This window comes from Magnolia sinica, chromosome 13 (genome assembly GCF_029962835.1).
Source record: "Magnolia sinica isolate HGM2019 chromosome 13, MsV1, whole genome shotgun sequence".
NCBI classification, from domain to species: domain Eukaryota; kingdom Viridiplantae; phylum Streptophyta; class Magnoliopsida; order Magnoliales; family Magnoliaceae; genus Magnolia; species Magnolia sinica.
Window position 1 is genome coordinate 32711489 of NC_080585.1, and position 60948 is coordinate 32772436.

Genomic DNA, 60948 nt, shown 5'->3' on the forward strand with positions numbered 1-60948 from the left:
AAGCAGTTGCACTTACAGTTGCACTCCCACTCCCACTCCCACTGCCACCCCCCCCACCCCCCCTCCCCTGTATCACGCACTGACCCATGCGTGCCAAACATGTGGCGACGTTCTTCCTCTTCATGAGCTAGACGCAAACTCTCTCTCCTAGCTATAGTAAGTTCTCGATTTGAATCTTCGTCAGAATCAATAATATCTTCATCACGAATGCCCATATATTCAGGACCAAACACTTCCTGTCGAGCTGCAACCAAAATATCATCTTTCTTCTTTTGTACAGCAGCACGTTTACCCTTCGACTCATCCAGACTAGCTTGCATTAAAAGCATTATTTCTTTCGGTACTCTACTACATGGCGTAACTTGACCCTTTCGATATGCCAAATGTTATTTGAGACGAGTAATTCCACCAGTCACTAGTCTATCACAATACTTGCACTTCATTTGGTGTCTAGTACCACCAACCCTCTCACAATGTTGCCATCCAATATCATCACTTACTTGTTGTTGGCCAGACCCAAACATTTCTTTAGGTTTAGGTAGACACTAGATAATTAGATATGAGTATGAGTGTATGACCTATGTTAATAAATATGATTTTATATTCTAACTAAACCCTAAGAAGCTCCAAGGCAAAACCTGTCCAATATAAGCAAATAAAAACATAAAGTCACTAATTCGAAAATAGAAAAAAATTATAAAATGACACCCCAAATCTGTAAAATACACATTAACATGTTCTACTATGATTAACACATCACATGGCATGATTAAAACAGTAAAACAATCATTAAAATTTTTTTTTTAAATTTTTAAAAAAAGGGCCATAATTAATGCGTAAATAGAAAAAAATATTAAAAAATTATAAAATGGCATCCCAAATCTATAAAATGTACGTTAACATATTCTACTATGATTAACACATCATATGGCATGATTAAAATAGCAATACAACTATTAAAAATTGATTTTTCGAATTTTAAATAAAAGGGGCAAAATTCATGCGTAAATAGAAAAAAATATTTAAAAAATATAAAATGGCACCCCAAATCTGTAAAATGTACATTAACATATTCTACTATGATTAACACATCATATGGAATGATTAAAACAGCAAAACAATCATTAAAAATTGATTTTTTGAATTAAAAAAAAAAGGTGCAAAATTCATGCATAAATAGAAAAAAATATTTAAAAAATATAAAATGGTACCCTAAATATGTAAAATACATATTAACATGTTCTACTATGATTAACACATCATATGGCATGATTAAAACAGCAAAACAATCATTAAAAATTGATTTTTTGAATTTTAAAAAAAAGGGGCAAAATTCATGCGTAAATAGAAAAAAATATTTAAAAAATATAAAATGGCACCCCAAATCTGTAAAATGCACATTAACATGTTCTACTATGATTAACACATCATATGACATGATTAAAACAGCAAAACAACCATTAAAAATTGATTTTTTGAATTTTTTTAAAAAAGGGGCAAAATTCATGCGTAAATAGAAAAAAATATTTAAAAAATATAAAATGGCACCCCAAATCTGTAAAATGCACATTAACATGTTCTAATATGATTAATACATCATATGACATAATTAAAACAACAAAACAACTATTAAAAATTGATTTTTCGAATTTAAAAAAAAGGGTCAAAATTCATGCGTAAATAGAAAAAAATATTAAAAAAAATATTAAATGGCACCTAAAATCTGTAAAATGCATATTAACATGTTCTATTATGATTAACACATCATATGAGATGATTAAAACAACAAAATATATTAAAAAAAGTATAAATACCTATTTTTGACAAATTTATGAAAAATGGCCCACCAAGCTTTGATTCAACAAAATCCGCAATATAGTGTGTTTTTTCCTCAAATATCCAGCCAAGGTTGGTTGAAATTAGTAGTAGAAGGAGTGAGAAACAGTTTAGAAGCAAGAAGTTTTAAAAAAACATCAAAAACGGATCTTAAAATGTAAAAAAAATGACCATTTTATGACAAAAAATCATATCGGCCGATACGACCCCGAAACAGGTAACGGTTCGCACCGTTACCGTTACGTATCGGCCGATACGACCGATACGTAACCGATTTGGCATACCTTGCTTGAGAGCGTGACTATGCCACAGTGACGGTGGGCATGTGAAACCAACCCTAAGTTTGTCCATCGGGCAGTGTGTGCATTTTATAGAACCTGTTTTGCCTGATAACGCGTGAACTCTTTTTTTTTTTTTCTTTTGGGTTAACTTGTTAGTACACACCCATGTCACTACACACTCCATGTTAGCCACCCCCACTAGGGATCGATACCAAGACCTCAAGTGTTGAAACGAGGTATCTCCACTCAGTCTGCCAGTTAACTTAAGAGGTTTTCCGTGCAATTTTATATGGTACACATTGATGTAGCGAAACTGAGTCTTATATGGCTGATCCTTCGTATGTACAGTGAACAAGTGTTCACCCGATGGACGGGGTGGATTTCAATATACAATATGGTGGACCCCAAAGTGCGAACATGGGGGTGTCCACCTGATGGACGGGGTGGATTTCAATATACAATATGGTGGACCCCAAAGTGCTTGGGCGTCGTACGCGCGTAGATGATTCTGTCCATTCACTCGCAGATTGGCAGTGCTGGAGCATGGACGAGGAGTCTCAACTCTCGGCCCTAGATGGAACCTCCGTGCTCGCAGACGGGACTTGCTTGTAAACTGGAGTGCTCTCACGGCCCCACTGTGTCATTTGTGTTATATCCACTCCGTCTGTCTCCTTCATGGGCTTATTTTAATGCAAACGAGGAATATTTAAGAAAGAAGGTCATATCGCAGAAAAGCGATGAGGCTGGAAATATGATTGTTGAAACTTTCTTGAGTAACTCACTGCGCTTGGCGTACCGAGTAAGCTCACTGCGGAAGCGATTAGCGTATGAGTAACTCACTAAGCTTAGACGTCCACCATGATCAATGTATTTTATCTAATCCATACATCCATTTTACCAGATAATTTTATGACTTGAGACGAAAAATACGCATGCATATCCAATGTTCAGATGGACCACACTAGAGGAGACAGTTGAATTGAACATCCACCGTTGAAAAATTCTTAGGGGTCACTGAAGTTTTTGTATTAAGATTATATTCGTTTTTTCTGATCATTTATGTCTGTATGATCTTATAAACAGGTTGGATGACAAATAAACATTACAGTGGGGCCTAGAAAGGTTTCATCGGTGGAAATCATTATCCCCACTTTTTACAGTGGCATGATCCACTTATCTTTTGATATTCTTCAATTTTGCGCTCAACCGCTTAAATTAGATGAAAAAAAAAATGGATGGACGGAGTGGATAGACCACATACATTCAAGGTGGGCCCAACTGAGTTCCCTCAGTACGATTAGAGCGTACTGAGTAACTCAATACCTACTGTTTGCGTGGTGTGGCGCACTTGAGTTTTGCGTCTCCCTCGTGTTTGGGTTCATCTCTTGAAATCAGCTGGGGACATGGATGGACGGAGTGCATCCAACACAAACATGACGGTGGGCCCCATGGAGCTTTAGGTTACTGGCAAGTCGCTTCCTGTGCGCTCGTCTGATTGGCACAAATCCGGAAGAACCCAAGCAAGTGCCGAAAAGATGGATGGCTTCTGTTGCTTTTCCTTGAGAGCTTCGCGTAAGGCGCACGTGACAGGGAATGGCGAGGAAGGGGGGAACGTCCTTAAGATGCGTTTTGAGGAAGATCAGAGGTCAGCATTTCTTTTTTCTTTTCTTCTTATTCTTTGCGAAATCTATGAATGGGCAATCGATAGATATAGATAGAGTGGTAGGGACGTAGCAATGCACGAGAAACCGCCTGCAACGTGTTCGACATTTTGCCCAAACCAGAGGACTTTGTTCCACTGTAGCATCAACGAATTCAGTTCTAGGAGGAGGCAATTGGCATCTTGAGATTTGTGGTTGTCACTATTCGCAATCGGATTCTAAAGTAAGTTTTCGAACTACTTTCCTTGTAACCGTTCCTTTGATTTTTCCTATAATTCAATTAGAGGCCCCTTAATCACTTTTGAATGTGTGTTTGTTTGTGACACCTTGACAAACAATGGATTCAGTAGACGTCGCTGCTTTCCAAAAGGTAGAGGCTTTGTAGTGAGAGGAATGCTTGACAAACAAGTCGCCCTCATAAGTAGTGTACTTAGAGGCGATCAACTCCTTCCAAAGCCTACCCGTCTCGGCTCCAAACCTCCGAATTCATTTTCCAAGCAAATCAGTGTTCATGTCTCTTAAAGGATTAATGCCAACACCCCCCTTCTTAAATGGTTCGAAGACCTCTTCCCATCCGAGAAGATGGAACTTCTTTCCTTCACTAGCCCCTTTCCACAGAAACTCCTGTCTCAGTTTTTCGAGCCTATTCACCACTATTCACCACTACTTTGGGACATTTGAATAGAGACATAAAATACACAGACATTGGCCATAGCCGCCTTAATAAGAGTTAGTCGGCCCCCCAAGGAAAGGAAGTGACGCTTCCAGGAGGCTAACTTCCTCTCAATCATCTCGATCACTCTTTTCCCACAAATGTTTGGGTGGCTTCCTGATACATACCACTTTCAATGCATTACATTTAACAAAGCTCAAGCATTGGACATTTTGGAGCGGTGCAATCAATCCCATCCAGATACTTCTCAGCTTCGGTAGACCCTCAAGATGCATAGTTTTGAGTTTCGGAAGCATATTTTCCTGTCGCGACCCTACTGTTGCACCCATAAGCACATACTCCATTTTTCCACAGTTATACACCTCTAGGTTGGTTAGATTTTGCAAACATTGCAATAAACTGGATGTGAATACATTGTTCATCTTGTCGCATTCCACCACTTTGACGTACCTTAGATTTTGAAACGTTCTTTCTGGAAGAGATTCGTCATCAAAGACAATCTGCTCTAGCTTTTGAAGAAAATGGAGCTCAAATGTTGCAAATTTTGTAACATATTCTCCGTGGTGCCCTCTCCATCTAGCACGTATTCCATCTCTAGGCATTTATAGATTTCAAGATATTCTAAACTTTCAAAACTGACCGCCACTGTCTTTTCTGTATCTAGTCCAGAGATTGTTGTTAGGCCCTTACGATAATATAGCTGTGGGAAGGTTGTTCTTGGGAACAAAATCTTAGCCCATTGAGGTACGGACTTGTGACCATCAATGATCATCATTCGACGGTGACTTCTCAAGTCATCAAAGACATTAGAATCATACTCTAACTGATCTATTCGGAAGCAAAACCTCTCCAATTTTCCCCAAGATTTAGATATGATATCTTGCTGAAAACTGCCTGCTTCTACTATGTCAAGGCACAAACAACTCAGCTGTCTCAAAGATGCGACTTCGGCTAAAGAAGCATTGCTTTTGCCCCACCTTCTTGTCCCTGCAGCTTCCCACCCTGTAAAGCTTAAGACCATCTTTAGTTCTTCCAGACGAGTCAGCTTCGTTATTACATTTGCTGGCAGAATTTTAAGGCTCGGATTGAAGGATAGGTCCAAACGCCTTAAATTGGCCAATTCACCTATTCCAGCTGGCAATTCGCTGATTGCGCTTCGTGAAAGATAAAGAGATTCAAGTCCTTTCAGTGACCTGAGTGGTGACAAACCTTTTATTTCCAAATGCAAGCATCCTTGTAGGCAAAGTTCCCGTAGATTCAACAAATATGACATTGATGATGGCAGTCGCGTGATAAAAGTTCTACCAAGGTCCAAAACACGAAGTGATTTTGCACCTCCAAAGAACCGATCTGGTATTTTGCTAAAATTGTCATTTTCCTGCATCATCAACGTTAACAGTTCAGGACATTCCAACCTCTCAGGTAGCATTTCGATCTCGTTTTGTATCATTGAAATCTTCTTGTATTCTTCCCACCGGTCCACTTTTGGCCATTCTTTCAATGCCAATCCCACTCTGACAAAGAATTTATAGGAATCATCATTAGACACAATTGAAATGGCCATGTCTCGAACTATGTCGTGCATCATTACATACCCTTCTTTGTCACAATCTAATGACAAGCATGCAGCTTTGATTTTTTCAACCAATGTATGTCCCTTGTTCAGAACTTCCTCCAATGTTTCAACATCCTCTAGAAACCCTTCACCCATCCAACATCTAATCATTTGATCTGCATCAATTTCGTAGTCTTCTGGAAACAGACTACAAAACAAGAAGCACAACTTTAACTCCTCAGTTTGCAAATGATCGTAGCTTAATTTTAGGGATCGATACACCTCTTGCTCCATGCCTCTGATGTTCTTAGGGGCGGACTTCTTCAATTCCGACAATGCATGATTCCACACTCTGAAGCTCTTCTCATCATTCAACGCCCTTCCAGCTGTCACAATTGCCAATGGCAGACCACGACATTCATTAGCAACCTTCTCTGCCACAGTATGCAATGTAGGATAATCAACAACCTTGCCTGCTTTCGCTTTAAACAATTTCCACGACTCGTCTTTGGAGAGCAGTTCCACCCTGATCTTGAAGTCGGCCTCCATTTTTTTGCAAACATCTTCACTCCGTGAAGTGAATATGATCTTAAAAGCTTTGTGGTGCTCACTAGAAGGAATACCCACATTGGCCTGCTCGATTCTAGCCCATAGATCGTCAAAGATGATGAGGAACTTCTCCTCTTCCATCAGTCTCTTCATGAGTTGAGTCGCTTTACGAGATACGCTTTCGTCCTTGAGATCCAGGCCCAATCGCTTTGCAATGTCATTTTGGACCCTTTTCAGGTCCACTTCCTTGGACACTGCCACCATTATGACTCTACTGAAATTTAGTGTCCCTTTTAGATGGTTGTTCACATTTCTCACGAGGGTAGTTTTTCCTACTCCCCGCATGCCATATATGCCAATAACCCTGATTTTTTCATCATTTAAAGCATCGAGAATTCTCTTCATAGATAATTTGGCTGATTCTGGACCCTTGATTGGCGGGGCATGGTAAATGTCTACAATTGAACAGGGTGGGGCCATGGTCACCTTTTCAAAACCCCTTTACCATAGTAACTAACAATAGCATATAACTTCAATTTTTCTTTCTTGCTTAACTCATAACGCCAATTCCAATTTGGACACCACCCCTTCAGCCATCTCTTGTTTACTCCTGCCTCCTCCTCTAACATCTTTGCATCTTCTTCCATGCTATCTGCTCTTGCTAGCCACCCTCGAACTTCTTCAATGGTCACTTCACCATTTGCTTGACCTACGACCACTCGTTTTTCAATGTCTGTTTTCCTTATCGCTAGCTCATTTGCATGGCTCCTCAAACCCGCAATATTGCTCTTGAAATCTATAAGATAGCCCATGTGATGTTGAAGAGGAACCCACAGGCAATTCGTGATTCCCATGCATGCTGAAACTGCCAAGTCTTTCATTACATCCAGGGCCACCTATTTTGACAAAGAGACACCGTAAGCAATGCAGGAGGAATACCAAACAAACACCAACAACATTGAATCAGAGTTTAAGAAAAAACAGGCTGAGTTGACTCGCCTGGGTTGGCCTTAAACAGCCCAGAAATTTGAATCACACTTTGAAAAGCTTGTGACACAGTCATTAAAAAAATAAAAAATCATTGACTTTAAGCTGCTTTCCTTTTTATTTTGAAATATAAATATGTAAAAGCTATGCTATTTCTTTCTTTCTTTTCCCTCAAGTTATCAGAACCTTGTTTGTACATGTGTCCCACACATACAATAACCAAACTAATCACTAAGCAAACCTTGAAAGGAGGACTGTTGAGGAAAGCAAATGAATAGTTAAAAACAAGTCAAACCAAAATTAAATTGGTGCATTTTTTTCTCAAAATAAAATTTTAAAAAAATGATGCTGACGTTTGAGGTTTTCTGATTAGTGTGATTTTAGCCTATGGCCCATCCAAGGTCATCTGGAATCAGGTTGGACCTTACATGTGTGTTACGTGTCAAAGATAGTGGTCTGAAAACTTAGGGAAAAAGATGACAAACGAATTATGTTTTTTCAATATATAATGCAATGTGACAGATAGACTGGTCCTCTAGGCTTTGTTTGTGCCAAGGATTGTAGTCTAAGCATTCCAAATGGTGAGTTTGTATGCACCATCAAAGTGAATTTCAATTATTAGTTTGATAGAGGGAAAAATCAAATTGCAATTTCTTTTCTTATCATTCATATCAAGGTTCTTGGCTCCAAAAGTCTGATTACTTTACCTTCAAGTTGAATTTGGAAGAAACGTAACTGCAAATTGAGGGCTACTTCTCTATGAATACTAAGCCGTCTTTGCTTATATAAGCCCATTTAGATACATGGTAAGCAACACTTTTCATTAATAATATTAATTTTATTTCTCTCTCTCTCTAGATTTTCTCTCCTTGTGGATTCAAGGGCTATTGCGGGGAAGAAGACGATGATCTCCTCTTTTATTTACACACCCATTCTGTTAGATTACTAACCACGATCCATTGTAGTAAAATCATACCTATATATTGCTAGGATCCTCCATGGGGCTATCGTTGATGCGTACCCCTCCATTTATTGGATGGTTAAATAGTATGAGATTAAAAATGGTTTTTTAGGGATCAACAATAAAAGGTGGGTCCCGGTGGATGGTACAATTTGTCGATTTGTTGATATTGGAGATGAATGGTATGGTTGGGTTGATATTTAAGATCAACGGTCCAACTAGGTTGATGTTGAAGATAAATGGTTAAAATTGTCTGATATCAAAGATGACTAATCTGATTGGGTCAAAATTGAAGATAAATGGCCCATTTAGGTTGATATTAATAATCAACGAAATGATTGGGCCAGTATTGAAGATGAACGGGTTGATTAGATTGATGTCAAAATCAAATGGTCCGATATGAATGCTATAGAGCATCAATGGTGCTTGGATCAATTTGAAGATTAACAGTCTTACTAGGTGAAGTAGGTGATGAGTAGTTTGATTGGGTTGATCTTGAATACCCAAGGTTAAAATGGACCAATATTAAAGTTGAATGGTTATCTTTGGCTGAAATAGAAGATGAATGGTCCAATTGGGACATTGTTAATGATCAACAACCTGATTAGGCCGATAATGAAGATGGGCAGTCTGATTGGATCAGTTGATTGTTCTTATTCTAACAAGATTTAAGATCACTAGTCAAGTTAGGTAAAAAATGGAGTTAAATGGTCCAATTGTACCAATATCGAAGATTAATGGTCCAATTAGGATGGAATTGTAGATGAATTGCTTGATTCAACCTATCTATTAATATTCAATCTGATTTAACCTAGTTATTAATATTCTATCTTGGCCCAATTGAACCATTTATCTCCAATTTTGTCCCAATCAAACAATTGTACTTTAATATCATTACAATCTAACCGTCAATCTTTATTATTTGCTCAATCATACTATCGAAATGAGTATCTTTAACATTCGCTCAATCATACTATCGATATGTATACAGCTCGGTTAGACCATTTGTATCCTAGTTGGGACCAAACAAACTGGACGCTTCTAGTTTGTTGATGTTTAATTTTGGTTTAGTGAGGCAATTGATCTTTAATATCATTCACATAAGAGCTATAGGCTTTAGTATCACTCTAATCAGTCCATTCATCTTTGGTATTAACCCAAGTAGATTGTTGATCATAACATCCCCAATCAAACCGTTCAACTCCAAATATAGTCTAATCATACCATTCATCTTTGATATCAGTCAAATCAAACCATTCATCTTTGATATCAGTGAAATCATACCATTGACCTTTAATCTACAACCAATTAGACAGTTGATCTTCAATATCGAACCAATCGTACCATTACTTTCAATTTTGGTCAATTTAGATGTCCAAATTGTTAGCATTCCAATCATACCGTTGATCTTTAATATCCACCCAACTGGATTGTTGATCATCAATATCGGCCCAATTGGATTGTTCATCTCCAATTCTGGCTCAACCAGACTATTCATCTTTGATATTTGTCCAATCATACCATTGATCCTCAATATCTGCCCTATGGAACCATTGGCCTTCAATATTAGTCACACCTTTCATCTCCAAATTCTAGCCAAATTAGCCCACTCATCTGATATTAGTCAAATCATATGTTGATATTCACAAATCATACCATTGATCTTCAGTACCAATCATCTTTAATTTTGGTCGAATTTGATAGCTCATCTTTTATAATTGACCAATCATACTATTATCTTCAATATCAGCTCAATCAGACCATTAGTCAATGATCTCATGTTGATAGAACTCTTCCTCTTCAATTTTGGCCCAATCAGATAGCTTATCTTTGATATCAGTTCAAATGATAATGTTGACCTTTAAAATGAGTCCAGTTAGACCGTTCATTTTCGTTCAACCAATTATACAATTCATCTCCAATTTTAGCTAAATCTGACAGTTAATCATTGATACTTGTAGAGTCAGAGTGTTTGTTTTTAACATTACTTAATTAGACCATTCATCTTCAACAATGGTCTAGTTGGGCCCTTGATCTTCAATATAGGCCAAATCAGACCATTCATCTCTAACTTTGGCTCAATCAGGTTGTTGATCTAGATTTCAGTGTAACAAGACCCTCTTTTTTTTTTTTTTTTTTTCAATATTTGCCAAACCAACTGTTCATCTTTGATATCATTGTAATTGGATTTAATCTTGTGGTTGATCTTCAATATCCATCTAATTGAACAGTTGATCTCCAATATCAACCTGACTAGACCATTCATCTGTAATTCCAGTCCTCTCGGAGCTAGTTGCTTAAGGATTGTGCCCCAACTTATTTCTGATGGCCCAACTGAACTGTTCGTCTTTGATAGTGCCCCATTCGGATTATTGAACTTTAATGTTGCCTCAATTGGACCATTCATCTTCAATTTTGAAAAATAAGACCGTTCATCTTTGACAACGTTGTCAAATGCGATCACATAGTATGTATCCTATTGCATATTCTTAAATACGAGTACTATGTGATTGTATATGCGAGCATGCGATTGCATAGTGCCAACGGTCAAAAATATGACCATTGGGACTTTTTTTTTTTTTTTTTTGATTTCAGTCACTTTTTCTATAAATAGGCACTCAAATTCCTCCATTTTCACTATTCTCTTCTCTAAAGCTTACAATCTCTCACTTTTTTCTCTTTTACTCTCTCTTAATCTAACCTCTCTACAAGACTACAACTCTTTTGAGTTCCAAGACTTCAAGTTTCTCTATTACATTTACTTTTCATTTCCTATCCAAGATCAAGATTTAAGAATATCATCTAAGTTCGAACTTTGAATTTGAAGTTTAAAGTTGAAGTATTCAAAGATCAAGATTCAAGAATACCATCATTCGAGATCATTTTATTTGTTTTTCGGTTCTTCCTATTTCTTTTATAGTTTTAGTTCTCATTCATTCATTCAATTCATTTAGTAATATTCATTTATTGTTATTCTTTTCCTTTTATTTGTCATTCATTCGTTGATTCATCCTCATCTCTCTCTCTCTCTCTCTCTCTCTCTCTCTCTCTCTCTCTTACATTCTTTCATTCATTCTCCCTTTTTCTCACTCATTCTAAGACTTGGATTATTTTTTGTAATATCTCACATTCTCTCATAAATTATAATATCTCACTCACTTATTCTCATATAATCTCACTTTCTCATTCTTAGACCTAGATTCATCATTCATTCTTATTTATTTTTCTCTCATAGTTTCATGCTCCATTCATTCTTTTTTTTTACTTACTTTCTCTTTCAACTTCTTTTTTTTTTTTTTTTCAAGACTCAAGAGAGGAGTCAAGTGAACTTACAACTTGTAAATTAACTTATAAGAACAAGCTACAAGTGTACAAGCAAACCTACAACTACAAGTTATAAGTTAGAATGTACAAACGTAAAAGTACAACTATACAAGAACAACACAAATATAAGATTCAAGATTCAAGAAGATTAGAACTTAAGTCTTCTCTCTCTCTCTCTCACGTGTGTGACTAAGAGTATTTTACTCTCTCTCTCTCTCTCTCTCTCTCTCTCTCTCTCTGTAGTCTCTATAAGTGTAAGCATGTAACTCTCTAACCTCTACAAGTGTTAAGTGTGTAACTCTCTCTAGTATCTACAAATGTAAGTGTGCAAGTCTCTCTAGTCTTTATAGTTATAACTCTCGAGCCTTTACAAGTGTACAAGATCATGCATTCTTCTTCCAAATCTTCCTCGTTGAAACCCAAATCGAATGACCTAGGTTAGAAGTACATGCACTATTGTATTGTGTGTGATATGTGGGTTTATAAGTACCGGTGACATTACACTACACAAGCAAAAACCTTACACATATGCCAGGATCAAATGCAAGAGTATGTCCAACATTACTTCAAAATTCAAAAGAAAATCATAGAGTACATGGATAAACTATAAAAAAAGAAAACACGATAGTGCCATACTTCGAGAAGAGTATATGAGAATATCAATATTGTTGATATGGTTGAACCCCCCCGATCAGGCGATCTATACCACCGGCCGCCAAAAGAGCTTGTGGGCATAGGCCTATGATAGGTGGTGTAGGCTACATCCTGAGGATGTGGTCGACCAAATGGGTAGTTGCAAATGATTGCACAAACCACTTTGGAAAACTGACATAAACAAAAAAGATAAAGATAAAAGAAAAACTACAATTCATTATATCGCTAAGTAGTTATACCAAGATGGTGTTACTTTTAACATTGTTAAGTTAAAAAGTTTCAAGGTTATGGTGGAAGCAATTAGTCAATTTGGATCTGAGCTCAAGCCTCCTTTACATCTTGAAGGAAATATACTTAAAAAATGACTTTGATTTTACTAGAAGCTTCATAGTGGAATATAAAGAAGCATGGAAAACATATGATTGTACTCTTCTGGTCAATGGATGAAGCGATAAATTTGATCGAACTCTAATAAATTTTCTAGTGAATTTGTCTGAATGGGATAATGTTTCTAGAGTTCATGGATGCATTAGTTTATTTCCACATAGCCGACTATTTGTTCAAATTATTAGATAGTGTGGTTGAGGTAGTAAGAGAGGAATGCATTGTCCAAGTTATCATAGACAACACAACCTTATATATAGCCGTTAGTTGCGTTCTTATGGAGAAGTGGCACTGTTTATTTTGAACCCTTCTGTGGCACATTGTATAGATCTAATGTATATATCAAATGGGACTTTTTATGGAGAAGAGGCACCATTTATTTTGGACCCATCGTGTGATACATTGTATGGATCTAATGTTCATAGATATAGGTAGATTGTACATTAAAGTGATCACTAGAGTTAGAAGAATTATGGTGTGTATATATAAACATATCATTCTTCTTCATTAAATGAGAAAAACACATTAGGTATAACTTGCTTTGCCCAACTATCACCCAATTTGCAATAACCTTCTTAACATTACAAATGTTGTATGTCAACTAACTGGAATGATGGGCCTTGGTAAAAGAGAGGTTGTCCTAAGCGAAGTTAATTCAACAAACCATCCTTTCATAATCTTTTTGGACACAAGTGCTAACTTGACTAAAATCATTGGAACCCTTAGTGACCGTTTTATGATTGATAGCCGAAGATGAGAAGCCACGAATGGGTTACATCTATTATGCGATGGAGAGAGCTAGAAACAAAATTATGGATCACTTTAACTATAATGAATGATTATAGGCTCATTTTAGATATTATAAATAAGAGATGAGACAACCAAATGTCATCTCCATTTTTTTCAGTTGCCTGTACCTTTAATCCGACCATATTCTTTAGTTTTGTCAATTGGACAAAGGTAGAAGTGATCCATAATTTTGTTGAGGGGGAGCAGTAGCATTCAAAGGCAGGTGGTAGATGCGATTGAGGAGATAGAAGAAGAAGATGATCAAGATCAATCATTAGATGTAAATGGAGTACTAGTGGGAACCGATAATGAAGGAACAGAAGAGGATGAAGTATACATCCAAGAAGGATACGACTCTGATAATGATGATAACAGTAATCAGATGCCACAATAGCAACAATCAATGTATATAGTATTATTATATTAGTGTCCTATGTTAGCGTGTTTATTTATTTATATTTTGTAAGTTGTGCTCGTTTTTTGTAAATTGTATTTGTATTATTATATTAGTGTCCTATGTTAGCGTGTTTATTTATTTATATTTTGTAAGTTGTGCTTGTTTTTGTAAATTGTATTTGTACATTAAGTTGTAAGTTGTTTAAGTTATCTACTTATCAATAAAATTTCTATGAATTTTTTAATAATTAATTCTCTCTTAATGTTGCTTGTTGATTATTTTGTTAAAATTTATGTAAACATAATATAGTAAGTAATTAAATATATAATGTGCATTACATATCTGATTACGTATGCAATTACATATGCGATTTGACAACATTGATCTTTAGTGTCATTCAAATTAAATCATTCAACTTAAATATCGGTCTAATTGAATTGTGATCTTCCAACATGCCCCAATTAGACAATCCATTTCTAATTTCAGCCCAATCAAACTATTGATATTCAATATCATTTCGATTTGTTCCCACCTTTATTTGCCAATCCCTTTTAAATGTCACTAAAAACGATTACCATAACCATTCTATCATGGGCATGAAGATGAACAATGCATATTGATTATAATGGAGGTTGTGTAATAGATTTCGACTATAAATGATATGTGGTCTACCTTTGGTTGCTACTTTTGAGATGAAGCTGGAAGAGATGAGGGGAGAGTTTGAGAGATGGCTGGGAGAGAGAGAGAGGCTCACGGAGTTACCTATGAATGAATTAAGATTATAATTCTAATTAGGTTGTTAGAAATTAAGAAAGTAATTAATTATACATGCATAATAACTTGAGATTATAGTAATAGGGTGCATGACATGTGCTGCATAGTTGGAGAGAGGAAGGAAGAAAGGGGGGAAAGAGAGTCCAATTGAGGAAAGAGAAAGTCATCGAACTTTTAGAAAGGTTTAAAAGTAGGAGATGATGAGTTGTTAAGTACAAAATTGTCACTTCCTTCGGTAAAAAATACTTTTCATGTCATGCAATTCTCACCATTGGAATTAATTATGTGAGTAAAATTTGCCGATGGCTGCTTGCTTTTTCCGAATAAAATCTAAGTCGTTTCTGGGATTTTAAAGGTAAAGTCTGAATTGTAAATCGAATGTCAATCACTTTTTTTTTTTTTCAAAAAATACCCCCAACTTCATTTACAATGTCTTCACATGTCCTTCGAATATTCAAAGTTATCTATTTGGAGACAACTAATTGCGAGGGTAAAATTAGTCAAACACTACATCGCTTATATATAATATAGACCATGAACCATCCAAACACCAGCTTTTGAAATAATACATTATACTGTAATGCATTATTCATGTAAAAATGCATTACTGGCTCCACAAAAGTACAATTTTTTATAACTGTCAATTTTTCTTGAACAAAATTGATCACTTGATTAGCAGACCGACATTATTTTTTGTCCATGGCATGTACCCTAACTGATGAATGACCTAGATCCCTAACATGGAGCAATCCGTTTGGATCTCTGACATGTTCCATTCCTTAGCACGGCCTCTTGTTGAATCACGACAATAGTTAGCAAAACAGTATACTGCACTGGATCTGAATGCTGTAAAGGTTCAGGTTTGATGGGTTTTGGACTTGAAAAAAAAAAAAAAAAACAGAGTGAACTGAAGGGCTCTAAGTGTACCTATATGCATCTATATATTATATACAAATAAGGTTAAAATATAAAATTTCAGATAAAAGTTAGAATTTCTATACAGTATGAGTCCAACGATGTTCCTTGGCTCTACTAAATCTATCCTTTCCAAATAATTATCATATAAATCAATTTGTCTCTACGAAAAAAATTCATTTCCTACTCAATTGTATCAATGGGTGGTGACCACACTCTATTTTTTAATGTCTCCAAAATTTTGTTTTGAATAAAATGTGTTTTATTGAAAACAAAAAATAAAAAATTAAAAATTTAAAAAAATAAAATAAAATTGTTTAACTCGATTTTCTCCAGAAAAAAAAAAGAGCTTTTCCCATCTTTCTGAGAGCTTTGCTAGGTCCCAATGTGTGTGCAATAAAGCTCATGTACAGGTGTCCCAGCTTGGCACATATGTGCGATATCTAATCTATCCATTAGGTTGGTCCTACCTTCGATATGTTTTTCCCAAAAAAAAGATCTGGTCTAGTCTCCATGTGGGCCACAACATTGGAAACAGGGGAATGGGTTAGAAAATTTCAACAAAGATTTTCAGCACTGTAGATTTGTTTTGCATACTTTGGCCCACTGGACTAGTGGATCAACTTGATTTTTGGATAGGGCGTCAATATACATGCATAATAACTTGAGATTATAGTTATAGGGTGCGTGGCATGTGTGACATACATGAAGTGAAGAAGGAAGAGAGATGGGGAAGGAGAGTCCTATTGAGGAAAGAGATAGTTGTCAAGCTTTTGAAAACGAGATTTTTTTTTTTTTTGAAAGGTTAAAAAGTAGGAGATGATGAGTTGTTAAGTTATAAAATGCCATTTCTTTTGGGAAAAAATCCCTTCCATACCCTGTAGTTCCTACTACCAAAACTAACTACAAGGGTAATATTGTCTAGGGTTGCTTTTTGTGGGTAAATTCTAAGCCGTTTTCAGGATTTTGAAGGTAAAGTCTGAATTATACATCGGATATATTAGTAATGATTTTTTTTTTTTTAAAATTAATTTATTATTTATTTATTTATGTTCTAAAAAATATCCATAGTTAGCAAAATGGTATACAACACAAGATCTGAATTAGGTAAAAGTTCAAGTTTGATAGGTTTAGACTAAAAGAAAATGGAGTAAACAAAAGGGCTATATGCTTGTGTGTGTGTGTGCCCCCGCTACTAAAATTCTTCACTTTCTGCTCAATGGTATGAACAGCTGGACCATAATATATTTTATTTATTATTTATTATTATTATTTTTTTAATACTTTGGAAGAATTTAGCTGGGTGCACATGCCTTTGCAATAAAGCTCAGGTACATGCCACACATGTGCCAACTTAGCGCATATGTGGGAGTCCTACACCATCCATAAGGATGGTCCTACCTTCTACATGTTTTCCCAAAAATAAAATCTGGTCCAGTCTGCATGTGGGCCACAATATTGGAAACTGGGGAATGAGTTAGAAACCTTCAACAAAGTTTTTTAGTGCCGTAGATTTGTTTTGCAGACTTTGGCCTGAGACCTATCATGCCATGCTGGTGCATGCGTAGTGCATACATGGGCTTTATTACACAAGCACGTGGGCATAGCGAAGCTCTCTTTCAAAATAAAGAGATTTAAATGTCTGATCAACTCTACTAGTTTATGTTAGAGAGTTTAAAACAGAGTCTTGCTAACTATGATGACGACCCAAAACGAAATTCCATCAGGAGAAAAAAAAAAAACATTCATGGAAGGAATTGCTATTTGCAGCCACATCCCAAAAATCCAATACGTCCATCTGATGATGGGTCGCTTGCTACAAGTGAATAAGGCTAGGATAAGGACAACCAACAATCCATATTCATTCACGTGTGAGATCCACCTAATGAGTTCACTTAGTGGTGCAAGTTGGCATGTGTGGAGCATCTTTGACATGTGCGGGATGTCCATCTGCAAATAGCATTCTTTTTCCCAATATTATTCAGTTTCACATCCAAAGAATCTGGTGTCCTTTGCATTCCATAATGGCGAGTTGCAAGCACCAGATTTTGATGATGTTGCTGTAATTAAATTAGAAACTAATATCATCAAAATGTTTGACTCGGTTTTATGTCCAACGTGGAGAAAATGCTTAGATTAGTTAGAAAGAGTGAAATTAAATAAAATGAGTTCTAAGTCCAACCAGTTGGACCACAAGGTAGGAAATTAGCCTTATTTACTCATCATGTGGGCCATACCATGAAAATAATTTCTAGCCATAAATAATAACATACCAACATGGTTCAGTCGATGAGTTGATATGGCAGATTTTTGCACAAGTTGACCTTGTAATGAGGCCAACCTATTGGATGGATTGAATGTGGCACATACACGAAAGGTTGGAAGTTATACACTAGGTGGACCTTAACGCAACCAATCGGACTTGTGACTCAAATAAAATAAAATGATCACACAAACGAAGAGTGGAACAGGCTAAAGCTTACCTCCATCTTGCAATCTCTCTCTCTCTAGATGTGGGGAAGTGAATATAACTAGGAAATCCGAAGGTAGTTCTGTGCATTTTATAACCATGGAGTGGCAAAACGTGAACAATCATATTCTCTAGTACAAGTAAGTTACAACACGTATTATTTAGGATTTTTACAAATTAGTACATCGTTAATACAATATTTACATTCTGTTGCCTTTTTAAATTCAGTTTTCATTAAGATACCTCATTAATCAAGTTATTGCCAGACAGGTACCTTTTGTTAGTTTTTCTTGACTTCCATTGTAATTTTTCTTAAAATAACAAAAATGCCCACCAATTGGACTTGCATAGGAAAATTAAAAACATAGTTAGATGGAAAGGGGATGGCCTCCCACCACGCCTACATCATAATCCGTCGCGGCAAGGGCTGTGTGGAGCCAACCGTGATATATGGGTTTCATCCACACTGTCCATCCATTTTTACGGTTCATTTTAGGGTATGAGCTCCAAAATTAGGTAGATCAAGGCTCTAGTGGACCACACCACAGGATGCAATGGTGATAATGACACCCACTCTTGAAACCTTCCAAGGAGCCACTGTGATGTTTATTTTCATCCACCCTATTCATAAGGCCACATAATCCTAGATGAAGGTTAAAAAACACATTTCAGCTTGATCTAAAACTTTTGTAACCCCTAAAAAGTTTTCAATGGTAGATGTTTAATCCCCAATGTATGGTCCACTTGAGCCTTTTAACTCACTCACTTTTTGGGTTGTATCTAAAATGATTTGGCTAAATGGATGGACGGCGTGGATAAAAATCTCATATGTCACTATGGCCCCACCGAGCCCTGTGTGAGGAAGTCTGCTTTCAGTTAGATGTAATTATCACCGGTGTTTGAAGTATCGGTATCGCTATAGGTTTCGCTAGCCAGGGATATGGAAACAATATCGATATCGCCGATAATATCGCTGATAACCGAAAATGTGGGGAAACATGGGAAAAACGGTAGAATTTTCAGCGAAACTTCAGGAGATGTTAAAATGTACATATTTGTATATTTACAAATAAAAAAAAAATTGTAAAAAAGAATGCATACATAACAAGCTTCCATTTAATGAGGCCTTAAAAGCATGTGTTGTTGTAAGAAATCAGTCCAACTATCTCATCCTGCCTATTTAACCATCCAACCAACATCCAAACATCCATCGATATTGCAAAATATCAACAACACATGATATTTTACCAAAAAATTATCAACAATTGAAAATAAAAAGAGATATTGTGGTCTTAATATTGCGCATGTTGCGATATCGATAAGATCGAGATATTATCAATATTATCAATGACAATTTAAACACTACATACAACCATGTGCCCAGGAAAAAAAATTGAAATAAATTTTTTTCTAATAAACAAAAATTTGATGATATCAATATGTTGGCGATATTATTGAAATATCGTCGATACACTTATGATATAAGCATTACCTAGAATTTACATTATTGAAAATATTGGCGATGCATTGGCGATATTGATGCATTGGCAATACAAGCAACACCTAGAATTTACATAGTCGAAAATATTAGCGATTATATTAGCAATATTGATACATTGGCGATACATTGCTAATACCTGGAATTTCTAATACTACCAGTGTTATTGATATCGCTACCAATGTTATCGGTATCGCTGGGCTGGAGATAATGATAATATCGGAGATATTTTGATAATATCAGAGATAATTCGAACACTGATTATCACTAATGAAGTATAATTATCAAGAAAATCCTAAGAAAAAACAAAATCCCAAAGTGTTTTTCCAAAGGCAGATTGCTTAGGGATGTGGTTAAATGTCGGTGATATGTGGGCCCACCATGATGTATGTGTTTTATCCATGCCATCCATCCATTTTTCGAAATCATTTTAGGGCATGACCCTAAAAATGAGGCAGATCCAAATCTCAGGGGACCGCACAGCAGGAAACAGTGGTGATTGAGCGAGAATGTACGCATTTCTTCCTTGTAACCAGCTGGTTCTGCAGAGAATGTACGCATATGAAATAACACTTTGTTGAATAATATCATTAAACACTTGGCGAGCAGCATTAAGATAAAAAATAACCGACTCACTGAGCTGAGTCAATTCGAGTTGAGGTTCGAGCCAAGTTCAGTCAAGCTCGGACAAGCCTGAATTCGTTTTGAAATATTTTTGATCTCCAAAAACTAGCTGGACTCGGTCGGAATCCAATTTCGAGCCGAGTCAACTTGAGCGAGTTAACCGAGCTAACTCGACTCGTGTATAGCTCTATACGCAATCCACTTCCTTAACCTGAAGTGACAACAACGCCTTTAACTTAGATGCAGTTTGCATGCCGTGCTAAGTGGGCCCTTATCCACAATGTCCATTCGTTTCGCGATGTCATAAGCATGAGCTAAAAATGACGCAGATCCAAATCTCAGGTGGACCACACCATAAGAATAGTGGTGATTCAACGACCATCCTAAAAACTTCTTTGGGGGCTACAAAAGTTTTGGATCAAGCTGTACTTGTGTTTTCTATTCATCCAGGTCTGCGTGACCAGGTTAGATGGAAAATAAATATTACGGTGGGCCTTAGGAAGTTTTTAATGTTGGGTCCCATATTGTGGTCCACTAGAGACTTGAATTTGCCTTCTTTTTAGGTTCATGCCCAAAAATGATCTTGAAAAATGAATGGACGCCATGGATAAAACACATACATTATGGTGGGCCCACATAGCACCGACCCGTGGCCACGTCCCAATGCAATCTGCGTAAAAAAAAAAAAAAGGTCGGATTTTTTAAAAGTATTTTCTTTATAATTACACCTACCGGCTGAAATTACATCTACCTACTCTTTTTAATTTTCTTATGGAGTCTCTGGTGGGCATCTTTGTTATTCTAGGAAAAATTATAACACAAGTTGAGGAAAACTAACCGAAAGTACCCATTAACAATAACTTGATTAATGAGGTATCTTAATGATAAGATAATTTTAAAAGGTACTAGAATGTAAATGCTGTATTAATGAGGTACTAATTTGTAAAAATCACTATTATCTATACGGGGATTACACGCCACCACATGTCCCAATGTGGAACACAGGTGCAGATCCAAGCCGTCCATCTGCTGTGTCTAACTGTGTAGATGATATGGCCTAGAAATTAGACTGGGCTCCACCTGGGCCACACTACTATAAATAGGGAGGTATGGTTTACATTAATGTAGGCAGGTTTGTTTCAGTTGATCGTTTGTTTCTTAATCTGTAAGATCTACCTGATTTGTGGACATTACTTCTTGGGCCATGGCATCTTTGCGAAGGGGGACCCACCTGATGGCCAATCGGATCTTTTATGCCAGCAAAGATGGTCCATCATGTGCATGCGTGTGGGTTTAGCAAACTTTTACTTATTTATTTATTTTAATTTTTTTTGCGTACTGTATGTGTGGGTTGAGCAAAGCTTTTATTTTTCTATTTTTTGTGTACTGTGCGTGTGGGTTCAACAAAGCTCATTGAAGGAAAGAATAGCATTACTTGGGCATAGTGTTCTACAACTGCCATAGTTTTCGATTTGCTTGTTTTTAGACAAAGGTAGTCGACTGAGCATCAAAGCATGCAAGGGAGTGTAACCATCTCACCCATGCAAAAGATGGGCCCCACGGGGACGATTACCTCTCTCGAAGGTGAGGCTGATCAACTCACCCGGTGAGTTAGGCTTCTATGATGAATTAGGCAATTAACTATCATTGATGCCGGTTGGAGGACGCATGGAAGCAACCTCGAGTTACAATCAAACAATAAGAGATCGAACAAACCAAGCTCATGGAAAATATAATGTTCTGCGTGGAATTAAAAACCACGGCACAAAGCGACAGTGAATATGCTATGATAATCAATGTTACAAGAGATACGTGAGCTTACCGATATAAGAAGATACCCGATTAATACAAAAAACCTACCTTTGAACTCCCTTTGCTCACAAAAAGCCCCAAGTACATTTTCAATACCCTAATCCTTGATTACAAATCCTTTAAAAGGATTAAAATGAATTAGGAAACAAAACCCGCAATTCCGCAAAACTGCAAAAGTCGGTCGATGGGAGCTTTGACCAAACAAGTGTCATCAACGACCAATCAATGGGATCCAAGCTATATTCAATCAGTTTAATTTGGACAAAAAAATAAATAAATAAATAAAAATTCTAATGAGTAAAGGCCAAAATGCAAGATTTTCTCAATGTGATCGAGTGGGCTGTCAATTGGATCAACAACTGCTTGATGGGATCGAGTGGTCTGTCAATACCATCGATGGACCCTGTTATAGACAAATTAAAGACATTTGACAACAATCTCCATCATGTCTTTAATTATCACGAATCACAACTCCAAGGTTCATCTTTAATTGTCTCCATCATAGCTCTACCATCGTTGTCGTTTCTCGTGCATACTTCGCCTTCGTCTAGTATTCGTCAAGCCCAAAAAAGTCGCACATAACTTGAACTTCTTTATAGGAACTACCTTTGTAAGCATGTCTGTCAAATTCATGCTTGTGTGGATCTTTTCAAGAGTCCCTCCGCATTCCCCAAGCACCCGTCGGATAAAATGATGACGAACATTAATATGTTTAGTACGAGAATGGTAAACCGAGTTTTTTGTCAAATTGATTGCGATTTCGTGGTCACAATTTTCTAACACGGCTTCCCGCTGAAGCCCAAGCTGAGTTATCATCTCTCTAAATCAAACACCTTATTTGAATGCTTCCGTCATCGCCATATACTCTGCTTCTATTATAGAAAGAACCATCATAGACTGAAGCTTCGACATCTAACTGATCGCTCCACCCATTAACGTAAATGAGTAGCTGAAAGTTGATCTCCTGTTATCCACATTTCCTACGTAATCGACATTCGCATAGCCTACTAACTTGTCCTCACACCTTTCAAACGTCAAGACATAGTCTGTTGTACCTCGAATATACTGAAGTAACAATTTCATTGCCTCTTAGCGTTGCTTGTCGAGGTTAAATGTATCTGCTCACGACACACATTGTATGTGAAATATCAAGTTTCGTAGATACCATGAGATACATCCAACTGTCAACAACACTCGAAAAAGGAACATGAGATAAAACTTGCTTTTCTTTATCTGTAGTAGGACATTGTTTAGAAAAAAGTCTAAAGTGAGCAGCATGGGGTGTGCTAGTCAGTTTCACCTTGTTCATATCGAACTTAACCAATACATTCTCAATCTATTATGTCTATGTTAACTGTAGCCTACTCCTATGTCTGTCTTTATGAATATTTATGCCGATAATCTTTTTATAACCCCAGATCTTTCATTTTGAATGTCCCCAACAACTGAGCTTTGAACGTATCAATCTCAGATATGTTATGGCTGGCAATAAGCATATCATCTACGTATAATATCAGTACGATGAGTTGTTCATCATTCAGTGTCTTATAATAGACACAATGATCACATTCACTTCTGGTAAATCATTGACCCATCATGAAGGTATTGAACATTTTGTACCATTGCCCAGGCAACTGTTTCAGACCGTATAACGACTTCCTTAACCTACAAACTTTATTATCTGCCCATTTCACTTCGAACCATTCTGGTTGCTTCATGTAGATCTACTTCTCTAACTCTTCATGAATGAAAACAGTCTTCACATCTATATATTATAATTCGTGGTTGTATTGAGCAACCGACGCCAATATTAATATGATAGATACCCACTTGAATACAGGCATGAAAATCTCGTTGAAGTCGACACTCTCCTTCTGCACATACCCTTTCGCGACCAATCTTGCCTTGTATATATCTTGTTTTTTCTTGTAAATCCACTCACAACCTAGCGCTCTATGTTCCATTGTAAGCTCTACGACCCATTTTGTCATGCATGCCTATTTTCCACTTCTCAACATTAGAACAATTTAATGTTTCTTGGAAGGTAGATGGATCCGTCTCATTCTAATGAGGGTGAATGCAACATTCAAGTCATCCATGTATCAGACTGGCAATCTACGATCTCTTGGCGGATTTCTTTAAAGAGGTGGCTACTCCACTTGCTCATGTACCTCTGCTCACGGCTCAGACTTTGCATGTGTATATTCCTTTTCAATCTCGATATCAATGACCGTTGATTTCTTTGATTCCTTGCGTTCATCCTTGCAGAACAAAAAATCTTCATCAAACTTGACATCTTGACTAATTATAATCTTCCATGTGACTCGGTCGTATAGCTTGACCCTCTGACACCATCACCATAGCCCACAAAAAGATACTTCTTAACCCTTTGGTCTAGCTTATCTCTATCAATTGATGTTATATAAGAGTAAGCGCCATAACTAAATACACGTAACCATGAGTAGTTTACCTCATTACCATCTCACATTTCTTCAGGAATCTTGCAGTCTATCGGCATAAACGGGACTGATTCACTTGGTAAGAAGCCGTATTAACGGCCTTCATCCATAACTCATTGCCTAATTCAACATTACTCAACATACTTCGGTCTATCTCTAAAAGAGTCCAATTCATCTGTTCTGCCACTCCATTTTACTCAAGAGTGTGCCTCATTGTATTGTACCTCACAACACCCTATTCTTTGCAAAACTGATTGAATTCCTTTAAAGTGAATTTACCTCTGTTATCAATCCTTAAAACCTTCAGTTTATGCCTTGTATGCCTTTTAACCATTACCTTCCACACTTTAAATGTGGTAAAAATATCAGATTTATTTTTTAGAAAATAAACTCACGTTTTCCTGGAGTAATCATTAATGAATGAGACGAAATACGATGGCCCCCCAACAGAAACAACAGGCGATGGGCCCTATACATTTGAATGCACATACTCAAGCACACATTTACAAATATGCTTTCCAATTTGAAAAGTTAGCTTTGATTGTTTACTATATATATAATGCTCGTATATATTACGTTCAATACTTTTAAAAACAGGAATCAAGCAATGATTAGAAAGTAACTTCACACTACGGTTGCTCATTTGGTTTAGGTGCGCATGCCACAATTGTGCCGAGGTGGATTCCCTTACAAACATTGCAGCTCCACTCATTTCATTGTTTTCGATCAACTTGTATAGGTTACTGCTTCGCTATGCTATCATCACAAGAAGTGCCCCTTTCGAAACTTTAAGGACTATGTCATAACTATTAAACTTGCAACCAAGTGCCTTAAGAACCCATAGTGATATCAAATTCTTCTTGAGGTCTGGAACGTGTCGAACATCTATTAGAATACGCTTCACCCCATCGAACATTCTGATGCGTATTGAACTGATTCCAACAACTTTACAGGTAACATCATTGCCTATAAAAATTTGTCCACCATTATACTCATTATATGTAGTGAACTAATCCCTGTGAGAAGTCATATGGTATGAGGCCTTTGAGTTCAAAATTCAGTCGTTACAAAGGTAACCAGATTTAGATGTGATTAAGACATTACCACCATCCACCTCTTATGATTGTACCGTGTTGAACTCTTTTGGTGCATTCTGTGATTTTTCCCCCCTTTTGAGCCTTAGCGTTAGTGCAATTCTTCTTCATATGCCATGTCATTCCATAATTGTAGCACTTCATCTTGCCTTTTCCTTTCAATTTGGATCGTGAATGAGAATTGTCATTCTCTAATTCAGTATTTTTTTCTCCTGGTAACCAACGCATCCATAGAGGTACCTCTGTTACTTTCCTTTCTTTCTCAACTGCTTCTTATGAAGGGCTGAGATGATAGTCTCCACATTGATAGTATCCCTACCGTGGATCAGCATGTCTACCAGATTCTCAAAAGTTGGTTGAAGCGAATTCAAGAGAATCAAGGCTTGATCTTCCTCTTTGATCTTAACATCTACATTTGTCAGTTGGTATAGCAACTCATTGAAAGTCTTCATGTGTTCATTAATTTCAAACACATCTGTCATCTTAAAATTATAAAATTACTTCTTAAGATACAGATGACTGTCCAAGGATTTCTTCATGTACAAATTATCCAATTTTATCCATACTCTTATGACAGTCTTTTGATCCAGGACATTATATAGGACATTGTCTACTAGACGTAATTGTATCGAGATTGTAGCCCTTTCGTTTAGTTCATCCTATTCTCCACCAGTCATATATGCATGACTCTTCACCTTGCTAAGGAGAGTGTGTTGCAATCCTTACTGAACTACGAGGCTTCTCATCTTAACCTTCCATAGTTCAAAGTTATTTCTTCCAATGAACTTTTCAGTTTCATATTTAATATTAGATCCCTTAAAATACATAATTTCATATTAAAAAAAAAAAAAACTTAAAACCCTAATGTTAGCTTTGATATCACTTATTGGGGGAACATGTGAAAGCAACCATGAGTTGGAATCAAACAATAAGAGATTAAACAAACCAAGCACAGAGATCAAAAGGTTTTACTTGGAAAAACCTTCTCGGGAAAAAACCCACAGCACAAAGTGACATATAATGCACTACGATAATCAATTTACAAGAGATGGGAAAGCTTACTGATTCGAGAATACATCCTGAATACCATAAAAAACCCTAACTTTGAACTCCCTTTGCTCACCAAAAGCCCTAAGCACGTTTCCAATACCATTCTATCCGATTACAAACCCTTAAAAATGATTAAAAACAAATTAGGAAATAACATGTAATTATGCAAAAATGTGTAAGTCGATTGATGGGAGCTTCGATCATATCAAGTGTCATCGATGACTCATTGATCGAAGCTACCTTTGATCAGATCGATTTGTACACAAAAACTGTCAAACAAGAAAGGCCAAAATACGGGATTTTCTCAATGGGATCGAGTGAGTTGTCGATTATATCGACAGTTGCTCGATGGGATTGAGTGGTCTGTCAATGACATCGACATACTTAATTACTGAAAAATTAAATACATCTAACAACAATGCCAATTGTGTGACCTGCCTAATGATTAGACACACAAAAGGTTGGCCCCACCATGAAAGATTGATCATCTGTAGTAGAAACCAGGCTGATCCACTCGTTGGGTGGTCTGTGTTGAATCAAACCATCGGTTATCACTCCTATGGAGTGGGCCAGCCTAATTTTCCTTCTCCGATGATCATTACAATGGGGCCACCCATATTCTGGATGCTTTGGTTGGGTTTGGATTGGGTTGGATCCAAGTCTTAGTTTTAGGCCTCACAATAAATTCGGCCGTACCTGGCCCGCAAGACTTAACTGTCAACTCTAATATTCTAGCGATGACCCTAGTAATCTTCTAAGGATGGCAATGCAAACGTACATTTTGGTTTCCAGAGGTACAAATAGATGGTTGAGAGCTATAGGCTGTTTGGATCTCTTAGCATTGGAGCATTCCCTATCAATGGTTGTACTCAACAAATCAATGGTATAGATTATTCAACCATGGCTACCATTTTCAAAAGTGGGATTTTTTTTTTTTTTTGTTTTTTTTTTTTGTATATTGTACAAAGATATGGGCAACATGTAATATGATCCTCACTGTTTGATACCATGACAGATCATGGGCATGAACCACCACATATGCTGTAAATGTATCTAAATCTAAAACGTACAAATTGTGAAACCTATTGTGAGTTGGAATTTATCTACAAGCTAAACCAAGCGGATGATCGTATCAATCCAATTAGTGGTCATCAAATGGATGGTAAAGGTGGAAAATAGTTAACCATCCAAGTACTTTAAAAAAAATAAATAGTGGTAATAAAAGTTAGATCTTGCAATCAATTTGATTTTATGGCTTAAAAAAGTGAAACCCACCTTTTGGATTGAGTGACATTTATGTTGGTGTACCTTAGTAGCCTTATATGCACATGGTTCACCTTGATGGAAGTCCAACCATTAAAATCTTTCAAATTGTACGTGGGGTCCACCGTTGTGTACATATATGCCATCCAATCTATATATCTAATACATCCCACTAGGAGGAAGAGGCATACCAGAGGTCAAGACATTTCAAGACATGTGATTCATGTGAATTTAGGGTTTACACGATTTTACATCGTTCCATATGTTGTGCTTCACTTGTCACGCTCCAAAATTTGAGTATAGAGTGTGCACCCTTATACCCGACTTTCGGTTTGTAACTTACACACAAAGTGTACTAACTTCATCTGTTGATTAGTTTAATTAAAGGTTATAATTATGTTCATTCCAAGTTCCACTCAAGTTCGTCAAATTCCAATCACACATACATAACACTTAACACCAATCAGCCAGACATACATAAATCTTCACGACTATTTAAATAACATAAATCTCAAATATCATTAATTTGTTATAACATCTTAATCTAAGTACTTTTATTCCAGGCTCATAATGTCTCAATCAAATATATCTAACAATTGCTTAAAATCTCACAATTAATGTTAATATGCATTGTACGCCAATCAAACTATATCCTAACAAATAAATAAGATATTTAAGAATGGTCTAATGCTGTCAATTCATCTTTAGACAAGTATGGACATGTTTAGGTTCAATAACCCCTTTCGGTTCCTATGGCACGTCATCTGCAAACGGCTCATCTGTATGGTTTTTTAATCAATAAAAAGGTAAGATGGCCAGACTTAGTGAAATAATCCAGTATAGTTCATAAATATAGCAATTAAAATAGTACAAAACATTGAATTCAAAAATGTATGCACATGATGTATGAATGCGCTAAATTGGGTGATCACACATCTGCTTACATTGGAGATTGTCAACCTGGATCCACCTGTTTGGTAGGCTTCCACCTTTTGATAGGCATGAGCATGGCCCGCATCTGGTAATGCTCTACCATAATAGATATATTTTTTTTTCCAGGGAGAGCCCATAGGATCGACTATGCGATATGCGGATGCGATAGATGATATATGATTTCATCGTTTCATAAACACTTGTGTTAATTTAGAATGTAAGCATGTGATTCCATCATTTTTTCAGAAATTAAATGTGAGAACATAAATTTGAATGTGATACAGTTTCATCAATCAATATCAGTTATATTAAAACATTAATCTATCAATTACACAAATAATTCCATTTTAATTTCCATGAATATGAGACATGTTGGGTTACTCACTTGAGTCTAGTAGTGAAGAATTCACAAAATGATCTGATGGATTTGAATTTGGAAATCTTAACAATCACAAAAATATATTATTGTTTGATCCAATTATATCACCATTGGGTCTCACCTTTGATTCAACACCTTAAGTGGTCAACCACTATGCAATAGGCTTCAACAATCACTTAATTGGAGTTTACATGCATGATATATTCATTTGATTTGATTATCAAAGCTTGGATTCTGTACAGACACCTGTCAATTGATCGACATCGATCGAGGATGCCTCAATCGATCGAATTTCGAATTGATGGAATTTTGTTTAAGGCATATAAGTCGGTGGACAAAATTTGGCGGCACCTTCAATTGATTGATGATATACAGATAAGCCCGAAATTTTGGGGATTTACTTTAATTAATGGTCTAAGGTTCATTTAACCACAATGGACAGATTTATTCTCATTATTGAAACCTCATTGGTTAATAATCAGAGAGGCACATAAATTGTTAATATGAACCTTCACATGCTTATTTACATTTAGATTCTGAAATTGAATGGAAAATTATTAATCAAGGTGGCCCACCGGGGATGATTGGATCATCCAGATTCTTGTAGTCTTCGCATATTTTGCCTTTATACATTGGATGAATGGTGTGGTCCGTGTGGATCTAACCATACATATACCAATGACCCATCTCGACCTTCTACGCCAAGTGATGCCAACACTTGCGCAAAAAATCTAAACTTTTCTTATTAAACAATTTTAGATCTAACAATACAATAATTGTATAGCCGATCTGACCCATTTATTGGGTTGTCCAAATAATTAAATATTAATTTTACAAAAATTGATAATAACTAATCTATCTTACAAATATAAATCTATCATCATTCATAGAGAGATTCTTTGAACTGAAACTAGACTATTTGTGGAAAGAATTGATCATCTCCATTCAAGCGTGTATGATGGTTGGAAGACTAATATAAACAATTCATCACACCCAGTGCTTGAAATATCGGTCTCACAATATGACGTATCAGTTATCGCATAATGTATCGTTGTTGTTGGAAATATTGGGAAATTGGTCCAATGTTTCAATGAAACTTCAATGATTGTTAAAAAAGACATCAATGCACAATTATAAATCAAAACATTACAAAAACCAAATGCACATAATAAGTTTTCTTTATATGGGGTCAAAATTTATCATTACCAAAAAAATGGCAGTGAATGGTCGTGTGGAGTTTCTCCGATGGCTTTAACCGTCGGCATCGCTGACGGATAAAACCTGTCGTCTTATCACAATAACCCGTCAGCAAAAATAAGGAGGCTTTTAATGGTACACATTCAATCACTACTATTTTCCTATGGTGTGGTCCACATGAGATTTAGATTTGGCTCATTTTTTGGATCTAGCCCTAAAATTATCTCGATAAATGGATGGACGGTGTGGATAAAACACGTACATCATGATGGGGCCCACAGAGCACTGACCACTAGCCACCTGGCTCGTGGCAGTGTCATAAGCCAAACCGTGTCCTTCCCCCCTAAAATTAGGGAAACCCTAACACCCCAAAATTGAAAAAACTCTCGTTCACGCGTGATCTTTCCACTCCCAAAATCTCTCTCCCCAACATCTCTTTAGGGTTTCCCCCAAAACCAAACCGCATCCCTCTCTCCCCACCCCCCCCAAAAAAAATAAAATAAATAAATAGAGATCCTAACGTCCCCAAAATTGGAAAAACCCTCCATACCCGATCTCTTTGCTCCCAAAATCCATCTCTCTTCAACATATCTTAGGGTTTCTTCTCAAAAGCCCTAGACCGATTTCCACATATTGAATTGATCGTCAGCTGCTTGGATCACTCCTTTTCTCTTCTTTTGTCGTGTAATGGATCGATCGGATTTTGTATCTTTCTTAGATTCATTGCCGGCCGCAAGCCCTAGTTGTCCTCCATATTTGTTTCTTGTAGTCTTTAATGTAGGGATATTTTGATTTTTATTGCTTTTTTCATTTTTGTCATCTGTGTTTCTAGGTTGCAATTGAGTAGAGAAAAAAGAAACAATTCGGATTCCATGGGTTTTTCGGATTTGGATTTGCCTCATATCCATGGGTTTATGGATGTTTGAATTTGGCAAATCCCCAACCAAAAAACAAACATGGGGGATTTTAAATCCATGGATTCGCAAATCCTTGCTCCAAATCCCTCACCTCAAATGGTTCCTTTTGTTTTTGAGGGAAAGGTATGTTGTGTTCAGTTGTTTCTAGATTTAGTCCCACATTAATGTGGAAATTGCACAGGAACTCCTGTCAATATGGACCTCTAGTCCTGGTTTTTATTTTTATTTTTTAATTCAGTTATAGTGTAGGAAGCAGAGGCTTTATTGGTGTAAAGTTAATCTACTCACTCTTTTTCTATTTCGTGCTTCTGCAACTAGAGCAGAGCTTACTCTTTTGGTTCTATGTTCAATTTGGGTCTGTTTGGAATATACCACCATTTTTCTAGTTTTGCAGTCTTCCTTAGGTGAGTTACTGACCCGTGTTTCAAATCCTCTCTACTTTGATCTTTTTAATTATTATTTTATGTACCTTTTATATACCAATTCATGAACTTGATGAATGCCCGAGCTGGAAGAATCTTTTGCTTTATTTTTCTTTCTGCTATCTATATTAAGCATCGGAAGGCTGACTTATGATAATTGGAAAATTGGGAGAATTCTGAAAGCTAATCGTCTTGTCTAGTTCAATGTCTGGTGGGTTTTTGTTGTTTTGATTCTTTCTTTGTTTTGATCTGCTTTGTTGATTTGGGGGAAGGACTCTTCTGTTTGGATCAGATTTTAGATGCACCTTTGGCTGGGGTATGAAACTTCGGATACCATTTTGGGTCATCGTTTGGAATTTTTTCGATGCAGAAGTTTGACGACAGCCGCTGAGCTGACATCAACGCTCATTTACCCAAGTTTGGGACCAGCCGGTGCAATTGCTACTTGGCAGAATTAAACATTTAGATTTTAGTTATTTCTTTTGCTCCTAAAAAAGTTTAAATTGGGGTTATATATGTATACCTATCCTTTATCCTACAGATCATGCATTCAGTTCAATCTATACATTGAACTGATTTTCTTACTATTCACATACCCTAGGATACAAAAATTAAAGTAACTATGTCTATCTGTTTACACTCTTCTTCTTACCCTTCACTTTATCTAAGGACCATTGATCTTGAAGGTTAACTCTGAGTTGGACATATAGTTGCCGCCACTGTGCTATGGGAAGCAAACTATGTTCTTGCACAATCCTACATGTTGGCTAAAATGGCTTTCATGTTTAGACCAGCCCTTTTTCACTTATAAACTCCTTTATAATTAAGTTTCTTCAGTTTCTTCCCATAAGTGAAGTTTCTTCTCACCATCTCTTCATCCATACAAGATTCATGTGGTTCTTCCCAAAATTTCAATTTATTTTGTATCCGTTCTCAGAATTTAGATTGATTGATTTGGGATCTTCATTGAACCCATTTTGTCAACCAAATTTATTTTCTTTTACATTGATATTTGCAACATGCCAACATCTATGAAAAATCTAAGTGTGAGTTTGCTTGAGAAGTTACTTGCAACCATGTGTATCCAAGAAACTTCCAAGCCTTTGGTGTGAGATTGATTTTGATCTAATTAAACTTGAGATATTCTTGTCTCTATTAGTACGTTTTGTTCCTTTTTAATTCTTTTCCCTGGTGGAATGTTTGTTTGAAACTTGTGACTCTTATCAAGGTCTTGTGTTTGTTGTTGAACAGGAAAATAGGTTGAACAGGAAAATGGGGTGGAACAGCGGCATCTTTCTGCAGATCCTTTTCAAATTGAATGCACAAAAGTGCTTTACCTAGTCCGTTCTCAACTTAATTTGAGAAAGCTTATTTCTTCACATATTCAACATGATATTTCCAAAGGACTTCAGACTATGGTAGGGCCATATATAATACAGTACACATGAACAAATGATAAAGTAGAGCCATATATAATACAGAACTCTGGAAGGTACCTGCTTTTTCCTTTTTTCAGATTATGGATGTGTAATTGCTATAATTCTGACGCAGGGATGAACGTGATGAGGTCGAGCACTGTCTCCCTCAAGAGGATAACTGTTCCGAATCCACGGAACTTCTCTAGACTCCTCACAGAGGCTTCTCGAATCCACGAGAAAGAAAGCAAACAAAATAAAAAATAAATTCTATAAAATTCGAAATTGATTAATTAATCAAATAAACGAGTTCACAACCCTTTAAATAGGGATACCAAGCAATGGGAGAGAAATCAGAAGCAAACTACGACTAAAACTCCTAGAATTCGCCACTTACTATAAATAGTAAACTTTCTATTTATAGATGGTCGTGATGTCTACTAGCGCGCAAGGTTTTCGGCCAAAAATAGTAAGTGTCCTATTTGGCTTCACCAAGCTATTCTCCTAATTTTTCTAAGCTCTTTTCACGTTGGGTGCAACTCCTAAAGCCCAATGGATGAAGACTTATAATCAAACTAAAACTTACTATTTATAGTAAAAACGAAATTAAAATAAGGAAACGACCGTCATCCAGGGGTATTTCGCAAATTCGGTTTGCATAACCCAGCATAGCGGGGTTGGTTGGGTAAAGTAGCTCGTTCTACCCCAAAATCATACATTTTACGCCCGATCTAAGGTCCGTTGGTCTAGATCACTTCTGTCGTCGACCGGGCCTTTTCTGATCCATCTTGGCCACCAAAATGTCCGCGACCTGCTCTACATCAAATTCCTATATAAATTTGCAATGCATATGCACACATTACTCTTCATTGGCCATCTTGAAAAATCCATTCATCGTAAAAGGTTCTTACCATCCTATTTGTAGCATAAAAAATGAATGGCCATGTTCATTTATAATAAAAAGTAGGTCAAATTATCAATTTCAATAATCAATTGGTGGTGTCATATTCAGCTTGAGTTTTTCTTGTGGTTTCGAAACAATTGCTTTCGTTAGGTGGTGGTAATCATCTGATCCATGGGTTGGAAAGTGGACATTTATATTAAAAGGGCTGATGTTATCCAGTCTGTTTGATTTTCTGAAAGTGGCTTATGAAAAGTACATTCGATAGAACAAAAGGTCAAGATTAATCTTATCAATACCCCGTGTCCGATTGCAGCTATCTACAGGGAAGGTTCCCATATGTATAGCCCACTCGAGCATTTCTCCATTTGTTTTCTTTTGTAGCCTTCTGTAGTTTAGTATATGGGGTTCCAAAGATGTATGTTCCAAGACCATGATTACATTCAGCTTCTATGCATTTGCCAATAAGTGACAATATGTACTTTGCCATGTTCAGAGGCTTAGTTCTTATACATATTTGAATTGGTTGAAAGGTATAGAAAATTCAACTCCCAATAATTTGCCACATAAAGGACTTGTTCTGGACTTGCAGTCTATGACTCTTCATGAAGGTTAGTAAAACAAAAGAATATAACCTACCTTTTCCATGTTCTTTATACCTGGTTCTGTCTATATGTTCTTTGAATTCCGTCTGCCCTTTACACACACACACACACACACACACACACACACACACACACATTTAGCCTTTTCTTGAGAGTTCTTTCTAATCATGTATTTGTATGCCGAATAATTATAAGATGTTAGACTTGAAGATATTAAGGTCCAAGATGAAATTGTTCTCGGTGAAATTCATTTGGTCTGGAATAGAAATAGCAAAGAACTCAACTGATAAATTCTTCAGGTCCTGTTTGGCAGACACCTAAAAATGATTTCATCTCATTTTATTAACACTAATAATGTATTAGAGAATTTGATCTCTAATACATAAGTACTGTTAACATGAAGTCATTATGCATTAGAGATTTTCATCTCTTTCAAGGACCATCCTACTATTTTGATCATGCAAACTAAAAATCAGGCCAATCCAACCATTAGGTGGGCCACACCATAAAAATGTGTATTGGTCCTCACACTAGTGGATTCAGATCTTGATAATTCCACAAAATGTGTATTGGCGTCTCTGATTATGAATTTGGATTAAACTGAATCTTTTGCAAATGTGCTTATTTACAAGTGATTATTAATAACATGTTTGTTGTGTACAATGTGTTCATAGTTCACCTTACATTTGTTTATTTATTGACTCAAAAAAAAAAAAAAAAATCACATGACATTTGATCTACATATCTTATTTGACTCAATCTCACTGTTCAATCGCTGTTTGGTTTTCCAGGCTTCTGGATCGATGTTGCATTATTCCAACAGGACAACAATTGAGGCATATCAAGCAGATTAAGCAATCCACTCTAATGCCCTGCATGTCCACAAGCACTGTGTTGAATGGTATATCTTGTTTGAAATTGGTTTTCAATAATTATGATAAAGCATATTTGAATGCACAATTGGCTGATTCCATCATACTTATTCATCATTATATTGCACAATTGGCCGATGGCCCGAACCATTACCATTACATAACCGTTTTTTAATACCTTGGTTGGTCCCCACCATGAATAGACCATACTCCAAAAAGCATGCATATTGGAAGCTGAAACCTGTAAAATCCAACCTTACACCTTTTATCTTCTCATGTTGTTAATGATCTGATTTTTGAGTTGTGTATGTTATGCAGAGATTGCTACCACTGTCTTCTCATGTTGTTAATGATCTGATTTTTGAGTTTGCTCTTAAGTTGTACATTTGGATGCTCATTTGAATTGAATCATTATAACTCAATTAGATATATATGAAACAATGAAATAGGCAGAATCATTTCATTTCATAATTATCTCAAACCCACATTTGGAACCACATGTCTATTGAGTTGGACTTGAAACGATCTGAATTGTTAGTTAGGGCTGGCCCATGGGTTATGAACGGCAGAGGGCTGGCACTACTTTGGTCCTTCCAATTTTGTTGAATAAAATTATTACAATTGAATTCAGTTGATCTGTTCTTTCTTGCGTACCGAGTAATAGATGTTATGTTTGTGCTTCACAGGTATCCATATGGTCATGAGGAACTTGTTGTTTGTGAGGACGTTGATCAGGCAAGTTTCTGTGGAAATTGCATGAAAACTGTTAAATTGTGTAATGAAATCTGTAAAATTCCTCATCAATGTTTGTTTTTTTTGGTTTTGTTTTGTTTTGTTTTGTTTTGAAGGCTACCTTCCATTTTCTCATATGAAAAGCTGATTGTGCTAGCATTGATAAGTCCATTCAAAATTGTGTTTGTAGGCTTGGACTATTTGGGTCATACACTGCAGTTGGAACCCATATGAAATTTCTCCACATGAATTTATCTCTAGTAGTCCATTTTCCACTATTTTAGGCTACCTGGCATTCTCCAGCAGTCCATTTTCTTCTCATTTTTAATTGCCTGCTGTCGTAAGTTTCAGATTTAGAATTTTCATATTTCTTGCTGCTGCATGTGGCTAGTTTGAAGAACCTGAAAAGTACGACTCTAGATATGTCTTCTGCATTATGCTGAATCATTTTTGAAGCAGTTTCAGGCTTGAAAGATCAAACTACTAGAGAGAGATCGTGGGGATTCGACTAAGGAAGAGGTCATTTCTTATAGAATTGGTTGATATGGAAACTCCTCTCATTGTGCCCCAGCCTCCCCTTACACATTGGTAACATCAAGTCATGCGTGGGGTGCAGTAGTAGAAAAAGCATTTTGGGGCTGCACGTAGAGGACCATGACACTCATTGAATAGTAGAGAAGTGGCCTTCATTACACATATGTGACGCAAGGATGAACGTGATGAGGATAACTACTCCGAATCCATGGAGCTTCTCTGGACTCCTCACAGAGACTTCTCGAATCCACGAGGAAAGAAAGTAGAAAATAGAAAGAAATTCTAAGAAATTCGAAATTGATTAATTGATCATTGATAATTGTCTAATGTGTCTCCTCACACCATTAATATAGAAAAAAAAAAACTAAAATTCGTAATTACCAAAAATAGCAAAATTCTAACTCTAATAAAAATCCTAATTCTAATAAAACTCTTCTAAGGCCTAATTTCTAAAAATAAAAATTGCAAATAAACTTTCTCTAGAAGAGTCCTAGTATAACTAAAAGTTATTTCTAAAAGGAAAGAAAATCTAAAACTCTAAAAATATTTAAAAAATCGGAATTACTAAAAATAGTAAATTTTTTCTAAAAATTCGTTTTTGAGCTGAAATCGCACGTTTTCTGACGAAACGGACAGATGCGACCCACTTTGTGGGTCGGTTCACCTCGGATGGCTCGTTTCAGTAAAGATCGATAGGTTGCATGCCCCATAACGATACCCGGATCAAAAGTTATGGTCAATTCACGGTCCATCTTCTTTTGCCTCAACCATGCTGGGAACGTATCTGTGACACATTCTACATCAATATGGTGGTTAGAAATTATTTACTTGCCTTCTTGAAGAATGGTTGTGACACCCACAAGGACAGGAGCAGTAGGCCTATTGAGTTTAAGAAGTGGAGAAGAAGGTGATGAAAAGCATGGAACATAAGTTGACATGACACACTCTCCTCATATATATATAACATAGTTCTTAAATATAATTTTCCTGAAAAGAGATGGTATGGCATGTACCTGTTGCCAAAGAAACCAAAAGCAGGACGCAAAAATATTTAAGCAAGCAGGGTGCACGTGTCATTGCACTTATTTTGACGACATGCAATGCAACCTTAAAGTTATTGATCCTCCAAAAATGTGGCCATCTTGTTTTCAGCCGTTCTCTAATCATATGGATAGAATAATTTGATCCATGTAGATCTTTAATTATCTTTATCATTCTTATGTTATTTGTGGGCATATTATTAGTTTTACACGTGTCAATGAAAAAAGTTCTTTAAAGTTATTCTTTGAAATAATGTGTTTTACACTTGATCATATATATATATATATATATATATATATATATATATAATTTTTTTTTTTCATTTTTTCTCGTGACTCCTCATGTCTACTTTTGAGAACAGTACGTGTCAATCTCTAAGTTACATGTCTTATATGTGTGGTTTGTTTTTTTCCTTCTAAATTGTAGACCTGACCACATGTTGCAGATATTCTTTAAAGGATGGAGTGAAGTTCTGCCCATTTTGTACTCAACCTTTCTGGGGTTAGCACTAATCTTCTTTAAAGTGCAATGTATGGCATTTGCTAAAGATCTACTTAAACACATAAAACTGAAGGCGATTTGTTATCATTTCATACCAGTTATTTGCATCATAGGTTGAATGCTCAGATGGGAACTCATTACATAGTCTGTTTTTGACAGCTTTTTCTTTGATGGTGGAGGGGAAAACGAGGAAATGCCAACATCAAAGCTTTCTGGTGGAGCACAAATTCACTATATTTTTCAATCAATCTTTGTGAAGAGTTTGGAAGTTTGCATCACACTACTTTATGATCTTATCTCCAAGTAATCATTCAAATTTATATAAAATGTTCCTTTCTACTGCCCTGCTTTACTATTGTAACCATGTTGAATTTGTGGCTACTTGTGTTAATATATAGTTTCATTGTCAATCTAGTGTAACAAAGTTTTCTCTGCTGGTAACTGTTATTGAACTCTCTTTCTTATCTTTGCATTTGTATGGTAATGTGGCATGCTAGGGACAATTTGTCCGACTTTTACATTGCTACTAGTCCTAGCCTCATGTAATTTGGAACCTCTTTCAGGAAGTGGATCCATGTGATGACTCAACTGATGAAGACATCCGCACCACTATTCAAAATGCTACTGGCCCTAAAAGTGCTTTATTTGTACCAGAGGTGAGTGTTGTAAAGCTTCTTGATTTCCGGGAGTGGACTTCCAAATGTTTTGGATAAATCATTCATTTGTTTTGAAATTCTCGGTTGTTTGGTTTCCTGTGTTCTGATAGTTAATAATTAACAAAATCTTTAGGTCCCATTTGGTTTTCATGTAATTAACCAGATTTTGTTGGTGGTTCAGTCCAACTGGTCAGACCTACTTGGTCTATTTTGAAATGTTCTGTTTTTCAACAGATTTACAGGAATCTGTAGATTTTGTTTTCTTTTTGTGATACTTATACTGCAAGTGTTTTTCAAAAGATATGAAATTTGCACTTTGTGATTGAAATTATCTCATTACGTTAAGTTTATTTGAGTAGAAACGAAAATCCAATGAATTGTATTTCAATTATGAAATATTGTACTTGGTTGCCATGGTGATGATTTGTTTGACATGATGTTCAGGCTCAAGGGGTTTAAAAGGTTGGGTGGTTCTTTGTTATTCTAGCAGACTCTGACGGTACATGCACTTGTACTCTGAAATTGTACATGCATCATGCATGTAATTCAGTTAAGTTCAGACACATTTCAGTTTATTCTTTGTTATGTTTTCCTTTTTTTTTGGTTAGATATATGATTATTTTTTTTTTATTTTTTATTTTTTTTTATTTTTACAAAGAAGGTTGCCAGATAGTCATTTGAACCAATCATTTTCCTCAAAATTTCAATTAAATAAATATATTTTCAAATGGAGATTAACCACTTTGATAAGAGTAAATTCCATCAGTTACATCGTGTTTAACTTTTAGGTGAAGTTTGAGAAGAGTAAATTACATTTTAGTTGAACCTCTAGAAAAACTTGATGAAGTTAATGTATTCTTGTTCATGTAAGATGCGTTGTTTTGCATATTTGAATTTACCATACCCGAAGATGATAGATGTGGCGATGCCAGCAAATATGGTCTGTGGGTTGCAAGATGTAGCTTGAAAGGTCAAGGAACCTCTATCCGGTAGCCTCTAGCTGGTTAAACCCTTCAAATTGTGATGTGTCGAACAAAAGGGGTTATGTACATATTATATTGTTGAATGCCTGCTGTGTGAATTGATGGACTATTGCTAGAACTGGAAGCCTATGTATGAAAATCTTCATTTGGCATGCCAAAATAATCCTGAGCATGATAATGAAATCACCCAATGGCACTTTTACAATCAAACCTGCTTTCCATATTTTTTCTTTTTCCTTTTTAATGGTTGTGTTGTGTTAACTAACTAATGATTGGTTCATTTTTATGAACTTACGTCAGCTCAAGGACTAATTAAAAATGTCTGCCATACTGAACTACTAAAACTCTGAAGTTACACTACCATTGAGTAAGCAAACGTTTACAACCTTCTTTCATTATTTTTATTGTACTTCGGTTTTCTATAGAAAGCTGTCATTTATTTTCATGTTGTACAAATTATTCAAGCCATTAAATTTGTTTTTTTTTTTTTTTTTGAAAATGATGAGGTTGGAATTCATAAATATTGATGTCTTCTTGATTTGTTAGAACTCTTTAGCAAGCAACAACTGATCCTAACATAATGGCTATTTCGATTCCAAGAGTAGTTGAATAACTTGCAATGAACTTTCTACATTCATTCCCAGTGAGATTGGCATGACAGGCTACATTCATTCCAGATTTCGATGATACTTTGTGGTAAGTGTTGATTGATTGCATTTTTATTTCCCATCTGCTTTTGTCTTGATGTGCTGAGTTGTAGATTGCAAGTATTATAGTACCCTATCATTTGTACACATCCCTTGTTTTTAGATCAACTCTTGATTGTTTCTACAAATAGTTTTAGATTAAGATCTATATTAATAACAGATTTTTTATTTTATTTTTGGTATTTGATTTTTTTAGAGACAATCTAAATCTTATTTCAGGTAATTCATTGAGAACTCAGAGGTTTGCTGGCTAGTTTTGAAGCTTAAGATTCAACTATATTAATCATTTCAAGCAGTTTAATCCAAACTATCCAAAGTTTATTTCTTGATCAAACTTTGGTTTATACGTTAGTTTGAATGTAATTATTATATTCACAAAAAAAGTGAGAATTAGCTTATATTTTGAAAGATTTAGCTCATATGAGTTGTGAGATTTGGGATATATGTTTTTCATTAGCATAGATTTAATTATTGTATTAACATTCTTCATAAGATTGCTTTTTAGATGGAGTTGTAATGATCCTTCATGGCCAGGTGGCAACCATGGATTGGATATCATATATACAATCAATTTTTGATGGAAATACAAATTTTATATGTTTGGGATTTGAATGGTAGATCTGATTTTGATTTCTTCCTTTTCTTTTGTGTAGTGATTTATCTCAAGAAGTGAGATTTATAGTGTGTTATGCAGAATTTCGATAAATTGAATGCTTAGATGGATGGAAACAAGATCTTCGAAGCTGTGGGCTGTGTTTAGTTCCAATTACAAGCACCTTATCAGTTACTAATGAGATCGGAGCTGATTTTTCGACATCCATGTTCGGAGGAATTTCACAATTTTGAGGAACTGATTGTTGCAATTTAACCAAACCCAATGATATTTAGCATAAATTTAAGTATTGTATCAACGGTCTTCCTAAGATTGCTTTTATATGGAGTTGGGTATCATATATACAATTAATTTTTTATGGAAATACAATTTTTATATGTTTGAGATTTGATTGGTAGATTTGATTTTGATTTCTTCCTTTTCTTCTGTGTAAACTTTCTCAAATAGGTTGGTTGGTTGGTTTGGGGCTTTGAAGAACATGTTATTGAAATGGGCATTAAGCTAGTTTTGGATGTGTTCATTGGTTAGCCAATTCATTTTCATTTTTGTTTTTAATTTAATGAGAAACATTGATGGTTTTGGCCGCCGGATATGCTGACGTCTTTGTCTGTTGGAATTAGCTGTCGGAAACACCGACGATTATTACCGTCGAAAACGTGACTTAACAGTCGAAAATGCCAATGGTTTTAGCCGTTGAAAATGCCGACGATTTAAATCCCTTATGGATGTAACTACAATTAACATCACTACAGTGGGGCTATCGAACACGAGTTCAGAAGTGAATTATGCGTCGGACGAATCTACCCCCATTCCCGACAACCCTTCCGACGTCTAAAAGCCATCAGGGAAGGTCAATGCCGATGGTTTTTAGCCGTTGGTGTTGCCCTGTTTTTTAACAATATATGCAATGTGTAACTAAATTGATGCAAATATATTCGAAGTTTATTTATATAATTTAAAATTGTAAGAAGTGTGGAAACACAAGTAATACATTCAAAAATAAAAAAAGAATTACTAGATTAGGTTATATACGTGTTTGATTTTATGTTTGGACACAAACATTGCAACCGATTTGTGAGAAATTAAAATTTTTTAATTTTTAAATTTTTTTTTTTCACAACTCAGCCTGTCTCCTGCAAATCTCAAAATCGAAACTCCCAATTAATGATTTTTCATGCAAAACATGAAAAATTATGGATTTGTAATAATTTGACGACTTAACATGATTTACAGAAAAAATGAACGAAAATTGAAAATGCACACCGAATAAAAAATGTGGAATATATCCCATTACTTGTGCATTTCATATCATATAGGTGGGATACACGACATATTGGCCGATATCATTGATATTAAAACAGTGATCGCACTCTTCTAGCCACATATTATATTAAGATTATTAAAATTATAATGGTACCAACCTGACATTACTTTCCTACGAACTCTCTCTTTCTCAATTGTATATAGGACGTTTTCGGGTTAATATTTGAGTTTGAATAAAACTCCTATCACGACAACTTCCTTCAAAGAAAAGGCTGGTTGGGAGGGTGAGAGATATGGAGAGAGAGTTAGAGATATAAAAGGGAGAGGCATTAACAATATAGATAAGATATGAGCTTAAGATTAGACAAAAAGTTAGGAATTATGTTTGGATAAAAGGGAGAAATGAGATATGAAATCTCTTTCAAATTCAAATTAAATTTTTTTCACTGGCATTACATCACTTATGTCTTGAATTGTACTGATTTCTAGGCTCATGGTGAAAATTTTGAGGCGCACCTGGACAAGTTGGATCTTATGCATGTTCGGCAGAAATAGTACTGAAGCTAGGAAAGTCAGGGCTCCCTATGCCTACGCCAGACACGCCAGGCCATAGTGCAGTCCAGATTTCAAGAGTGGTGATTCTTCAACCGTGCGAACAAGGGGAGCGGATTAGGTGAGACCCCGGATCTGACTTTGAGGTCCACTAGGATGAATCTGACTGCATCCACACTATCCATCCCTATTGAAAGCTCATTTTAATCCCAAGTGGACCAATAAAAACTTCTTGTGAGCCATAAAAGCTTTGGATCAAGATACTCATGTGGTCTATTCATCCAGGTGTTTGTGACCTTATCAACACGTTGGATGGCAAACAAACATTCCCTTGGAGTCCGTGAAGTTTTTAATGGTGGGGATTCAATCAAAACTGTTTCCTGTGGTGTTGTCCACATAAGATTTGAGTCGGCTTCATTTTTTTGGATCATGCTGAGCTTTCAAAATATTTGGACGGTGTGGATTTAAGGCACAACCATCACTGTGAGCCCCACAGTCAGGGGTCCGCTCGCCTTGGTGGATGCGGGGTCTCACCTAATCGGCTCCGGTGCATGACATAGTTGTATCACAATTCAGACCACCCAAGTTACTAAATGCAATCCTGGATGGAGTATAACCCAAACAATTACGCCAAGAACAACATTTTGCTAATCCCATTTGATGGCTATTAATTGGATGGTTAATATTTTCTGATCAGCTTCATTTTTTGGACCATGTTTTAAAATGAGATTTCAAAACGGATGGACAACGTGGATGTAAGACACATGCATCACAGTGGGCCCCACAGTCAGGGATCCAACGAAATGCATCCACTTACCGGTGCGTTCAGTTGGACCGTAATGTTCGACAACACTATATATGTTAGGGGGTGCGTAAAATGCAGAAATCTGTAGGGTCTACCATATTGTTTATGTAAAATCCAATCCGTTCAGTAGGGTTTATCCTTGATCTGAAATCTTGGAGTAAAAAATCAGCTAGACCTACAGCTTAGGTGGGACAGACGATGGGATGCTGAACCATAAGATTGAGAGTGGGGCCAGTATGGTGTATACTTTAGTCAAACAAGTTAATCACGTGTAACACACCAGGATGAAGATAAATATACAGAGCCTAGCCTGATTAAAAAAGCTCATGCACGCCACACCGTGTGAAATTAGTACTGATCGTGGACGCAGTTTTACATTGGTCCCGTTGGTGTGGCTCATATGAGATTTAAATTAGGTTGACTTTTGTATCTACGGTGAAAATAACATTTCTCACCAGATGGACGGAATAGATTTTACATATGCTACATGGTGAAACCCACAGACCTTTAGCGTCTTAAGCATGATAACTGAGTCCTCTTCAGTTTGTACGTGTGGGACTCTTTTATTGCATTATTGCCTTCCTTTACGGCTAGGAAATGTGCTACCTGTGTCCTCTCAAGTCAAGGTCGTTCCCATTTAAGTCAAAAAGAGCATATAATTGAGTCCTTTATAGTTTGTACGTGTGGGCCTCTTTTGTTGCATTATTGCCTTCCTTTACAACTAAGAAATGCACTACCTGTCCCCTCTCAAGTCAAGGTCGTCCCCATTTAAGTCAAAAAGAGCATGTTAATTGAGTTATTTTTAGTTTGTACGCGTGGGCCTCTTTTATTGCATTATTGCTTCCTTTACAACTAAGTAATGCACTACCTGTCCCCTCTCAAGTCAAGGTCATCCCCATTTAAGTCAAAAAGGCTGGGAGCGGATTAGGTGCGGGCCACGGGGACTAATCGAAGAAGGTGTGGTCCCAACTGTGGGGCCTAGATGCAGGTATTCTATATCCATTCTGTTCATCCATTTGATCATCCATTTGTTCATCCGTTTTTTTCATATTATTTTAGTGTACGAAGGTGACGCAGGGAAGGACGTGATGAGGTTGATCACAATCTTCCTTAGGGATAACTACTCTAAATCTAAATAATTTCTTTAGACTCTTCGTAGAGATTCCTCAAATATATGAGGGATGAAAACATAAATATTTTCTAATAATTCAAAATAAATTAATTGATGATTCAAAAAAATTACAATTCTTTACATATTGAAATCAAACTTAGTATGAAATTTTAGAATCAAACTCCAACTCAAACTCTCTAAAAATGTGACTTACTATGTATAGATGGTCATAATTCCTACGGCAAAAAATAATAACTGTGTAATTTGGCTAACCACACTATTCTCCTAATTTTTCTAAGCCCTTTTCATGTTGGGCACATCTCCTAAAACTCAAAGGATCAAGAGTTATGATCAAATTAAAACTTACTATTTATAGTAAAAATAGAAATAAAAAGGACTTTTGATCGTCGATTTGATAGAATCTTGCAAATTCGGCATGGACAACCCAATATTTGGTTGGCTAAAAGTAGCTTCTCCTACCCCAAAATCATATACGATATGTCGAAAAACTCATTCTAGTTTGCAAGATATGATTGTTTTGAGGTTCAAATGGTCCTTGATCACTTCTGCCTTCGATCGGGTCTTCTCTAGTCCATCTTGGCCATGAAAGTGTCTGCGAGCCACTCTACATAAATCCCCCTACTTTAAAAGAATTCGTCCTCGAGTTCTCGTCCTTCTTCATTTCATGATACTCGGTCAAGTATATGATTTTGAAAGTATACGAGATCTCTGTGTCATCCGGAGGATCAACAACATAAGCATTGTCGTTAATCTTTCGGAGGATCAGTACCGGTCCAATCTTCTTTTTCTTCAACTTGTTGTAACTTCCGATTGGAAATCTCTACTTGCATAGATGGATCATAACATGGTCGCCTACCTTGAATATCTTTTATCGTTGATGTTTGTTGGCTTGCTCCTTGTACTTGTTATTCAAGGTATGCAACGTGGCTTGCACATTCGTATGAATGCTCACGATTCGGTTTGTCATATATTCTTCTGTAATGTTCATGCCCGGGAACTTGGGCAAAGGGACCAAATCAAGCGTGTGTTGGGGCACTCACCATAAACAATTTGGAACAAGTACTTCCCTGTCGAGCGGTTTACCATATTGTTGAAAGCAAACTCTACTTGAGATAAGGTTAAATCTCATTGCTTCATTTTGTCACCTGAAATCTACTGAAGGAGGTTTTCCAATGTTCGATTCATAACTTCAGTTTGCCTATCGGTCTGTGGGTGGTAGGCACTATTGAACTGAAGTTGTGTACCAAATCAATTCCACAAAGTCCGCCAAAAAATGGCTAATAAACTTCGTGTCACGGTCAGAAGTAATGATCTTGGGAACCCTGTGTAGCCGCATTACCTCTTTAAAGAATAGATTCGCAACATGTGTTGCATTGAGAGTCTTCTTATATGAGATACAGTGTGACATCTTTAGAAATGATCGACTACCACGAACACCGAATCCATATTGCACTGTGTTCGTGGGAGACCAAGTAGGATCGTCCATATATAAGTCCTCCCAAGGGCCGTCCGGCAAATGCAAGAGGGTGTAAAGGCCCGTATTCTAAGATTTCCCCTTAGAGGTTTGACAAACATTACAACACTGCACTTCTTTACCCACATCATGTACCAATTGCAACCAATAATATCGGTCATCAACAAGAGTTCGTGTCTTGTCTTGCCCAAGGTGTCTACCAACGCCACATCCATGTAGCTCTTGAATAATCTTCTCCCTCAAAGAACTTTGGTGGTCAGAGGCTGCCAGGGATGAAGAAGGGTATTCTCTCCACTATTGGTGCTTGACGGGGGGGTCCTCCTGTCATGTGCTAGCTAATGTGGCACGCGAAAAGGTGCCTTTACTGGCCTGTCAGTGATTGCTTGTACTGTTCCTTGTAAGATGATTGGCTCCTATGCTGAGTGTGCCTCTTCTAAGATGACTGACTCGTAACTTGGGGGTGCCCCTTGTAGGATAATTGGCTTGAAGTCGGAGGGTGTGCTTTCCAATACCATCGGTTCCCATGGTTGATAAGGAGTGATCAGCTCAGTTGCTGGGAGAGGGTTTGGGGTGCCCCTTGCAAGACCAGTGGTGCATTTAGTGTAACATCTCGGATTTTCACGGCCCGAGTTTATACTCGTGCCCGATAAATTCGTATGTTAATAACGCAAAGTGAAAATGTCTTGAGGACCTGCCTTGAGACTTCTCCCATCAATATCACATCCGTTTACACTTGTGATGGAAATCAGTCATAAAAATAAAATTAACTGTTTTTCTTATTCCAGAAGTAATTAAACAAATTGTCAAAGGCTCTCACAATGGGAGATTAATATAAAGTCGAGTAGCATCGGAAATGTAAATAAAAACTAAGTCCTATTTTCTAATCTATGCAGCACGTGATCCTCTGGTTCTTTAATTTGTTTGTCACCTACATCATCTGTACAGTTGGGAGAGTGTTAATGCCCTACTCATAATGACAGTTATCCTTTAAAATTAACAGTAATTCAAGAGATTCATAAAAGTAAAGTAGGGGTCTGATACGTCCCATGCTCCACTAACACGAGGGTATCAGCATGCGCAAACAACTTACATGAGATGCATGCCTAGCAAAGTGTGTGGGGCTCATCATACATAGTGATCAGCACAATGTGGAATACGATTTATAGATAATTGGCTCGACCCACACTCTCACTATACGGATATTTGCTGGTGTGACCAACACTACCATGAATTTACGAGAACTCCTCAGAGCGCACAACACATGAGCTGGGTGAATTACGTGACACGATTTGTTCATGGAGCTACTATTTACGACATCCAATCCTGGAGTGATGTGACACTACATTTGCAAATTATACACATCGATTTATGCACCATTACCCGAATGCTCAAGGACTTACGTGCCCCGAGAGGGTCTCCACCCAGAGCGCATTACGTCCATGATAGAATATTTGAATTATTACATCCATGGTAGAATATTTGAATCATTAGTCGTGATACATCTTACACATCACTTGCACTTATAGAGAATATAAGCTGAATCATAACGAATATAACTGAATTTGAATCATAAAGAATATCAATTGAATTATGGAGGTTCTGGAATAGTAAGACACAAGCCCAAGCCATAAAGATAGATGGCACAAGGCCAGTATAGTAAAGAGAAGAGTGACAATAGTCAACTCAACAAAAGTGGCAATGGACAATATAATAACAAGAAAAGTGACAAGGGCCAACTCAAATAAAGCTATGAGTGACAGGGCCAACTTAATAAATTTGATAAGATAGGATAAGGCTTGTATCCATGGCCTCACATAAATTCAGATAAATTTCTTATAATTGACATGATGTCATATTCCCCGCAGGGCCAATAATTGTAATGATAATAACTGAATCAATTGATAGGATGATTCCCAGAAAAATATAAACATGAGCGGCAGATGATTCACATCATTAAAGATATAGAAAAGCAAGATAATTCATATCATTAAAGGTATGAAAAGGCAGGATAATTCGCATCTTTAAAAGCATGGAAAGACAGGATAAATATAATAACTTAAATTAGTGTAAGCTTAAAAGATAAAACCCTCACCTTTGCCCTTTTTATCCTTCGGCGGTGTTCCTTATGGTAAGTCTTAACTTGGTTTTATTCCTGTTTTTAGATTTATATTCTAATTAGATTAAATATGTTTAAAGACATTGGATTTGGCAGGCTGTGTAGTGGCCCTATTTTGATGGGTTTAGGTCCATCCCAATCACTGTGTAAACTTGGTTGGTCGTGATGGCAACCCTGTGAATAGGGATTTAGAAAGGAAACAGAAAAGCAAGAAAGGGATGAAAGGAAAACAAGAAAACAAAGAAGTATTTGAATTTGAACTGTGTGATGGAGTGGATTCGGAATGTCTCAACTGAAATTCCCTCTTGTTGAAGAAACCTAGGCTGCTTTCTTTCCTTCTCTTTCTTTTCCTTTCCTCTCCCTGTCCCTGTTTTGCTGCTGGAGGATCGATTTCTCTCTCTCTCTCACGTCTTTCCTTACTTCTCTTTCCCTCGTCCTTGGTCGGATGAAGGCCCTTTATAGGTGGAGAGAGTCTCTAGACTCTTCTACGCAAATCCAGATGCGGATCTGTTATGCAGCCGCGTGCGGAACTTGTTGTTACGCAGTCACGCATCGCGTTAGCAGGCAATCTTGGACTGGTTCTGAATCACACTGGTTGTTTGCTCGACGTGGGAAGGGTCAAAATTCCCTTCCCAGCACTCTGGACGGTGCGGATCAGGCTTTAAGTCCATGCTCTGATTATCGAACTTGTCGCAGCGGGCCCTGTTTTCGCATGTCTCACGTCGTCCGCGTTTCGCTGCGGACGGTCTTCTGGCGAAAACGATGGGGTCCACGATCTCGAGTCTGCGAGAAATCTGCACCATTCACTGTTTCCAGCATATGATTTTGTTCTAGAAAGAGGTGTTTCGGTGTGGCCCATTGAGTCAAACTCGCTTTGGTGATCCGAGCGCCTGAATGGTGGCGATGATCCCTAATCCAATTCTTGCGCGGTTTCATTGGGTTTTGGTCGGCGGTCTCGTTCCATTCAGATGGACAGATCTGATCGATCATCAAGATCGATTTGGTGGCCCAGGGACGATACCCGCAGGTTTTCGTTTGAAATCACTACGGCGGGAAAAACGGACGAAGAGTCCGTTTTCTTTTCTTGCGGGTCAGACCCACTTTGATCGCTTTCCCGGTCTGGTACAGCGCAGGTACACCCCTGACGTTGTGTGTGCATCATGGTGGGGCCCACAGAGGTGTCCTCCTGGGGAATCTCACCGTCCATTTGTTTCTCTATCTAGTTTATCGAGTTGGGCCCAAGTTTGAGGCATATCCATAGATTAGGTGGGCCTCAAATCAATGGTTAATGGATGATCTATCCATTGGACTATTTTTACAATGATCCAGGGGTTGAAATCCAACATGTACGGATACTTTGTGATATATAGGCATGGCGTAGAATTTCATATTAAGCGGATGGTGGGAACCATGTGATCTAGCACTCAGGGGTCTAGGTTAGTGGTATTTTCATAATTATTATTGATCTAAGAGTTTTGTGAAATCCGGTGGTTCTACATGGTTATATGCACTTTTCCAAACAGTTTTTACAAAAGAGCTTATATCTAAATCCTTATGGATAAGGTGTTGTTTGTCTATTCATCTAAAGGACTATACACCCGTATATATCCCATTGAATCTCATGGTAAGGCTCGAGGACTTTCGATTCTCGAGAATCAAAATTTTTTGGGGTATTACATTTATGTAGTCTCTTAATATAGTGTGGATAGACCGTAGAGGAGCGAAGAAATGATCAATGCTTTCCTTTTCCAGGAAGTTGATAGCTGGACCTTGTGATGAGCTATGGTCTAATGGATGCCGTGAGAGAGGATTCTGAAGGATATTTGTGGGAGTCGTTAGTCTAGTCCGAAGGGTTGACATAGATATCTTTCAACTATCGATGAGATCTTGGATTGCATGCCGCAAGGAGAAGTATCTTTCTGTCAAGTGACATTGGCCATAGTGGAATTCGCATTACTCATTCTCATTGTAGTTCATTGGCAGAGGATTTGTATGTGGTATGGGTTGCAGAGGAGTGAGGAGTTGTTTTTAGACTAACATTGCCATGATTTGGCTGTATGTTTGTGTGAGCGAGTGGAGTGAATCTCCTTAACTCACTATTCTGATGAGGGTACTGAATATTTCTCCTGAGTTGTTGCTGTTGCTGTTGTTGTTGCAGAGGTTACGGTTGAGGATTTTGCCACGGCGGATGTGATAGTTAATATCTCTATTGTTAATATTGAGGACGGTGTTGCCAGGTACTGCTGGCGCCCTTGTTGAGGTGCATTATGGGTGCCTTGAGCTATGACAATGATGTTGGTTTTTGCAGGGTGATTGGCAACACCGTTACTGTTTTCGTTCCTGTTTCCTATGGGTCTTCCTTTCACCTTGTTCTAGTTAACTTGAATGGCCTGATGAAGCCACGAGGAGAATGTTCCTGGGCGTACTCCTGCTTCCAGTCACTTTCTAATACATATGAGTTGAGCGAAGTTCACATAGGGATGCGAGATCAGATATCTAGAAATGCTCAGATTTGTTGAATGAATGATCATATAGATTTGTTCCTCGTCATTAATTGGAGTGCGCATCCCGGCGGCCATCATTCACCATCATCTTACATATGTTGATAACGTTTTATTGCCTTTTTGCCTCAAGGTTACCAAATCTGCTCTTTTGGAAGCCATGTTGAGGTTGTAGGCAAACATGTCGACAAATGCCTATGATAGTGGTTCCCAGGTCTTAATCTGGTGACAATCCAAGGAAGTGTTCCATTCTAAAGCATCACCCTTCAGAGATTTTCGGGAATAGGTGGATAAGCGCTCCTTCGTTTCCTGCCTCTACAATCAATTCTTCACAGAATGCCTTGAGATGTGTCGTAGGACATTCGCTGCCATTGTATCTTTTGAAGTTGGGTACCTCGAAGTTATGAGATACCCACGCATCTGAGAAGGGACACAGGTCCCTAAATTTTGTTGAGAGGAGATCGACCACTTGTTGACTTTGAACTTGATTTTGCATGGTTTGGAGTTGCTCCCATAACTTCTCCATCTTTGTGCAGCTCGTTTGAGAGACTAACACCTCTTATGGCAAGGCCCATTCTGCTTATTCAGCATAGTGATCAATTTCTTTGAACCTATGGCTCCCGTTAAGGGGATCTGGTTGAAATGTAACCGTGTTCTCGTGTGTGGGGAACTGAAATTGAATAACACTCCTGGTTGGGGGGAGGTCGAGATGCTGGAAAGTGACCCCCTTATTGTGTATTCATCACGTTTCGCAGGTTAAACTGGACTTAACACTAACCCCCGTTGTGGGCATTCGTCAGTGCTGGTTCAGGACTTCCGGTCAGGGAAGCTACTACTTGAAATTGATTTGAAATCTCTGTTGTGGGATGTGCTGGAAATTGATTTGAGACCCTTATTTTAGTATCAATTTGAAATCGAATTGGAAATTGATTGGAGGCCTCAGCTGCGAGACTGTTCTGAAATTAACTGGGGATCCTATTTATAAGATCAGTTTGAAATTACACTGGAAAGTGATCGAGAGTCCCGATTGAGGGATTGGTTTGAAACTGAATTAGAAATTGACTAGAGATCATGTTTGTAGGATCGGTTCGAAATTGAGCTGTAAATTGGTTGGAAGCCTCTGCTGGGGAGCTGTCCTAAAATTGACTAGAGATCCTGTTTCCAAGATCAGTTTGAAACTGATTTGAGACCCTAGTTGCGAGATTGGCTGGAAACTAATTAGAAGCCCCAGTTGCGATGTTGTTCTGAAATTGAATGGGAATCCCGGTTGCGGGATTATTTTGAGATTGACTCTCGGCTATGGGAAGGTATTAAAAGAAGTGCCCATTGGTTGAGGGCTGTGCTGGCTGGTGTCGGTAGTCTTGTGCGGAGTCCGACAGCTGAGCTTGATTTGAACTAGAGGTTGGAAAGAGCCTGTGAACTGATTGTTGTTGTTGTTGAACTGGACCAACTTGGTTGTTGGCTGCGGTAACTTGCGCTTGCATGAATTGCTGGAACATGTCTTGCATGAAGATATGGATGGACAGTTATTGCCTCACCCATGTAATGCCGAGTACTTGAAAATCTACTACATATGATGGATTTCTACAAGCATTACGAATGCATTTGACTGGCCACCTTGGGAAAAAGCTACTCATTATTGACAAATCGCTACATGCTTGACTATGAGAAACTTCCCTTATTTAAAGGAATCACTACCAAAAAAATGAGCAAACGCTATGGACTATGTAGCTCTGTAGCTACGGCTTTAATCCGTAGCTAATTAGCTGCGGATTTAATCCGTAGCTAAAACATACTTAATCTGTAGCTAAAACCCAGCTCCCCAGAGGAACTTGACTATGCTTAAGGGGCTCCATGGGGCCCATTGCAATATATTTATTTTATCTAATAGGTCCATAAATTTTGAAATATCATTTCAGTACATGAGCCCAATAATTAGAAAGATCAAAAGTCTAAGTGGACCACACCATGAGAAAGAATGAAAAATAAAGTTACATCGTTAATATGTGGTGTGGTCCACCTAAATCGTAGATGCGACTCATTGTTTGAATAAACCCTAAAAATGATTCGTTAAAATGAATGAACGGAGTGGATAATTAATGTACACAACGGTGGGCCCCACAAGTCCTAAAATAAATCACCCCTCAAATCTCATCCGCGCACCTCCCGCGCACCTCTCCCGCGCACCCAATTTCACAAAAGCAAATGCCCCCCCTCTCTCTCTCTCGCCCACACGCGACTCACCGTCCCTCGCCCTCTCCGCCCTCTCTCTCTCTCTCTCTCTCACACTCAGCCCTCTGTCGATCTCTTGCGCTCCCTCAGCCTCTCTCTATCTCTCAGCCCCATTTCCCTCTCTGTCTCTCTCGCTAGGGTTTTCAAAACCCCCTTTTGCTGTAAGAAGGAGAAGAAGAAGGAGAAGGTGGAGATACGACGTCAACCGATCCATCTGGATGGGATTGAGGTCAAAAGACAAACCGCGAACTTGAATATGCAGTGAGGTATCTCTCTCTCTCTCTCTCTCAATCTCTCTCAATCTCAATACCAATTGAAACGATTTGGGGATTTAGGAATTTGGAGATTTATGGATTTAGGGATTTGGGGATTTAGGGATGTGGGGATTTAGGGATTTAGGGAGTTGGGTCTAATACACAACTGAACCTAAGCAGTCCAAAATAGCTGATAGAATGTTGAGAAAATATTTGATCCCCGACCCAAAGTTAATGCAGTGTAATCAGGTTTTCGGTTTGTATAAGTGGGGACATGGTTCACTAATCCAAATCATCGATCTGTTGTGTTGTGGATGGTGCACCATGGATGCACCAAACTAAAAAAAAATCTCCCAAGATTGAGAGATCCTAGCCACCAATCTGTAGGATTTTTCAGCGAATGTGGATAGTTCCTCTTGTATACATATAACTGATGGATATCTTAATCACTCAAGCTGAACCTTAGCTGCTAAAAATAGTAGGAAGTGGTTGTGGGAGTGGATGCAGAAACTAGTAGTAAATAACCATTTTGAAGCCCAAAGTTTGTAGGAATTGTGAGATTATGAAGCAGGAAAAAATGGTAGATGATTTTTTTGCAACTATAGGGTGAGCTACAACACAACAGATGAATATATATATCTTGGCAACGAACATGACATGTAGATAGGATGAAATTTCTGTTTTTGAACTAGAATGACATGCTTTTTGTTTTTTGGATGATAGATTATGAAATATGATAAGGTCAATCTCTTTTGCATGCAATATATTTCCCAAAAACAGATTCACCTGGAACGCGGGGTCGTGGCGTTTGAGGGAGCTATTCTTTTTCCACAATTCTCTAGTCACAACTTGTTCCCAATCTTAATATGAAAAAACTACATTTATTTGAAACACTTGGTTACTGTTGAAGCTTGCTTTAGCACTTGGATGGTCTCAAATTCATTGCAATGCATTTGCTTGTCTCAAATAAAAGGCCTTTTCTCCTAACAACTTGTTCTGGGTATATCTTTTCTTATATCTTTGCATTATTTTATTTCTCTGAATCCTAATTTCTGAACTGGGTTATTTTTATTTTAAAGACCTCTCAAAGACAGGCAACGAAGAGACAGAACTTAGCTGTTCTGAGGGAGATGATTCATCATGGATCTCTTGGTTCTGTGGCTTGAGACGAAATGAGCTCCTTTGTGAAGTTGATGAGGATTATATACAAGATGACTTCAATTTATGTGGATTGTAAGGACAGGTTCCCTATTATGATTATGCCTTAGATATGATCTTGGATGATGACTCTTTCAGTGGATGATTTTAGTCACTAAATCTTAGTACTAATGTGTGTACAATTGCCATTGATGGCCGCAGGTATCAGGATATTGCATCTAGGCTCATAGATCTCTCCATTATCACTTGCACGCAACTTGTAGATAAGCTCTGGAATTAGAACTAATAGACTGTATTTGCATTTTGCAACTTTCAGGTATCGAATATGTTTATAATTTCTATCCGTTCATTTATATATATATATATATATATATATATATATATATATATATATATATATATATATATATATATATATATATATCTTTCATACAAAACTTCACTCTTTGACTTCTTAGTAGCTACTAGCTACCATTCAAAAAAAAAAAAAAACCTTAGAATCTGACTTCATAGTACACTAAAAGCGGTTGCACTGATCTGAATTTATTTTGCTTGTTTAGTTGTATGTGCCAAGATAAAGTTCAAAATGTGAATATACAACTCATTTCTAAGGTTTCAATGGTTGATCTTTTTATAAACATTTGCTGCACGGGCATGTCAAATTGTGCTTTGAAAATACGGCTGATTCAAGTTTAGGTCATTGAGTTTTGCTTGATTGATTTATGCATCAAGGCTACTAAGAAGTCAGTTCTCAGTCACTATTTGCGTCTAGTGCTGCAGACTCAAGAGGTAACAGTGAAGCTGGAAAAGAAGCTAGAGGATTTGCATTTCTCAGACAAACACATCATCATTCCAAACCATCTTCATGTCCCTGAAGCTGAGAGAACTGGATTGAGTTTCGGAAGCTTTGATGCTAGTTTTGGGCTTAATGCAATCTTCACAAATGGCCCAAATACTGACAAGAGCTCTACACCTTTGTCTGAGTCATCTTAGGTGATCGAAGAGTCAGCTAAGGAGCCTTCTTCAAGGTCTGAAACTTTTTCCCGCCTGTTATCACTTTTCCTATCATGTGTAGAGTAGTTTTGAGCTCTTTTGGCTCATCGTATTACAAGGGATGTTTGTTCATCTTACATGGACTGAAATTCACAAAATACATGGATAGTGTCAGCTGTAATGAATAGTGTCAGTTTTTTCTTCTATTTTCTTTTGAGCGTGGATGGTTGGAATACATGTAGAATCTTTAAATCTACACATGCATGCCATAGTTCAATTTTTTGCATCTCATTTTCATTTTTTGTTAACTTTCTATTTTCAAGTAATTTTTGGAATGAATGGTGTCAATTCATAAAATTCAGCAAAATTAGTATTTCTTTTCTTCTTCTTTTGAGTGTGGATGGTTGGAATACATGTAGAATCATTAAATGTACAAATGCATGCCTTCGATCAGATTTTTGCATCTCATTTTCTATTGTTTTTATATTTTATTTTCAGCTAATTTTTCAAATGAATGGTGTTAGTTCATAAAATTCAGCCAAAAAAAAAAAGAGAAGATTTTTCTTTTCTTTTCTTTTCTTTTCTTTTGAGTGTGGATGGTTGGAGTACACATAGAATCATTAGATCTACACATGCATGCCTTAGCTCAGATATTCACATCTCATGTTCTATTTATTTATAATTGTTTATTTTCAGATAATCTCTGTAATGAAATGTGTCACTTCATAAAATTAGCAATTTTTTTTTTCTTTTCTTTTGAATGTGGATGGTTGGAATATATGTAAAATCTTTAGTTTTACAAATGCATGCCTTAAATAAGATTTTCACATCTTGTTTTCTATTTATTTATAGTGATTGGGACTGTGCACTGATTGTCACTACATTGGTGAGCAATGAGCCAAAAATGACAGAGATTGGATTGCTCTAGTCCACGTTCTAATTGAGAACTTGATTTCCATGCAAGAAAAGGTCAATGACAATTGCTGTATTTTCTGGCGATGGCTCTGTTCTAGCTATATTGCTGCAGAGGATATTGTCACTTTATGGGACCTAGACACAAATGTTCTTGTAGTTGTAATTGGAGAGACTCTTACAGTGATTGTCTGAATATCATTATCGAATTGTGTTGTGTGTGCAAAGAAGACATTTGCTAGCTGTAATTGGAGAGACCCTACAACTTTGCATGTCTTACACTTGTGTATGTTTATTCCTTCTCTTTCACCTCTGTATGTTGGTTCTTTCTTTCTTATTCTGGATCGTTGCTGAAAAATTACTGATGGTTATCATACACATTAATTTGACATGAAAGCTTACCAGAAGAGATGTGGCCTTGGTGCAAAGAAAGAGTGCCACAGAAAAAGTTCATTTTTTTTTTAGTGTTTTTTTTATGCAGAATTCTCTATTTTCATTGATGATTTCATTGCTTTTCTTTGGAAATTGGTTTGAGATCTGTTTGATATTATTTTGATATTTGATAAGTTGAATTCTTGAAGAAGCGATGACCAAGAAAAGGAGGCGGTTGATTGATAAACAGCCCATTGGCAGTAGTGGAGGTGATTCGAGTGGGAGCCATGATCTTGAAACACTACTCAAGCTTTATGGTACGGGTTTCAAAGAACTCAAGTGGGTTTTTCTTTTCTTTTCCTTTTTTTTCCACTTTTCTTTCTGGAAGACTTTGAAATGGCATTCGGAGTACTCCTGCAGGAGGCTCTCTGAACCATGCCTTAATTAGACCTGCTAGGCAATGAACATCAATGTCATCAGGTACAATGCCCTTGTTCAGCTGGTCCCTCACATTTTCTTCCTTGCTGTTCTCGGGATTAATCATGTAACAATGCTTTGTATAATGATTGGGAAGTTATTGCATTGTGACTTTGTTTCTGGTTGAGATAGTTTATGTTATTTTTTGTGCATGTTGATATCATTGAGTTGGTAATAATACCATAGTGTATCCTGCAAGACCTTCATGAATTGTCTTGCAAATGTTGCTCATATGTTATTGTAATGTTAATGTGCATGTAGAGTCACAGATAGCATATCTCCATTTATTTACTGCAATAGTTTGTAAATCCCTCATAGTAATGCCATAAAAAGTAAAAAAGAAAAAGAAAAAAAATCCTTACCGCCACACCTAAATTGTAAATTAGTTGGGCACTCTTTTCAGTTTGACTTGTGGCTTGATTTTTACTTGCTTATGTTGCAAAAGTTGAATCCATTGAAGTAGGGAATGTGCTCTAGTTACACTTCATATAGGGGTGTTGTTGTGTGTAAAGTAGGTATATGATTCCATTCCATGAAATTTGGTGGCATGTTTTATTTATTGTTGGATTTGACTGTGATCAAGCAATCTCTTTCAGATTATTTTAATGTTCATAGGGTGAAATAGCTTTCCATCATTTGAAAAAGAATGCAAAAGGTTCCGAAGTCATTCATGGAAGTACATGTAAAACTATTAGCATTATGAGGATTAAATTGATTGCTGGGAAGGTGTGTGCTTTCTATGTGGAATCTCAGAATAGATGATCTTCAATTTTTCATTTTTCCAATTCACAGTGTCAATTGATTTCTTTGCATTCTTTGCAATTGCCAATGTATAATTTTACATCACAAGTGTTGAATGAACATCTGGCTATGGGGAAGGTGGATGAGTTGCATCCTGACTTGACAGTAGACACTCTTGGAATCTTGCATCCTGCAAACAAATTAATTCATCAACTTCCAATGGTAAAACTTCCGCCTGCTGCCACTTCCCTTGAACCACCCACTTATTTTGCACAAGTTGTGACAATGTGTTTGTCACAGGTCAGTGCATACTCATCCTTTGTAAGGATGGTGGGAGTTGGAATTGGTTTGGAGCAACAAAGAAGGAAAATGGACCCCACGACTAATGAACCGTAGTTCACAAAGTGCACTAGAGATTTCATTGGCACAGTTGATTACATATTTTACACAGGTAAATTTCCTCGTTGCAAGATGACTTTGCCTGAACTTTCTTTCCCTTTCTCTTGCCTTTAATATTTGTATTATGTCATTTGTTATTTATATATATGGTTCAGATATTGATAAAAACTTCTACTAGTTGGAGCTTTGTGATCCAACACATATGGTGAGCCCTGAAAGTTCAGCAAAGCCAGCAAGTTTACTGTGAATGACGTTCACAATTCAATTAAAATTTAGCATGTGTGCAGAGAACAATTCAATGGGAAAAAAAAATATGATCTTGGATGATTCAAAGTCAACATGGTATTATCTATGGATCAGTAGAAAAAAAAAATTAGGTTTCAAAAAATACGTACAAATCCACATATAGAATCAGGTTGGGAAAGACACAAAAATCAACACCATTCGGCAAAAGAAATCTGATCACCTAGAAGAAGAATCTGATTTTTGGTGATAGATTTAGCAATTTACACACAAGAAAATTAAACAACTAAGGATCTAGGTTGGGAAAAATTCACCAAGCTCTAATTTGAATTTGGGAGATAAATTTTACATATAAGATAAATTCATCCAGCAACTCAGAATCTGATTCTGAAAGACAAATGGGTCTTCGGTCTAGTTCTTTTTCATGGCCTGATTGGTAGTTCTTTTTCATGCTTCTGAGTATATGGTTCTTCTTCTTCTGTTTTTTCTTTTTGCTAGTGCTTACCCTTATTTTTGTTTACTTCCAAATTCCTATCGCAAAGAAATAACTGCTGTTTTATGATGGAGAAGGGAAAAAATAGAGAAAAATCTGATCATTTCATATTAGTGTGTGCATCTCTACTGTTAGTACTGGTCCGGTCCTTTTCTTGTATGTGGGAGTGGTGATGGCATGTGTTGTTTTCTTTTTTATACAGACAAATAGGTTCTTGGCAGCCAACTTTTGGAGTGTGCTATACTATTCACATCGACTGATGTACAGGGCCCCATAATTTCTCTCCTGTGTTGTTTTATTTACACCCCATCAATGAGTTCGGAGTCCGAACTCATGCTTTTGAAAAATAGAAAAATGGGAATATTAGTAAATATGGATTTTCTTGTTAAGAAGAAAATGGAAGGTAAAGAAGAGACATAACTGAAACTTTACACTGTGAAAAGTAATATTAACCATCTTACTTTCCCCGTTGAATTTGACGTCCAGGAAATGGACCTTTTCCAGAAAACCATGGATTTAAAACCATTAAATCCTTTTCAGAAATCTGTCTATCAACATTAGTTTGTAGTTTTTCGGTGATTGGAATGCATGAAACATTGATGGAAACCTGTCTATCAACACATGGACATGCATATTTGCTCATTCAGGGCCTGTTTCAACGCATCCTCAAAAGGGGCATTTTGATGGCTAATTGTTGTTTTGAGCCAACCTCCATGGATTCATTTCTGCCAACTTTGTTGGGTCACCACTTGGTGAAATGGGAGCTAAAAAAAATCCACTCGCAGATTGGTTTTTGGCAAGTCGACAAGGTCGACCCAGGAAAAAAAAAGGCACTTAGCAGACCAGGTCTACTTAAAATATCCATATAAGGTGGCCCACCTTTTATCTCTCTAGTGTTTATAAACATGGTGATAGTGCTTGCACTGGTCTGGAAAAGATATCAAAACCAAACATCCAAAGGCCAAGATGACAGGGTTTGGATCTCCTTGTGGAGCTTGCAAGTTCCTAAGAAGGAAGTGTGCTTAGGAACTTACATTTAAATCAATATTTCATCCAAAGGCCAAGATGACATGTTTGGAAAAATATGTTTCACTAAGTTAACCTACATTTACATCATTATTTCATTCTTTTTCTTATATATTTGGATATTTATTCTTTAAATGTTTATGATTATGATTGGGTGGGTAGCTGAAAGCCCTACCAACTGTCATCCATGATTTGTCAGTAACTCCAAATGCTACCTCAAAAATAGAAGGATAGTTCTCTTATATGTTTGAATATTTTCAAATCTTTCATGATTCCACAGGCAATTATTCATCCAGAAGCAATCATTTTTAAATATTTGATTTGTTAACTAGTATAGGCAGCCTTTATTGGGGAATGTAATGCATCATGAATGCCAAGAAGCTGGAG

At 37.0% G+C, this 60948-nt stretch overlaps 1 protein-coding gene and 2 long non-coding RNA genes across 10 annotated transcripts; 2 read left to right on the forward strand and 1 right to left on the reverse strand.

Moving 5' to 3' along the window:
• Positions 1–4956: 4956 nt before the first annotated feature.
• On the reverse strand, positions 4957–7035 carry LOC131224210 (disease resistance protein At4g27190-like). The gene has a single exon (XM_058219748.1). It carries the CDS (start codon positions 7033–7035, stop codon positions 4957–4959), a length of 2079 nt encoding a protein of 692 aa, XP_058075731.1.
• Positions 7036–34060: 27025 nt separating this feature from the next.
• LOC131223485 (uncharacterized) lies at positions 34061–36924 on the forward strand. Its single transcript, XR_009160490.1, has 3 exons — positions 34061–34785; positions 35571–35680; positions 36338–36924. It is a non-coding gene; the product is annotated as an uncharacterized LOC131223485 (long non-coding RNA).
• Positions 36925–38398: 1474 nt separating this feature from the next.
• Positions 38399–41780, forward strand: LOC131223482 (uncharacterized). Of its 8 annotated transcripts, none has more exons than XR_009160480.1 (6): positions 38401–38459; positions 38619–38762; positions 39023–39115; positions 39560–39664; positions 40399–40465; positions 41459–41780. It is a non-coding gene; the product is annotated as an uncharacterized LOC131223482 (long non-coding RNA). The 8 variants fall into 8 exon arrangements; XR_009160481.1 differs by having other exon boundaries at positions 41500–41780; XR_009160477.1 differs by lacking the exon at positions 41459–41780 and adding an exon at positions 41025–41249.
• The last annotated feature ends 19168 nt before the right edge of the window (positions 41781–60948 follow it).

Coding starts and splice junctions, on each gene's coding strand:
- LOC131224210 (XM_058219748.1), bottom strand. CDS start 7,035: ATGGCCCCACCCTGTTCAATTGTAGACATTTACCATGCCCCGCCAATC.